This window comes from Glycine soja, chromosome 2, assembly GCF_004193775.1.
Source record: "Glycine soja cultivar W05 chromosome 2, ASM419377v2, whole genome shotgun sequence".
Lineage (NCBI taxonomy): Eukaryota > Viridiplantae > Streptophyta > Magnoliopsida > Fabales > Fabaceae > Glycine > Glycine soja.
In genome coordinates this window covers 21,969,044-22,041,132 of record NC_041003.1, presented here as the reverse complement: position 1 = coordinate 22,041,132, position 72,089 = coordinate 21,969,044, and the positions used below count along the sequence as shown (strand labels likewise).

At 35.9% G+C, this 72,089-nt stretch overlaps 1 protein-coding gene across 2 annotated transcripts; it reads left to right on the top strand.

Moving 5' to 3' along the window:
• The first annotated feature begins 29,541 nt into the window (after positions 1–29,541).
• Positions 29,542–53,786, top strand: LOC114391474 (ABC transporter G family member 24-like). 2 transcript variants are annotated; one of them, XM_028352485.1, is made up of 14 exons: positions 29,548–29,958; positions 31,715–31,791; positions 32,060–32,332; positions 43,990–44,053; positions 44,157–44,303; positions 44,574–44,608; positions 44,737–44,810; positions 45,087–46,021; positions 46,675–46,971; positions 47,851–48,342; positions 48,885–49,033; positions 50,598–50,887; positions 50,991–51,124; positions 53,367–53,786. In XM_028352485.1, the coding sequence occupies exons 1-14, from the start codon at positions 29,741–29,743 to the stop codon at positions 53,521–53,523; spliced, it is 3,342 nt and encodes a 1,113-aa protein (XP_028208286.1). In that variant the 5' UTR covers positions 29,548–29,740; the 3' UTR covers positions 53,524–53,786. The 2 variants fall into 2 exon arrangements, with proteins under 2 accessions (XP_028208290.1, XP_028208286.1); XM_028352489.1 differs by lacking the exons at positions 50,991–51,124; positions 53,367–53,786 and having other exon boundaries at positions 29,542–29,958; positions 48,885–49,029.
• The last annotated feature ends 18,303 nt before the right edge of the window (positions 53,787–72,089 follow it).

Here is a 72,089-nt window from a genome sequence, read left to right as displayed (position 1 = left end):
CTAAGGTTGAGCAAACCAGCAGAGAAAGAGATTGTATGGAACTTACTTGAATTGTTGATGCAGTGAACACAATGCTTATGCAAAATTGGATGAGAGAGGGAGAAAGAGAAAATGGTGTTTGTGCAGAATTCTCTAGTTGTCCCTTACGTTCAACACTTGTCAATGTCCTGAAGTTACACTTAACCAAGCGATTTTTGACACTTGCTCTTAGCGAAATGTCTCGCTAAGCGAGAGAGACGTTTGGTTTTTCAAGACTTGTTGCTTAGCGAATCCGCGCACTTAGTCGACGTTTCAAATTCAAAATCAGTTTTTTTTTCTTACACAGAAACTCGGCTTAGCGCGAGGGTATGTCAGCTTAGCGAGGTCTGCAGATTATAAAAGCTTCAAATCTCACTATAAAATCCTGGCTCTAGCCATCTTAACTAAAATGATGCATCTTAAGTACATAGGAGCACGCGCTTAGCTGAGAGGTACTCGCTTAGCGCTCATACTGCCGCAAAGAATCTCGCTTAGCTTCCATGACTGGCGCTTAGCGTCATGGACCTCAATTAAGGCCGTAAGGAATTGCGCTTGGCGACAATAGCCCGCTTAGCCACGGATAAGCTATCGCTTAGTGATCAGGTTGAAGCTTAGCTGAATTCAGATCGAATCGAAGTTAGCTTAGCCCAACCTTGGCAATCTTAGCGGACCAAATCAGCCTCAGATGCAGGGGTTGGGCGCTAAGCGCTTAAGACTCGCAGCTTAGCGCATGAATAGAGCTGTGCTTAGCGCGAGGCTTGCGCTTAGAGAAAGGACTGTTTTTCAGAAGAAGAAAAAATTTCTAAGTTATTTTTCAGTCCTTTTTCCATGAAATTGAAACCCTTATGTTAAGCATTCAAAGATTGGCTGATATGCTCCTATGTACAGCTTACATAGCAAGTTCCAAATGATTTAAATGCATAAAACAAAAAACAAAAATAGAAGAATTTAAAACTGAGTTGCCTCCCAGGAAGCGCTTCTTTAACGTCATTAGCTTGACGCTTTTACCTCACTGGGTGATCAAATGAACAGTGCCCTGTGTCCTTGTAAATTCTTCACCATGATACAATTTTAACCTCTGGCCATTTACAACCCATGTCCTATTTGGATTCTGAGATTGTGGGTCATATAGCTCTATTGCACCATAAGATCGAACATCCTTAATAATAAAAGGTCCAAACCACTTGGATTTCAGCTTACCAGGAAATAATTTTGATCTTTAATTAAAAAGTAGCACCTCTTGTCCTGGTTTGAATTCTCTCTTTATCAATTTCTTATCATGATACGTCTTGACTTTTTCTTTGTAAAGTCATGAGGATTCATAAGTTGTTAATCGCATTTCTTCTAGTTCCAACATTTGATTCTTTCTGTTCTCCTTGGATGCCTTCTCATCAAAGTTCAGAAATTTAAGAGCCTAATATGCCTTGTGTTCCATTTCAATCAGTAAATGACATGATTTTCAATACACTAGTTGAAAAGGAGACAGACCAATTGGAGTTTTATATGCAGTTTTGTAATATGGCTGACCAATCTTTCCTGGTTGATGCCACTGTTTTTTCTAATATTTTCTTTAATTCTCTGTTGGATACTTCAACTTGCCCATTGGTTTGCGGATGGTAAGGGGATGCTACTCTATGATTCACATGGTATTGACTCAATACCTTTTGAAGCTGAGTATTATAGAAGTGCGAACCACCATCACTGATCAATATTCGAGCTACCCCAAATCGAAAAAAAATGTTCTTCTAGATAAATCTCACCACTGTCTTAACATCATTCCTTGATGTGGCCATAGCTTCCACCCATTTAGACACATAATCAACAGCCACCAGAATATATTTATTCCCTACGGACCTTTCTCTCTCTAGAAACCCTAGACATGCAAAGCTCTGAATCCCAGTCCAAACTCCCTTCACAAAATCTGATTTTAGGCTTAAATAGTTGGCCTTGTCCGTGCTCGTGCAATTAGCGCACGTATGGGCCGCTTAGCACACGTTAGTGATGTGGAAGCAATGGCTTCCAAGGTTATTTTGATGATGTCAAAGAATCAAGAGTCAAGAAAATTGCAAAGATTCAAGAATGAAGTTTTCAAGAATCAAGTTTCAAGAATCAAGATTCAAGAATAATCAAGATCAAGATTCAAGACTCAAGATTCAGGAATCAAGAGAAGAATCACTCAAGATAAGTATTAAAAAAAATTTTCAAAACATTGAGTAGCACAAGAAGTTTTCACAAAATCATTATCAAAGAGTTTTACTCTCTAGTAATCGATTACCAGAATGTAGTAATCGATTGCCTGTGTTTTTAAAACGTTAGGATTTTCAAAATTCAAAATGAAGAGTCACATCTGTTGATGTGTAATTGATTACACCTTGATGGTAATCGATTACCAGTGACTGTTTTCAAAAAATACATTTCCAAAAGTCACATTTCTTCAAGTGACTTGTTTCTGAAGATTCTTTCAAAAGTCACAACTTTTCTAAGTGACTAGTTTTAAAAGAAATTGCCAAGAGTCACAAAATTTGACTTGAGTCATCAAGAAATTATAAATATGTGACCATGGCATGTATTTTGATAACGATCAAGAAATCTATCTTTCAATCTTCTCTCTCAACATCATTCAACTCTTTCAACAAATTTTTTTATTCATCTTCTCTTTATCTTTCTAAAAGTTTTTGTTCAAAATTTTTCTTTCAAGAAAAGTTCTTTGATAAAAAACTTGTGCTATTCATCTTTTTCATTCTCTTCTCCCTTTCCCAAAAAGAATTCAACAAGGACTAATCGCCTGAATTCTTGTTGTGTCTCTCTTCTCCCTTTTCCAAAAGAACAAAGGACTAACCACCTGAATTATTTTGTGTCTCCCTTCTCCCTTTTCAAAGAATTCAAAAGGACACAGTCTGAGAATTCTTTTGATTCTTCCCTTTCCCTTAAGCAAAAGATTTCAAAGGACTAACAGCCTGAGATATCTTTTGTTTCCCCTTTACAAAGTTTCAAAGGACTAACCGCCTGAGAACTTTGTCTTAACACATTGGAGGGTACATCCTTTCTGGTACAAGTAGAGGGTACATCTACTTGGGTTGTTGTAACTGAGAACAAGAGAGGGTACATCTCTTGTGGATCAGTTCAAGTGGAGGGTACATCCACTTGGTTGTTCAAAGAGAACAAGGGAGGGTACATACCTTGTGGATCTTTGCTTGTAAAGGTTTTTACAAGGTTGAAAAGAAATCTCAAGGACCGCAGGTTGCTTGGGGACTGGATGTAGGCACGGGTTGTTGCCGAACCAGTATAAATTCTTGTGTTTGTCTTCTTCTTCCCTACACTCTTTAATTTCCGCTGCGCACTTTAATTATCGCTTTTACTTTTGGTTAAGTTTCTATTTTTGTTCTTTACTTTCTTAACATCATAGTAAAAGCCTAATTGAATCTAGTTACATTAAGAAGGATATATTTTTAATTAGTAAAGGTTCATTAATAATTAATTCAACCCCCCCCCCTTCTTAATTATTTCGAGGCCACTTGATCCAACAAGTGATTTTTGGCTTTGCGCGCCTTTCTCGCTTAGCGGATGAACTGAAGCGATGCGCATAGAGAGATGAAGCGGTGCCCTTAGCAAACCTGTACAACTCATCTTCTTCTAGATTCTTCCTCGCACTTAGCCCAGGAATGTTGCGCTTAGCGGATGCTCGCTAAGCCAGCAAATTGGCTTAGCGAGAAGGTGAAAACAACCTTTTCCAAAGCTTGCCCAATTAACCTGAAATTGAGAGAAAATGATTATTAAACACACAAAATGGAAATACTAATTATTTATTACCCATACTTAACAGAAAGTACTTATAACATTACAAAATAACCATAAATTGGGAGAGTTTGATACAATTTATATAAGTTTTATACACAAAAATTAGTCATTTTCACCGACTAATAGTGTGTTGTTAGGAACTTTAGCATTGTAAAATGTACTGTTTCCTTAGAACTTGATATAACAGGGCTAGATAACTGCATTGCTAGGAATAGAGTGCAGGGTTTTGGTTTTTATTATGTTGTGATTATAATGCTGTTTAAATTAAGCTATGTACAACAAGAGACATCTGCGAACGAAGTTTAGTTTAAATTAGTCCAAATCATGAGACATCAGTGTTTGTTATTTTTGTCCTCAGTATAGAACACATAAATAATTTTAAATAGAGAAAAACTCTAATTGCTTCAAGTATCTCGGTAGAAGGACCCAACGCTTTTACTTATTTGTTTTCACACTCAATTGCTTACATTTACTGTTTCTTTGATTAGAACAGAAAATACCTTTGTTTTCAATTCATGACACTTAATTCTTTTTACAAACACTTGCATTTTGAATGACTCTTTTCCAAGTAAAAAAAGTTCCCTGAGTTCGATACTCGATTTATTCCGTTTTAATTATTTACTTGATGACCCGGTGCACTTGCCGGTTAGATTTCACATCCACAAAAATAAGTAGTAGTACCAGGATGTTAATAGTTAGCTGTCAAGAAATCAACAATTAGGGATGTTACATGCACCACCTTTGTTGCCCACGATGGGAGACCTACACATATTCCCCACCTTAGAAGATGTCTAGAATATTTGCTTACCTTTTACTTATACAAGTTAATTTATAAAGTCATATATGCTACAAGTATATTCTTTTGGGTTAGAGAATTTATTGGAGTAGATATGTCTTGGTGGGGTTATTTCTAAGGTGGTTGATGCTGGAAGGCTTGGGTGTCCTTTGTATCCTCTATTCTTTTTTTTAGTGTTCTTTTTCATTTTCTGATAAAAAAATATTAACTAAACGTAAAATCAATTCATCATACTTACTATATCAAACCCAGTTACCATATTTAGAAATAGATAATTCCATAGACTTTCAATTCTTCTTTTACAAAACTAGAGAGATGTTGTAACATTCAAACATGTATAATTCACCTTGAAATGGAGTTTACATTTTACCAAACTTGAGAGAAAATTATTTTCAAACATGTATATTAAAAAATTGTAATTTTCATTTTTGAATTTAAAAGGTCAAAGCAAAGTAGAATGGTTGTAGGAAGCACATTTTGCGAAATCTGGAAAGAAGGGTTAGAAAGAAAAATTTACTAGAATTGACTTAGAACGAATTTTCACATAATTTTTACCTTGATGGAAGAGGGTATTGTTAGATTTAAATTGTAAAAAGTGAAATTCAATTTGGTCTTGGGAAGAGGTAGAAATTGATAAAACTTCGAACCATGTTAGAATTGAACTATATTCTATCTCGTTGCCTCTTGGGATTTTTATGAATTTTTTGTAAATTTTTGCAAGTGACTTAATTTACCTTGTTTTAAAGATAAGAAAATTGTCTTTAAGTATACATAAAATGTTTTGGTTTATAAAATTATTTGTTAATATTTATAGAGACTTGAATCTGCTCAGTTTTTCAAAATGCATGGTTACTTTTGTTGGATCAAGTGGCCTCAGAATAATTAAGAAGGGGGGGGTTGAATTAATTATTCCTAAACCTTTACTAATTAAAATTTACTCTACTAAGGCTTTTACAATGTTGTTAAGTGAATAAATAGTAGAAGAGAAACTTAACCAAAAGTAAAAGCAGAAATTAAAATGCACAGCGGAAATTAAAAGAGTAGGGAAGAAGGAGACAAACACACAAGAGTTTTTATACTGGTTCGGCAACAACCCATGCCTACATCAAGTCCCTAAGCGACCTGCGGTCCTTGAGATTTCTTTTCCAACCTTTTAAAAATCCTTTTACAAGCAAAGATTCACAAGGGATGTACCCTCCCTTGTTCTCTTTGAACCTAGTGGATGTACCCTCCACTAGAACTGATCCACAAGAGATGTACACTCTCTTGTTCTCAGTCAAACCCAAGTAGATTTACCCTCCACTTGTACCACAAAGGATGTACCCTCCAATGTGTTAAGACAAAGATCTCATGCGGTTAAACCTTTGAAACTTTGTGAATGGGGATACAAAAGAATTCTCAGGTGGTTAGTCCTTTGAAATCTTTTGTATAAGGGAAAGGGAAGAATAAAAAGAATTCTCAGACTGTGTCATTTTGAATTCTTTGACAAGGGAGAAGGGAGACACAAAAGAATTCAGGCGTTTAGTCCTTTGTTCTTTTGGAAAAGGGAGAAGAGAGACACAAAAAGAATTCAGGCGGTTAGTCTTTGGCGAATTCTTTTTGGCAAAGGGAGAAGAGATGAAAAGAATGAATAGCACAAGTTTTCAAGGTTTAGAAAACCAGAAAACTTTGGAAAGCTTTTTGGCACAATGAAGAAGAATAAGTTCAAAGAGATTCAAAGATTGGATAGATAGAAAGATTAATTGGATAGATTGATTGATTGATAAAATGCAAAACAAAGCCTTGCTTTTATAGACTCTTCATGTCTGGTCAAGAGAACCATTTAGAAGAGTTATGACTTTTAGAAAAACTTAAAACCAATTTGAAAAAGTCAAAACCCATTTGAAGAGTTACATCTTTTGATTTATTCATAAATAATCATTGGTAATCGATTACCAAATCAGTGTAATCGATTACACAAAGCTTTTTTGTGAAAGGATGTGACTCTTCACATTTGAATTTGAATTTCAATGTTCAAGTACACTGGTAATCGATTACCAAAACATTGTAATCGATTACAGCTTTTTGAAATCAATTGGAACGTTGTAAATTCAGTTGAAAGGTTTTTGAAAAACATTTTTGCTACTGGTAATTGATTACCAGAGAGTAAAAACTCTTTGGTAAACATGTTTTGAGAAAAATCCATGTGCTACTCAGTTTTTGAAAAAAACTTTTTCATACTTATCTTGATTAAGTCTTCTCTTGATTCTTGAATCTTGAGTCTTGAATCTTGATCTTGATTCTTGGAAGCTTGAACCTTGAATCTTGATTCTTGATTCTTGAAATCAAATTTCCTCTTGAACCTTGAAGTGTTCTTGATTCAATCTTGAACATCTTGAACATTTTGAACATCTTAAACATCTTGAACATCTTGAACTCATTCTTTGATTATCATGAATTGACCTTTGATCTTTTTGTCATCACCTTTGTTATCATCAAAACATCTTTGAATCAATCTTGATTCAGCTTTGCTTCTACAACTTTGAATATGCTAAATCAGTAATTTTGTTTAAGTGTTGTTATGATCATGTGTAAGTTTGAATATGCTAAATCAGTAATTTTGCTCAAAAAGGACTTTCAAGGACGAGAAACAATTGAAGGATTTTTCAATTGACGGATTAAGTCAAATGACTCCTATTCTTGATAACTCACTTCTCTCTCAAAAAGACAAACTTTCAGGAATGATAAAATGAGCTCAAATGAATGTCTATATTTTTACTTGAAAACACAGTCAATCAAATGTTTTTTTCTTTTTCTTTTTCTTTTTGAACTTTTTTTTGCTTTACTCGTCGTTTTACGGCACCCTCACCAAATGTGTAGCACGAGTAATTTCTGATTGAACGGTCTTAGAAGTCCAAACTCAAGAGCGCATGTCGCTTGAGCAAACAAACCAATGGCTTGCACCCACATTCCAGTGGAAGCAAAGATGTAATTACGAGAGGATGAGGGACAAAGATGTCAAATTTATCCATTTTATTTAGCATTGTAACTATGGTTTACAATAATGGAATAAACTTGAAAATCTTGATGAGTCATTAGAGACATCTAACAACAACTTTCAAAATTGCCCCTTGTGTGGTGTCGTTTGTCAATGTTAGGATTCACAAGCGATTCTCCTTAAATTTCAGCCAGCCCACATTAATTAAACTTTGCACCTTACGCTTCGAGATCATACAGTGCTCAATGGAATGTCTTGGAACTCCTCCATGATATGTACATGTTGCGTTCGAGTCGTATCCTCGAAAAAATGGAGGTTGAGGACCCCTGGAAGGGGTTATGGCTACCATTGCATTATCGAGTAGATATGGGAGCAAGTCAGCATAGGACATCGGAATTGGGGTGAATTCTTCAAGCTTTTTTGTTGCAAAATTCATTTCTTGGTTGGTGTTTTGGTTTGTGCTAAAGGTGGTGTTCGTCATTGGAAGTGCGGTAGATAGGCTTTGTGGTTGATTTAGGGATGGCCTTTGTGGATGACTGGGTAGTGGGTAATGAGAGGAGATGATATTGGCTGAGTAATGACATTCTTGGGCTGGTGGAAAGTTTGGCCATGTAGGAATGACAGTCGCAGCATGGGTTTCTCCTTCATTCTCACCCTCTTCATTTTCCCCAGTTTTTTCATTTGTCCAAGCAGGATGATTAAATTTTCCTCTTTTCAGATCCACTTCGATCTTTTCGTCAGCGAAAACTAAATCAGCAAAGCTTGAAGGTGTGTAGCCCACCCTCTTTTCATAGTAGAACACTGGTAATGTGTCTACTATTACGGTTATCATCTCCCTTTTTGTCATTGGGGGTGCCACCTGGGCTGCTAGGTCTCTCCACCTTTGGGCGTATTGTTTGAAAGATTCATGCCCCTTTTTGCACATGTTCTATAGTTGCATCCTATCCGGAGCCATATCAGAATTGTACTGATACTGCCTAATGAAAGCAACCATTAGGTCCTTCCAAGAATGGACTTGGGAAGGTTCCAAGTTAGTATACCAGGTGACAGCTACCCCAGTAAGACTTTCTTGGGAAAAATGTATCAGCAGTTTCTCATCTTTTGCATATGCCCCCATCTTCCGACAATACATCTTTAGATGGTTCTTGGGGCAAGTAGTCCCATTGTACTTGTCAAAGTCCGGAACCTTGAACTTGGGAGGGTGATGATATTGGGTACTAGGAACAACTTTTCTAGGCTAGCAAAGGCATAATCTTCGCCTCCTTCAATGGCCCTGAGCCTTTCCTCTAGATGATCCAACTTCTCCCATTTCTGCCATAGCATGAGGGTTTTTACCTGCTGTGGAATGCAAGGGGTGTGGTTGTGGTTGATACTAAGGGCCCTCCAAAGTGTTTTGCAGGAGTATACCACCAACTACTTGCCCTTCAGTGTCCGAGACAAGGCTCGAAGTCGGCTAGATTGTGGTGGGGTATTTCATATGTCTCCCCCATGGGTTGAGAGACATGTGCATGATGAGGTTGTCGGCTCTCAATGAGTATGGGAGCGGAGTTATTGACATCCTCACTGGGAGTGTATGCCACATTGGGTGGTGTATAGTTGGGACACAAGCCGTATGGCGGGAAGGTGTGCTTGTTTTGAATTTGCACATAATGGGGGCCGCCCGTACCTCCCAACTCTTTGCCTTCCAAACCTACCATATCTAAGGTTGGATGATTTATTTGGTTGAGGCCATATAGGGGGGTTAGGTCCACCTCAACAATGGTGCTGGTAAAGGCTATTACAACCGCATGGGCTTCCATTATCTTCTTCATGCTCATCATGACCTTCATCATTGTGGCCATTTGCTCTTTCATGGCCTCCATGTCGGCCTTCATCTGCTCTTGCACCTCTTCTAGTTCACCCATTACTCTAGCTCTAGCACAGGTTCGGTAAGGGCATCGTAAAGTGTGTTCTTTTCTTTTTGATAACAATGATTAAGTTCATTTTTTTCAAGGAAAGAATGCAATGAACAATGCAACCAATGAAAAGCATGGATGTATGCGAATGATGCACAGTTAAAGTATTGCGATTTTAGACAGGACACGGGGTTGAATCAATTTAGATTTTCATTAAAACAACACGGTCCATCATGTCTTGTCAAAGTGAAATTGGAAAAACATTGACATCAACAACCCTCAAGTTTTTTAATTGGCACAACCATGCGTTGGCAATAGACAAAGAACTGATGTAACCTGATCTATCTTTTGCCCCAATTTGCAAGTTGGTTACTTCCATACTTGACCTTGACTCGATGAACCTTTTCTAGAAAGCATGAGCTTGGTTCAACCCTATAATCCAAGGAATGGCAATTTCGATCACCAATACTTCGAAAACTTTTCATAGAGATGAATGACTCGAGCATACTTAAGCTTATGCATGGCAAATGTAATTATGAGATTGAGATGCCCAAAGAAACATCTTTTCTTAGTTAACTATACATAGGGGTGGGAATAGGCCAGGCCAGGCTTTGAAAGGCCTGAGCCTAGCCTACGATGAATCTTTGAGACCTAAGCCTGGCCTATAGCCTATCAAAGGCTTTTATTTTGGCTCGGCCTGGCCTTTTTAAAAGCTTAGTCTGGCCTGATAGCCTTTTTAAAAGTCTTCTTCACAATAAATATTTAATATTTTATGGAATAGGAACGTAATAGCAAAGTTAAAGAAAAAGGAAAGTCAATCAAAATAATGAGGAATATAAAATGGCACATGACTCACACCTGAATTGTAATTAAAGTCCTTGATTATAGGAATAGAAGTTATTGAGCAGTAATGTGTAATCAAAGTCTGATAGTTTCAAAAAAAAATTAATTGTATCCAAAAAAAATATTATATATTGGTACCCAAAAAATAATATATATATATATATATATATATATATATATATATATATATATAGGCCGGCCTATCAGGCATATAAGGCTTTTTAATAAGCCTAAGCCTGAGCCTAACCTTTTAATTAAATAGGCCAGTTCAGGCCAGGCTTTATGTAGGCCAGGTGTAGGTCGGCCTGGCCTATTCCCACCCCTAACTATGCATTAGGTACCATGTTCAATCATTTGGTTTTTAAGTGAAACGGGTTTATGATCCCAACATGGTTGCCTCATGGTACCGAACATATGCAACTAAGAATGCATCGTGAATTTTCATGCTTCCCTTTTTTGTTTTCGTTTTGCAGAGGAAAATGCAAGGATCATGCATGAGTAAACATGAAAACAAATGGTATGCAAAAAACCTATTAAATGCATATGTATGGTGATGAAATGACTTATGCAAAATGCAATGCGTGAATATGGTAAGTGACAAATGCAGGGATGATATGTCCATTACGATGCCATGAAGAGATGCTTATGCAGTGCATGATATGAATGCATTTACGGACACGAGGGCCCAGAAAATCATCTCTTCTTACTTGCGCATTTGGGGGCACAGTGCCCCATGTGTGCAGTTAAGAAGGTGATATGGACCTTCCAGCTTCCCGTGACAAAAGACAAGACAACCATACAACGCATGCGTGACGACATGATGCAGATACGCAAAAGCGCAATAGGGGGATGTACACAGCATGGCAATATCCTCAAATAATCATACAGCAAAGGCGTACATGACATTTAGCTTATATGCATGGCAGTGTTTAAAAGGCACGCAGCGTGTTCACTTCGTGCCCCTATATTAGGGACCTAAACGGGAGGAACTAAAAGGCTTTTAGTGATAATTTCCAAGGTGGTCATATCTCTCTTGATGGTTTCTAGAGGTATCACCCCCTTCAAAAAAAACATATTGCGGCAGTAGGGACTACCAGCAACAACATGCTATCAAAGAGAAAAACTCTAGATGAGGGTTCATTGTTATCAAGCAAGTCGGAGACCCAGCATGACCACAAATTCACCTCCCCTCCTTATGTTCCCATGGACCCGGGTATAGGGCCCCTTTTCAACTCACCGAGTGTACAAATAGTGTTGGTGTTTGTGTGCATCAAATGAATAAATATCTATCTCATCCATACATTTCAAAAAACACACTAAAAGCATCAAAGAGTTATATACAAGAACGTAAGAGAAATAAAAGGGAACCGACAAAAGAGGAAGTCATGATATTGCACGAGATTAGAAGGCCTAACTCTCTAAAAATAGTCCCCAGTGGAGTCGCCAACTGTCGCAACCTACCGTTCGGCGGGAGGGCGACGCAGGGCTCACGGGTGCATCTTCCAAGGGAGGAAAATGCACGGAGTCGCCACCAACGTTTATTCGAGGAAAACGTCAAAAAAATCGGAAAGGTGTAGTCTATGAACTTTAATCGTGAAAGGTTCGGGAGTTGTTTTTACGCACGGGGAATGTATTAGCACCCCACGCGTCCGTCACAAAGGACGGCAGCCTTTAATCAAGTGTGCAAATATGACTTCAAAATGTTTTATTTTCCCTTTTTATGTCTTTTTGTGTTTTTTTGTATTTTTTTATCTTTTTGTGGTCGACAAGGGTGTTTCCCTCGCTCCTATGTATCCTCAATTGCGATGAAGAAATCAGACCTACGTAGTTCTTTGAGAACTAAACGTTGGTTAAGTTGTTTCTATCTTTTTTCGCAAGATATATTTTAACCGAACAAAAGGTCATTTAAGGCATTGGACCATTAAACGATCTTTTGATTTTGAAAGGAGAGAAATGTTAAGGCGTTGGACCATTAACGATCTCTTTGTTTTTAAAAGTAGAGAAACGTTAAGGCGTTGGACCATTAACGATCTCTTGGGGTGGTCGACAAAAGCGGGGCTTTTGCTTCTACGTATCCTCAATTGCGATGAGGAAATCAAACCTATGTAGTTCTTGCAAAAGTGGTAAAGTTACATGTTGATTTCATGCTTTTGAACAGTCCATGTTAATCGATAAAAGCAAAGAGGATCATTTAAGGCGTTGGACCTTAAAACGGTTTTTAGTGATTTTTGCAGACAAAGCTTGATTTGTGAGTTGATTTTAGCCTTAGTTTCACTTTGGTTATTAGTCAATTCATTCAAGGAAACTTCCAAAGAAAAACGTCTGATTGATTTTTTTATTATTATTTTATTCAAAGATATTTTGATTATTTTATTATTATTTATTCAAGATATTTTGATTATTTCATTATTATTTTGCTTTTTTTGGTTTAACCGAGGTTATAGCGTGAACGATCGGTTAGATTTTGTTTTAACGGTGATTAAACAAGATTACAACACAAATGATCGTTTGAAATTCATTTTATCATTTATTAGGTGAGAAAACGGCTTAAATAAACGGTTAAAAGGTTGTTAAAGACAGAAGAAAAGAAAACCAAAAATGAACAAAATGAAGATGAAAGCTAACAAAACAAGAAATGAATTGAAAGTTTTGGATTTGAAAACTTACCGGTTGAAGAACGAAGAACGAACGAAGAACGGATGAAGAACGATGGAAAACCTTCACTGATTTGCTCACGGCAGCGTTACGGAACAACCTCAGCTTGGATTTTCTTCATGGAAACAATTTTTTTCACCCAAAACAGCTGAAATGCATAGCCAAGGGGGTTAGGAATATTTGGAACAGCCTCCCTTCGCCTATTTATAGGAAAAGGGGGGAGGAGGTTGCTGCCCAGCTCGCCCAGGTGAGCTGGGTTGCTTCCTCCATAAGCAACCCCACTTCCAAAATACTTTGGAAGGTCCAAATTCGAAAATTTGAAAACTGTTATTTGCACCCCCATCTTGATAAGTTCACCCCCCTTCTTTCGTAATTTACGGAAAAGTTACAGAAGCATATAGGACTTGACTTTCTTCTTTTTTTCTTTTCCTTCTCACCCATATTAGGTGAAATATGCTTACTTAGGGTTACGGGAATTTTACGAAAGCCCCGGAAGCATATAGGACTTGATTTTTTTCTTTTTCCTCTTTCTTTTCACCAATATTAAGTGAAATATGTTTAGCCAAGGTTTTCAGAAATTTTACAGAAGCATTATGGAAGCTCTAGAAGCCCCCGAAAACCACTTTTCAACAAAATGTGGAGGATCTTGATAAGTTCACCCCCATTTTTCTAAATACACTCCTATTTATTTACACACATCCCCACTTTGCTAAATACACTCCCGTTTTCGTGTTTTTGACCAGTTTCTTCCCGAAACATCTCGAAACTTTATGGATTACGCAACGATACTCTTTTTGCCCTCCAAAATGTTGCAGGACTTTATGGATTATGCAACAATGCTCTTTTTGACTTCCGGAAGGTTGCGGATCTTTACGGATTGCGCAACAATGCTTGTTTTGATTTCTGGAATGGTGCGAGACTTTACGAATTACACAACGATGGGTGTTAAATATTTCGAGGTGGTCAAGCGAAGGTCGCATGCCAACAAATAATGGTCCCTGGACGAAATTAGGGTATGACAACTTGCAAAATCTATAAGGATTCTTATATGATCTTCATCTTTTAACATTTTTCTCTTCAGGAGAGAAATAATCTTTTTACTCTAAAGCAAACGATTGTTGTTCAAGAGTCTCTTGAGTTGTAAAGATTTTTGAACACAAGGGAAGGGTATCTCTATGTGGTTCAGACATTATAAAAGGATTTTACAAGATATTGGAAATCTCAAGCGGGTTGCTTGAAGACTAGACGTAGGCACGGGACATGGTCAAACCAGTATAAAAACTGAGTTTGCATTCTCTCTTCCCTCAAACTTCTTTAATTTATTACATTTTATTTTTGCTTTGAAGAAGTTTCATTTGAATTGTTCTTTACTTAATTCATATGAAGTGTACATATTCTAATTCAAGAGAGAATTAAAATTAGATTAGGGAAAGTTTTTAAACTTAATTCACCCTCTTCTCTTAAGTTATTGAGGCCACTTGTTTAACAAGTGGTATCAGAGCTTAATTCTTGTACAAGGTTTAGAAACTTCAAGAATATGGCCTCATCAAACTTTTTATTTCCCGAAGGGAACTCTATAAATAGGCCTCCTATTTTCAATGGCGTGGGTTATCATTAATGGAAAACCCGCATGCTAATTTTCATAGAGGCTATAGATTTAAATATCTAGGAAGCCATAGAAATTGGACCTTACATCCCTACTATGGTGGCAGGAAATACAACCATAGAAAAACCTAGGGAACAATTGGATGAGGAGGAAAAGAAGTTAGTTCAATATAATTTAAAAGCCAAAAATATAATTACATCTGCAATAGGAATGGATGAATACTTTAGGGTGTCAAACTACAAAAGTGAAAAAGATATGTGGGATACCTTACAAGTAAGCCATGAAGGAACAACAGATGTGAAAAGGTCTAGAATAAATACTTTAACTCATGAATATGAATTATTTAGAATGAATCCTAATGAAACTATACAGGACATGCAAAAGAGATTCACACACATAGTAAATCATCTTGCATCCTTAGGAAAAATATTTCCAAATGAAGATCTAATTAATAAAGTTTTGAGATGTTTAAGTAAGGAATGGCAACCAAAGGTAACAGCCATTACTAAATCAAGGGATCTTTCTAACATGTCTCTTGCTACTTTGTTTGGAAAGTTACAAGAACATAAAATGGAATTAATGAGATTGAATCAGCATGAGGAGAATGATAAGAAAAAGAAAGGAATTGCTCATAAAGCTTCATCTTCAATCCAAGAAGGAAGTGATAAAGAGGATTCAAATGAAATAGACGAAGATGATGATCTCAGTCTTTTTGTAAAAAGATTCAACAAATTTCTAAGAAATTAAGGAAATCAAAGAAGATCAAATTTCAAATCAAAGAAAATGGAAGAAGATTCATCCTCTATTCCAAAATGTTATGAATGCAATCAACCAGGACATTTGAGGGTTGATTGCCCAATTTTCAAGAAAAGAATAGAGAGATCTGAAAAGAAAACTTTTAATGATAAGAAAGCTAAGAAGGCCTACATTACTTGGGATGACAATGATATGGACTCATCTGAAGATTCAGAAAATGAAGTTGTAAACCTGAGTCTGATGGCCAAGAATTATAAAAGCAATGAAGAGGTTTCCTTGAAAAAGAGTTGGTACATAGATAGCGGATGCTCTAAACACATGATGGGAGATGCATCAAAGTTCACTCATATCTCTCCAAAGAAAAGTGGACATGTGACTTATGGCGACAACAATAAAGGTAGAATTCTTAGAGTCGGAAAATTAGGTACAAATTCATCTATCTCAATTGAAAATGTTCTACTTGTTGACGGTCTTAAGCACAGTTTGCTTAGTGTTAGTCAATTATGTGATAAAGGCTATCTAGTATCATTTGACTTTCATAAGTGTGTTATTAAGAACAAACATGATAGAAATTTAAAGCATATAGGCTATAGAACAAATAATGTTTACGTGATAAATTTAGATCAAACATCAAATCATGATCAATGTTTTCTTAGTAAAGATGATGATCCTTGGTTGTGGCATAGAAGAATTACTCATATAAACATGAACATTTAAATAAACTAATTTCTAAAGATTTAGTTATTGGTTTACCAAAACTTAAATTTGAAAAAGATAGATTATGTGATGTCTGTCAAAAAGGAAAACAAGTAAAGGTTTCTTTCAAATCAAAGAATATTGTATCTACATCTCAACCCTTACAACTTTTGCATATGGATCTCTTTGGTCCCTCTAGAACTATGAGTTTTGGAGGAAACTATTATGCTCTTGTTATTGTTGTTGATTACTCTAGATATGCATGGACATTATTTCTCACTCATAAAAGAGATGCTTTTCATGATTTCAAGAAACTTGCTAAAATTATTCAAAATAAGAAAAATCTCAAAACTGCATCTATTAGGATTGATCATGGAGGAGAATTTGAAAATAAAGATTTTGAATCATTTTGTGATGAACATGCATTGAACATGATTTTTCTGCACCTAGAACCCCTCAACAAAATGGAGTTGTTGAGAGGAAAAATAGATCTTTAGAAGAGATAGCCAGAACATTGCTTAATGATACATGTCTTCCAAAATATTTCTGGGCTGAAGCTGTAAATACTGCATGTTACATCATGAATAGAGCTTTAATTAGACTTATCTTGAAGAAAACTCCATATGAATTATATAACAGAAGAAAACCAAACATTTCATATCTTCATGTATTTGGAAGTAAATGTTTTGTACTAAACAATGGCAAAGATAACTTAGGTAAGTTTGATGCAAAATCTAATGAAGGTATATTCCTTGGCTATTCATTGCACAGTAAAGCATTTAAAATTTATAACAAAAGAACTATGATTATTGAGGAATCTATCCATGTTGCTTTTGGATGAAACTAATGCAATTTTGCCAAGAAAGAACATACTAGATGATATTTCAAAATCTTTAGAAGAAATGCATATTCATGGCGAAGATCACAAAGGCAAAGGAGAAGGAAATGTTGTGATCACATAAGGCATTATGGGCCAATGCACCTCTGCCATATCCCCATCTTATTACCCCCTTTCTTCAGAATTTCAATGTCCCCTTGGATGATCAACCTTTTGTCAAAGTTAAACGGTTTTTTTCCATTGGTGTTGGTGCTGTTACATCTTTTGGTTATTGGAAAGACATGGATGGTCAATGGGTGCGCAAGCAAGACCTGCCACCTCCCATTTTAGATGAGTGTACACTGTCTCTACCACCGCAACAGGATGCCTCTTCTTCACTCTTGACTGAAGTCCTCAAGGAGCTCCGCGATCTTCGAGCATTTTTGGTGAGCGCTTTGATGCGATGGATTCTCGTATCACTCGGCTTGAAGACGATATGAGTTTCATCCGGCATTGCTTTGATCCACCGACATTTTCTTAGTTGTTTTTCTCATGTTTTACATCATTAGCCTTTGATTTGGCCTTTGATTTGGTTTGGTTATTTAAACTTTCATTAACTTATACTTTGCTTGACTTATGCTATGATTGATTAAGTTTGTGGATGGTTTAAGCTACAAGTTTTTTGTTCTTTTCTCCGATCGTTTTTGGCTTTTTGATGTTGCCAAAGGGGGAGAGAACTTAAAGGTAGAGTTTATCTAAAAACTAAGCCATAAATTCCAATTTTAAAGGGGAGTAAGGATGAGTGCACGTATTACAAATTGTATATAGTTTCTCTTGTTTTCAAATTGTTGTCATCATAAAAAAGGGGGAGATTGTAGAAGCATGTGTTGTATGAAGCTTTTGATGATGCCAAGGTTAAAAGCTATTCAAGATTGATCAAAGTCAAGAATCAAGAATTCAAGAGAAATGATGAATAATTAGTTCGTAGTAATTTAAAAGAATTTCTTAAAAGAGATTGCACATGTTTGGCCTTAGGTTAATTTTTTAAAAACACCTTGCAAAGTTTTTTAGAACAATTCTGTTTTTGGAAAATATGATTTTCTCTCTGGTAATCGATTATCAGATGTTGAAATCGATTACCAGAAGCTAAAATAAGTTTTGAAACAGTTTTACAAACTTTTAAATTTGAATTTTAAATTGCGTAATCGATTACAAAGAGATTGTAATTGATTACCAGAAACAAAATTGTTTTAAATAGCTTTTAGAAATTTTGAATTTGAATTTTAAAACCTGTAATCGATTACAACAGATTACCAGTCATGAAATCTTGAATTTTAAATCTGAAGAGTCATAAATCCTCAAAACTAATTGTGTAATCGATTACCACATATATGTTATCAATTACCAGTGAGAAAATTTTAAAAATAACTCCCAAAAGTCACAACTATTCACAATATTTTGAAAGGCCACCAAAGGCCTATAAATAGGTGACTTGGGTTTGAATTTCTTGAGAGTTTTACAGAGCAATAATTGTCCTATCCTCTCAAAAGAAAGCCTTGGCCAAACACCTGCAATATCTATAAGGATTTTTATATGATCTTCAACTTGTAACATTCTTCTCTTCAAGAGAGAAATAATCTTCTTACGCTAAAGCAAACGATTGTTGTTCAAGAGTTTGTGAGTCTTTTGAGTTGTAAAGATTTCTGAACACAAGGGAAGGGTATCCTTGTGTGATTCAAACATTGTAAAAGGATTTTACAAGATAGTGGAAATCTCAAGCGGGTTGCTTGAGGACTGGACGTAGGCACAGAGCGTGGCCGAACCAGTATAAAAACTGAGTTTGCATTCACTCTTCCCTCAAACTTCTTTAATTTATTGCATTTTATTTTTGCTTTGAAGAAGTTTCATTTGAATTGTTCTTTACTTAATTCATATGAAGTGTACATATTCTAATTCAAGAGAGAATTAAAATTTGATTAGGGAAAGTTTTTAAACTTAATTCACCCTCTTCTCTTAAGTTATTGAGGCCACTTGTTTAATAGGTTCCTCACCAACTCAATGAGTGGTGCTACAAGTATAGAAAGATATGGGACAAACCTTTTGTAAAAGTTTGTTAAGTCATAAAAGCCCCAATTTTTCCTTATACTTGGTGGAGTGGGCCACTCAGGAATGACCTTTATTCTCTTAGGATCCCATGACAACCCCTTGATTACTATTTAAAAAATTAAGGAAAGTAATGCAATAAAACATTCCTTTTTGTATTTTCATGTTGATTATTCCTACCAAAAAGTACAACAAACCTAAGGTGTCCCATATGAACACTTAAGTTTGTATTGAAACTAAAAATCATAACAAACCTACCTAATGAATCCCTATGTACACGAATCATGAAGATGTTGGGTGCATGAGTGATTTTACTAAAGAGGGTTGCACCACTCAACACATTCATCATATCACCTATTTTAGGGATTCGTTGCCTAATAATAGCTATTTTGGGCACCAACAAAGCACAAGGATTTAAGCTCTTACGAATCAACCCCTCATCCAACAACTCCTTTACTTTAGGAATAACCTCAAACCCAAGAGGTGTGGCAGTGCTAACAAGTGTCTTTTTAGAAAGGAGAAGATGTGGAAGTTTTCTAAGAAGGGAAGTTTCTTTAATTTTTGTCTTTATTCAAAAATGGCTTTCCTTCTTAGCTAACCTCTTGGGGGAGACACTTGCCTCCTTACAACTCCTCCTTAACCATTAAAGGTTGTCCTTCTTGGGGGTAGATTTCTTCACTAGATTCTTCCCCTTTTGCTTCTTCACTTTCACTAGAGGAAGGTGAAGTAGTAGCCACATCTTGACTACTATAAATGTCTTGGCCCCTCATAATCATGGTTTTCTTGGTAGGGCATTGAGAAGTAATGTGTCTTCTTCCAAGACATTTAAAGCAATTTATAGAGCTAGTCTTCTCTTGCACACTAGCCTTAGGGGGTTGCCTTTCTATTGTCTTTCCCTTATCATCTTTGGGCTTAGAAGGTGTCACTGCTAAGATGCCTTGACCTTAAGTTGTTGCTCTACCCTTATTTCCCAATCTAAGTAAGCCTCTACATTTTCCTTCCCACGGAAGTATGGGAGGTTAATGTTAGCCTCTTGAGGCTTTCTTTCCTTTTCTCTACTATGGGAGTGAAGTCTAAGATGTGACCTATGCCTTCCTTCATAATAGTCACGATGTTCTTCATTTAGGCTCTTGCAAGAGTTATGACTACTATAGGAGGCATGTTTTTCTTTTCTTAACTCTTTTAGTATTTTCTTTCTTTCTTCTTTCCTTATTTGTTCCTTCTCATCTTGATTTATTTTTACCCTCTCTTTTCCTTTTTCTTTTCTTTCTAGTTTTTCTTTCCATAACTTGAGGAGACTCAACTCATCTAAGATTCTAGATAGAGGGTCCTTATGACTAGTACCCTCGCCATTAACACTAGATGAATGATGATTCATGTTGGTTCCTAAGTTGTGGTTCTTTCTTGTTGGGGGTTTGCAAAAAGGTAAAAGCTAGGGTTCCAAAAGAACTCAAGATAAGCGTGATAAGCAAGAAGAAAGTATTATGCAATAACAAGATAAACTAGGTGTAACTAGTAAAGAAAATAAGCTATGAAATTAAGCAAGAAATTAAAGTGCAAGAAATGTAAACTAGGCGGATCCTAAGAGTGTTTGGATGACCTCATTTAAGGTTCCCAACAAAACACTCACTATCCTAAGGGAAAATTGCCTAAAATTATTACACACAAATGGAAGTAGGGTGACCTATTGGAGGCTCCCAACTTACTTCCAATGAAAGGCCCTTTTGTTACAAAATTTGAAAGCAATGAAGGTAAGTAAATTGTCAATTACAAAATTATAAAAAGGTCCTCAATTTTGGTGGTTGTTCTCTCTTTGGTGATTCACTCAATTTGGAGTGCTTCTTAGTCTGATAGCTCTTAAGGTGGTTGGCCCCTTGCTTCTTGACTCAAATTCTTCAAGGGATGGCACCAATCCTCCTTTCCAATTCCCTATATGGCAACTCACAAACAAGGAAACAAAGAGACAAACAATAACCAAAGACCAAAAAAATTAAATGAAAGTTGAACCAATAGAGTTTTAAGAAGACAAATTTTCAAGGATTATTCAACAATTAAAGCACATAAAAGCAAGCCGGGACTCAAAGAGAAACCTAGAATGGCTCTAGAGTAGAGTAAAAAAAAGTAAAAAAAATAAGACTCAAGAAGCCTCTAGTTTTGGCACTTGTTTTCACACTAATTTTCAATTGATATTTTAGAACTATGATTGGTATAAAATAGGCACAAATTATAGAACAAATTTTGAGCGAAAATAACAAGCACACTTCCCATTCACTTTTTTTTCCCTAGACATTGATTTTCCTTCCAACTTGTGTGATTTTTCGTATTTTTTCCTTCAGCTCAAAATTCATTGTGACCAATTCCCAGTAAGTTTTACAAATTCGTATGTTCAAGCTGCCAGCACCAACGATTTCAACCTAGAAATCAAGAGTAGTGTTTATGTTGCTTAAAGCTTGGATAGTTATAATTTGTGTTTGCTTATGCTCAATTGTCTTGAATAACACAATGCATGAGAGCTTAAGACTTATTTTGATTAACAAATCCAACCATAACTCAGCACAACAACTCAACTTCCTCATAGACATCATGTAGGAAACTTAGAAAACAAAACAAAAGTTCAACAACAAGACTACTTCTAGGAATTGATTTACAACATGTTATGAACTAAATAACATGCGTGAATTAGACTCAAAATTCAAAAGATAGGCTAAGAATAACAAGAATACATGAACAAATATATCTAGAATTCAATCAACAAAATCAAAATTCAACACAAACTTAGAACATAATGTGACAATTATTATTACTAAACATGACTCTAAGACAACATGGATTAAGTGATTTACTCTTAGATTTTTGTATTTTTTTCTTAATCAATATTTGGGAAGAAAATTTAGATATAAAGGTTCAGCACAAGAAGATTAAGAATGAAAATGATAGAACCTAAAATCAACATAAAAACATGATTCAAGAGTAGATCTATAAAATTTGAACCATAGAAATGCAAGAACAAGTGTAGATCTAAGATTTAATCGGTGTATTTTTTGAATCTACTCTAAACAGCACCAAACCACAAGACAATGGAGGATATACATGGAGAATAAGATAAAGAACAAGGAATTGAAGTGAATTGACCGAATAAAAAGATAGAGGAAGCAAAAAAACATCACGTAGACGAAGATGCTCTTGATATCACATGATATAACTCCATGTGGAGCTTGTAGGCCTTGGATCTTCTTCATCAATGGAGTCCTTTGCTTCTTGAAGATGAGTGGCAGTGGAATGGAGAAGGAAGAAAGATGATTGAAGACACCACTTCAAGGAGAAGATGAGTCAAGAACAAGCTCACCATCATAGTGTTGGACAAGTGGCCTCAATAACTTAAGAGGGGGGTGAATTAAGATTTAAAATTTTACCACTAAAAAACTTTAATCCCCTTTTAAATGATAGTCTCAGAATTCAAAAGAAGAAGCAACAATCAATTTAATCGATGTTCTTTAAACGTTCAAGACAAAATTGATTGCAATAAAATAAATGAGATAAGGGAAGAGAGAAATGCAAACTCAATTTATACTGGTTCGGCCACTTCCTATGCCTACATCCAGTCCTCAATCAACCCACTTGATATTTTCCACTATCTCTGTAAATCCTTTACAGACTTTGAACACACCTTGGGATCCCTCACCTTGGTGCTCAAGATTCTCACAATCCAAGAGACAACCAGTCTCTTGATTACAACTGAGTTTAAGATATGAACAAAAAGATTTCTCTCCTTTAGAGTAGATGATACAAATTGAAGATCCTAGAAGAATTCTCAATAGATTTGCAAGTGTTTGGCCAATAGCTGTTGAGAGATAATTTGACAATTAAGTTCTCTTTTTAAAATCTCTCTATCTTTCTTTTTTTTTAAGTCAGACACGCATATATATAAGCCTATCATGCCTTTTCAAAATGGTTTGAAGAGATGTGTTTTTTCAAAAATCTTTTTTGAAATTTTCAATTTTCAATTTCAAATTTCAAACTTTCTGAAAAAGCTTTTTAAAATAATTTTACTTCTGGTAATCGATTACAATACCTTGTAATCGATTACCAGTGGAAAAATGCTTTTTTCAGAAAATGTTAAAAATATTCTAAAACCTTTTTATAATCAATTTAAAAACTACGTTGTGAAGCCAAACCTTTGCAATCACTAGACTCTTTTAACAAAGATAGACTAAGACTTAGCTTTCTTCTTGATCTTTGCTTTCTTGGTCTTGATTTAATCTTGAAGCAATCTCTGTTTGATTATACTTTGACATCATCAAAAACCTGTATTCATACATTCACATTCTCCCCCTTTTTTGATGATGACAACCATTATCAAGTAAATTCATTTTGGCATCATCAAAACCTGCATGATTCACACATAGGAAGCCATGGATAAGAGCTTGAAGATAGGAGAAGATGAGTGGAGAGAGAAGGAGAGAAGGAGCACGAAATTTTGTGCCTCAAATGAGGTCTGAACTTTGAAGTGTAATTCTAAAATGATCAAAGTTGAAAAAATGCACACACATGGCTTCTATTTATAGCCTAAGTGTCACACAAAATTGAAGGAAAATTTGAATTTCTATTCAAATTTCACTTGAATTTGAAATTGAATTTGTGGAGCCAAATTTTGGAGCCAAAATTTCACTAATTATTATTAGTGAATTTTAGGTATGGTTCAGCCCACTAATCCAAGATCAAGTCCAAGATTCTCTACTAAGTGTTCTTAGGTGTCATCAGGCATGAAAAGCATGAAGGACATGCACAAAGTGTGACTATATGATGTGATAATAGGGTGTAGCAAGCAAATGCTCAACTCCCCCCCCCCCCTCTAAAATTTAATTGGATTGGGCTTCTCCCAATTCAATTAAATTTATTTCTCAACACACACATCAAATATTCACTTAATACGTGTGAAATTACAAAACTACCCCTAATACAAAAACTAGTCCATGTGCCCTAAAATACAAAGGCTGAAAAATCCTACATTTATATGGTACACTACCTACATTATGGAGCCCTAAATAAAAGGCCCAAAAATAATGAAATCCTAATCTAATATTATAAATATAAGTGGGTTCATACTTAGCCCATGGGCCTAAAATCTACCCTAAGGCTCATGAGAACCCTAGGGCCTTTTCTTGCATCTCTGGCCTAATCTTCTTGGAATCTTCTATCCAATGCCCTTGGGGGGTAGGATTGCATTAGTAAGGAACTGATGGTTCTATTTTATCTACGAAAAAGTGAGATTGCATTGAGAAAGTGAATGATGGGTAGAGATACACTAGGGTCTAGTGGATGCAGAGGTTCGAAGAACTTGGGGGAATTAGCAAGTGGTGACTACTTGACATTTGGTGCACTAATTTGGTTCGAGGAACTCACAAATGTCACTTTTCTATTCTTGACAGGCTCCGAAACTATGCTGTTTGAGTTGGGTGTTGGGGACTGGTGTACATTGTATTCGTATGTGATGATCACTTCCAATTGTCATCCACATAAATGTATAAGACCATCATGACCTGGGAGGCTTGGGAGCAAAGGTTGGGCCCAATATGTAACAAGTGTGCTAGTAACGCACTTAGGATCTCGAGAGTGTTGTTTTCTTAGAAAAATCACATGTAGTGGTTAAATAGGTTGTATTTCTTCTTGGTTTGATTGTTTATTTGTAGCATTTAAGGAGCGGAGGACTCACCCCTACAACCAACAACATTCAAGTATTGATGATGTCGAGGACAACGACGCACCTATGAGCTTGGCGTAGCTTGCAATGAGAGTAGGTATGGCCATGTGCAGTAGCATAGACTATGAGTTACTCATATCATACCTAGTATATTTCATGCCAGTAAAGAATTCAGATGTAGTGCTCATTACTATAGACTACACTTTATCCTACTATATCTTATGGGGATTTATATCTTGTTCAGAACTCCACAATTATGAGGACATTCGTTGGTATTTTGGATTGGAAGAACCTTGTCTTGGCTTGAAATTCCTATTGATACTAGTGGAGTACAACGGATGAGGCAACATTCTCAAATATAGTGTGGATCCAATGCACCCAATTGAAGTTACCGAGGATCGAGGAGACCATTCAGATATGTCATCCGAGGAGATCGAGGAGTACAAAGAAATTTTGTGGCAATTAGAGTTTTCGTCTGAGGAAGAGTGTGACAATCCTTCTAAGGACATGTCTTAGATAGTTCAATACTTCTAGTATGACAATGATCTACTCTGGTCCTAGGTTTCTTTTACTGATTTTGATGTATTTTGAGAGATGTTTTCTCCAAGAGTATATATTTTGTTTTAGCAATGACGTATAATTTATTTTTCTTACTTTCATAAAAATATGTCATCTATCCTAATTATTTCTCCTGTGACACTATTGATGTTATTTTATTTATGTATGAAAACTAAGTTATTCTACATTTGCACTTATTTAATTTGATGTAAAGATTTATCGTTTTCCAAATGACGCATTTGTTTTTAGAAAAAAAATATTTTAATAACTAAAAGTAGCAATTAAAATTAGTGACACGTATTTCAATAATAAATTAAATAAAAGTGTTTTCCAATTAATATTTTTCTCATATTCGAGGTTGAGGTCGTGAGACAGTGGTCTATTGGCGGGTTTCCCACCTCAATGTGTGGGAGGAGAGGTGCTCACTTACCTAAATATATTTCTTTTGTTTGACACGAGATGGATTCTCGGGCTTAGTTCACCTTTTGTCGATGCCCAATACCTATGCAGCCAAACCACACGACAATAAGTTCTTGGTGAGGAGGGTGGTGAAGAGATAATCCTCAAAGTTTGGGATGGCCTTACTGAGTGGTACCTAGGGCATGCTCACTAACTTGTTGTTTCTTGGGGATATGAAATTGAGTTTGTGGTTGCGTTTTCCATTAAGCCGACTTGAAAATCTTGATAAATTCAAGGCATAGTAGGCTGATGAGAGCTTGCCATTATACCATGGTGAATGTGTACTCCTGACAATCATCCAAACTAAAATGTGTTGGACCTTGTGGCCTCAATAATCTTAAGAGGGATAGGCTTAGAATGCAGAAGAAGCAGCAACAATCAATTTAATAATGTTCTTTAAACATGCAAGACACAATTGATTGCAACAAAATAAATAAGATGAGGGAAGAGAGAATGCAAACACAATTTTATACTGGTTCGGCCACTTCCCGTGCCTACGTCCAATACTCAAGTAACCCACTTGAGATTTCCACTATCTTTGTAAAATCCTTTACAAAGTCTGAACCACACAGGGATAACCCATCCCTTGTGTTCAGATGCTTTACAACAAGAGACTCACAGTCTCTTAGCCAATCTCATTGAATAAGAAGAATGGAAGAAGAATTCTCTCTTCAAGAGAAGAATATTACAATGAAGATCATGTAAGAATCCTTATAGATTTTGCAAGTGTTTGGTCAAGGATTTCTTTTGAGAGAGCATTTGACAACAAAGTTCTTTTGGAATCTCTCTCATTGTCTTTTGAGAGGATAAGACATTTTTGCCAAGCAAAACTCTCTCTTCAATTTCGTCCCAAGTCACACATATATATATAGGCCTTTGATGGCCATTCAAAATCCAAATGATAGGATGTGACTGTTGGCGATATTCCTTGAAAATCCTCTCTGGTAATCGATTACAGAATTAGTGTAATCGATTACACAGTTGTTTTTCTTGAACAGTTGTGACCCTTCATTTAAAATTTGAATTCCCAACGTTCAGAGTCTCTGGTAATCGATTACATATGATGTGTAATCGATTACACACTTTTAAACCATTGGTAATCGATTACATGTATTGGTAATCAATTACATGTGCCTTAAATGACTTGAAACCTTTCATTGTGAGGCAAGGCTTGATCTTGAAGAAATCTTGAATCAAGGCTTTGTTTGTTGAAACAATCTTGTATTAATCTTGAAGCAAAATGAGCCTTGTTTGATTCTTCTTTTGACATCATCAAAATCATGTATACATACATTCACAAAATGTTGTAAGACCACTGAGTTCTGGAAGTTCTAGTGGTAGTTGACCAGCATGATATGTATGTTGAGATAGTGAAAAGTGATGCCTTAGGATGCGTGTGAGATTTGGTAGAAAACCACAATACAGTGGTTGTTGGCCTTGTGTGTTTTGACCAGTGTTTAGGTCTTTCTATGTTTTGGTTGACAAAGCAGAAATATGTCCTTATGTTTTATTTTAGGGTCAGATGGAGTTGAAGCTTCTTCTTGAGCTTGACTGTGGAGGAAGGCACAATGACAATTGGCGGGGATCATTATGAGGACATGTGTGATGTTTCCTCCTTGGAGTCTTGTTGTTAAGGATCTTCTAACTGCCAACCTCCTGTCTCACCCTTTTTGTGCATTGTTTCTCCCCTAGGTTAGGGTTAGTATTGATTGCTCTGGAACTTGGTGTTTCCCTTTCTTTTGTATACGTATGGGTAGACCAAGGTTCCAGATATTTTGCTTGTATTCCCAATCATCAGCTTTCTATTATTTGTATTTTGGGGATGTATCCAAAATTTGATGTATCTAATGGTTTCAAACTCACTACTATTTATATAATTATGCACTCTTTTATGTAGTTAGTAATCAAAAGTTTATCTCATTTCTCTTCACTCTCATTCTAAAAGTGTATGGTTTATATTCGAAACACATTTGTTTTTATCAAGCGATTTATATTTCTTTCACAACTAATATGTATAAAGGAATAAAAAAATTTAACTCATGTTTTCTTAAAGTAAAATGCTTCAACAATTGTATTAATGAATATGATTACATTAAAATGAGTTTACATAAAGGAAAAGTGCATGTTTATTCATAATAAAATTTAGGGTGTCACAACTACAACATTTGGACAAAAATAAGTTTGGAGACATTGACTAATCATGAAAAGTTTAAGAACCAAAATCATACATGTCAAAAAGTTCATAGACTAGAAACATAGTTTATCCATTTTAAAATATATAAATAATAATATATTTAATATAATATATATAATAAGGTTTATAAAATATATTAAAAATACATATAAAATATACTTATAAAATTTGTTGTTTAGTTAGTTGATTATATATTTTATTTCCTTTACATAAACAAACTCTAAAAAGAGAATTGAATTTTTTTTATTACATAAGTAGGATAAAACTATGTTTTTAGTCTCTATACTTCTTGTTTTTAATCCTTGAAGTTTCATATCATTCAATTTAGTCCTTGTACTTTACAAAAGAAACTTATTTTTTAGTCCATTCTTACAGAATTTTCACAAACGACATTAACTTTTGTTTTACGTGTCTAACAAAATGCATTTTTTTAATTGATTAAAATGATTTGGAAAATTTATTTATTTTTCAAAGATAGACGTTATTAATATGTCTCTTCCAAGCACATTGAACCGTAACTTTCAAGGGCTCCATTTTTGTTTTCATTTCCATTGTCATTCTTCAACAACTATTACCGATTTGTTCATGTGTTTTCTTTTGATTTTGTTTGTTTTTTAAACTTTGCTTCCATGAATTCACAAGTAAATATACAGAGTAATCTATCTGTCATGTAGAAAATGACGTTAACATCTCTCTGAGTAGGGACTAAAAATAATTCTTTTTTTGGTAAAATACAAGAATTAAATTGAATGATATGAAAATATGAGAACTAAAAATAAGACAGAGTTTATGAAAGTATAACGACTAAAAATATTTTTCTAATATAAATATTTAACATATCTTCATAGATTTTTTTAGAGAAACATATCTTCATAAGATCAAATATTTATTTAAGGAAACTAATCATATAATTTTTTTTATGAAAAGGAATCAGATTAATTATAATAAATGATAAATATTTTTCTTTATATTTTACTACTTATTAATTTTCTATTGCTTGTATTAAGGATTAAGTGTTAGATTTGTGTTCATTCAAGAATATCTCATGTGGTCTTGCAAGTGTTATTTTTGTCACTGATGATGTGCGATAAAGTAATAATTGATTATGATATATTCATACTCAAAAATGACAATCATGTATAGAGAATTACATAATTATTTGAGGAAAAAAGTTATGTGTAGACAATCTACAAAATTTTACTTTAAAATAATTATTTTAAAAGTCAACACACTTACTATCTATAATAAATTGAATATCAATATGAACCTGTATTACTGTGTATAGGAGTTAAAACACATGCTGTTTTACATCTTTTATGTTACTTTTTTTTTTATTCTTATTTCTACTCTATTTTTCTTAAATAAGAAACCCAATAATTTTTTTTATTTTTTTCTTTCTCTCCTGCCAATTTTTACTGTCTCTGTTTCCTTTTTCTCTGCCAAGGACACCCGTAGCTGCAACAGGGGGGACTGGGAGAGGATTAAACAGCAATCCTTGACTATCAAACACCCAAATCGCAATATCCTAAAACCGCTTACAACCAATTCATTCAGCTGGTCGTTGTCAAGACCTTTCCCCACGCAAAAATCCACATCCTAAAAACCAATCGCAACACCAACCACTTTGGTTTTATATTCACAACAACAAACAAAGTAGACATATGTCTTTCCTTCGACCATTTGTTTTTTGTTTTTTGTTTTAATAAAAAAGTCATTGTCTTTCCGCTGGTTTTGCCCCTTCCAAGTGGACGTGGTCCTCTTCTCGTTTTCTCTGACTCCTTCTCTTCTTATTCGCATTCACTCTTTTTTTTTTTTTTTTCAATGTGATTCATTCCTTCACCTCCTATTTTGTGAAGAAAAGAATAAAAATGGTTTCGAAAGATTTGTTGCGGGTGCTTTTATTCTTGCACGTTGTGGCTTCTTCGGTCTTGTTCCGCGGGACGCAGTGCCAGCAAATAAGTGATGATTTTGATAACCCTGTGGTTCTGCCTCGTGTCACCCAGCTCGTTTATGCCCAAATCTCCAACATGACCTCTCTGCTCAATAACGAAATCAAAAGCCACTCCACCTTCTGCGTCAGTGATCCGTGAGTCTACTTCTGTAACACGGCTTTGTCAATACTTAAGTTCTGTTTGAATAAATTTGTGTTGAACACTTACCTGTGGATGGTTTGATTGTGCGATGGAAAGGAAAAGTATTCAGTAAAATTATAATTATTTTTCCTTAAATATGTAATGCATTGATTAATCAAAGATGAAAATGAAAATTTAAGCAAATAAAAAAAAGCAAATATATCTATTTCTTAACTTTTTTCATTGTTAATGAATGAGTTTATACACATAGGAAGGAACATGTCACAAAAATGATTTCCAACATGAAGTTGACTAAGATTTCAGTCAATAAATTTTTATGGGATTAATTTGTGAGACCCCATATTTCGTTTAATTTAAGAGTAAAATATAATTTAATCTTCATCTATTTTTTTATCGTTATAACATTACAATAAACACTTAAAAAATAGAAAAACAAATACAAATTAGAACAAACATAATAATAAACATAACATTGATTAATAAACATAATTTGTCTATTGGTCTAAGATTTCTGTTGCAACACAATTAGGTAATGACAAAATCAAGTTGAGTTTCATTTTTCCTAAGGATTAACTTATTGATTATGTATTTTTGTTGAGTCTCATAGAATAAGGTACTCTTGACATTAAAATTTTTAGAGTAACAAATAAATTATGTTTCTTAATCAATATTATACTTATTATTATTATTATGTATTATGTTTGTTGTTATTTTCTAATTTTTTGAAGTATTTATTTTCATGATTTGTCGTGATTTTGTTTCACCATGTCGCCACCCGAAACACAAGCACCTCAATCAAGGTTCCATCGTGGGCAATTTTGTTTCACTTAGATAGAGAAGGAAAAATGAAATAGGTTATTTTACAAGCTAATGAATAAATTAAAAATCATGTTTATAAAAAAGTCAATATGAATTTATTTTACAAATTAACTCATTTTTTTTCTTTTTTTTTTTGTATTGCTTAACAATAGAACTTCAAGTGAGTTCATTTTATTTGAACACGTGAAACATTGTTTTGATTCCTAAGGTTGGTCACATTGATCTAGAAAGATAAAAAAAATCATGATTTCATATTTTTGGAAGATGAAAATGTCAATGATTTTAGTCTTTTATTTTTTCGACAACTAAATGAATATATGAAAAGGGTTAAATTGATTGACTTTTTTTCGTGTTTCAGTGACTAAAATAAGGGACTAATGTGACCGTGATAGATGCCATATTTTTTGGAACTTACTGTTATTTGGATACTAAAACACAAGTCACTTAAGTCTTGCTTCGTTTTTTTACATAACTTCATTTTTAATATTATTCTTCAAAAGTTTCAAAACTATAACTTTTTTTCTTTACCATTAGAGATTTTTAAGCAGAAAAAATAAGGAATTTCATGATAATTGATGAAGGAGTTCAATGAGATATATTAATGAAGATGCTGCTTCTTTGTTGCTTTTTTATATTTTATTTTGAAATTTTGACTCTTTTCTTGCTGAATTTTTCAAATTTTTGATTACTTATGCTGGGGTCCTTGATTGAGGTTGTGTAATACTTGTTTGACATTTAAAGGTTAATCACGTTGTCTGTTGGTCCTCTGTATTAATGATGAATGGTTTTATAAGTTGTGGCTTCAGATTTAGTTTCAGGTAAATAAAACCTTTTCTTTATGGAGGTAAATAAAACTTAGGAAGTATAACATATGTGATGTATAGAAATAGAAACTGATTTGATTATGAAGTTTGATTTTTCATATTTTAGGGATGCTGATTGGAATAAAGCATTTAATTTTTCTTCTGATTTGGGCTTTGTGTCTTCTTGCATTCTGAAGACTAAAGGTATGAACTCCAACAACTAGAGAAATGATACCATTTATTCATTTCATTTCTTAAAGAAGTGCACAAAAAGAAATGGCACAATTTTTCTCTTTTCTCTTTCATTTTCCTTTATTCTGTTTCCCTGCATCCAGTTAAACATCTTCACTTTGCTTGGTCCTCAAATCTGAATGTGCTCATTTTATTCTTAATTTCTTTTCTTTACCACTGTTTCAATTCTAATACCACTCTTCTTATGCTTTGGAATCTATTGATTCTTATGTAAACACAGGAGATATTACACAACGCTTGTGTACAGCGGCAGAAATAAAGTTTTACTTAAATAGCTTATTGAAGAGGTCTAGTAGTGCCAACTATTTAAAGCCTAACAAGAACTGCAATTTAAACTCATGGGTATCTGGTTGTGAGCCAGGATGGGCCTGTAGTGTTCCCAAGCGCCAGGAAGTTGACCTTCGAAATTCACAGGAGATACCTGCCAGAACTACAGACTGTCAAGCATGTTGTGAGGGGTTCTTCTGTCCTCATGGCATCACATGCATGATACGTAAGTATAACGAGAATCTTCAATAAGCTTTTCTTCATTAATGAACTGTAAATACCTTCTGCATGATTATATACAACTTATTAGCATCTACCTACTTCATAAGAAGTTTATTGTAAATTAGCTTCTTCCTACTTCACAAGAAAGTTTATTGTAAAGGGTATAGGACTACACATGTTAGGCATCCTCTACTAGAGAAAGTATTAACTGGGTAGTAAGAAAGAGATTAAGAGAGAGTGTTTGGATAGAAGAACAGAAGGAATATTCCTCTTGTTTATTGATCTGCAGAATTACAAATGTAAAACAGAGAAGCCCTCTTCTCTCTCCCAAGGACACTTCCTTGTTTAACAAACAAGCTCAATGCTGAATCTAACTACCTTCTCGAGGATCTATTTATCCTCCTTCTAACTAACTTCCCTAACCGAATTAACTGTCTCTAACTGTATTGACCAATCTAACAACATTCTATTAGATCCTTACTGAGTTTTGTTCCTCCTCCTGTACACTAATAAAGGTCTAGGTTCAGTTTGAGACTGACCTTGAACCTCTTTCCTAACCATACCTCCCCCATCAAAAAGAACCTTGTCCTCAAGTTATTCAGGAAATTGTTGCAGAATGTTATCTCTGTTGCTTCTTCTGTTGATTTGTCTTGCCACTGGATCAACAACTACTGTACTTGTTCCCCTTCTTGTTCAATCACTCTAGTCCCCAGCACCTGGTATGGCTGCAGTTTAGTGGAATGCCCTTGCAATTTTGTGGGAAGCTCTGCCTCTACTGAATGTTCTCCTATTGCCAATTTGAGTTGAGACACATAAATACCAGGTGAATTCTGGCCTATGCTGGCAGTTGTAATTGAAAAGCAACTGCTCAACCAGCTTAACCACTTGATAAGGACCATAGTACCTGGTTGCCAACTTAGGATGCAACCTAGTAGGCATTGAAGTTTCTGTATGTGGCCAAATCTTCAGATTTACCCAACCCCCCACCTTTATCTTGGAGGATACCTTATGAGCATTAGCATATTTAGTCATATGGTCTTGAGCCCTCCCCAAATGAAATTTCAGTTGTTTCAAGGCCTCATCCCTCTCCATCAAGTCTTGTGCTACAGCTTCTGCTAGCACTTCTCCTAGAATAAATCTTGCCAAGGAAGGAGGAGCCCTCCCATACACCACTTCAAATGGTGTACACCTTGCTGCTCCTAGATAACTGGTATTATACCAGTATTCTGTCCAAAGTATAAACTCAGCCTAAGTTTTTGGTTGCTCAGAACTAACACATCGGAGATAAGTCTCCAAAGTCCTATTCAACACTTCAGTTTGCCCATCCAATTTAAGATGATAGGCTGTACTCATCCTCAAGATGGTAACGTGTCTCCTAAATAACTCTTGCCAAAAATTACTCACACTCCCGAATGCCCTCCTGACAGAGAGGAATGAAATTCCTGTAGCAACTTTGGAATCCATTCTGAATTAGCTGTCAACACAAGCTTCCCTTTATAATAGAGTCTATCATGCTCCAAAGTGTACTTACCATGAGAGTTAGGATTTTGTAGAAGTTCTTCTTTATTCTTAGATAATGTAGGATCCCTTTGAATTTCCTTGTCAATCTCTGACACCTCCTGTCAATTGGGCTTAGATAACCCTTGCAACTCCTTTTCCTCATCCATCCTTGACAAAGCATTAGCCACCTTATTGGCTGCCGCCATTTTGTACACAATATCAAATTCATACCCCAACAGTTTTGCCAACTAGTTTTGCTGACTTTGGGTAGTAATTCTATGCTCCAACAAATATTTTAAACTCCTCTTATCTGTATAAACCATGAACTTTCTCTGATCTGTATAAACCGTGAACTTTCTTCCTATCAGGTAAAGTCTCCACTGTTGGATGGCTAGAACTAGACCCATCAGCTCCTTCTCATAAACTGATTTTCTCAGAGAAGATTCATACAAAGGCTTGCTTAAAAAAGCTATGGCTTTTTTATTCTAAGACAAAACTGCTCCTATCCCTCTCCTCGAAGCATCACACTCTATTGAAAATGGCTGAGAAAAATCTGGCATTGTGAGTACAGGGGCGGCCTTAGTAATAGCCTGCTGTAATTGTGCAAAAACCTCAGCACTCTCTGGGGACCATTTAAAATTCCCTTTTTTCTACAAATTTGTTAGGGGCCTTGCTATCTTCCCATACCCATTTATAAACCTTCTATACTAACCAGCTAGTCCCAATAAACCTCTCAAAGCCTTTACTGTCTTAGAGATTGGCCATTTCAGAATTGCTTCAACCTTCTTACAGTCCATAGAAACCTCTTTGTATAAAATCATATGACCCAAGTACTCCACTTCTGTTTTCCATAAACTGCACTTTTTAAGATTGACAAAAAGCATCTTTGCTAATATCCCCAATATTGCCCTTAAATGAGTTAAATGATCAGCCCAAGTCTTTCTATACACCTAGATATCATAAAAAAAAACCAATACAAACTTCCTTAGATAAGGCTAAAAGGTAGAATTCATAGCACACTGAAAAGTTGCAAGGGCATTGGTTAATCCAAAAGGCATTACTACAAACTCATAATGCCCTTTGTAAATGTATGAATACAAGTTTTGATGATGTCAAGGTATAATCAAACAAGATTGCTTCAACAAACATTCAAGGTTAAGCATTGCTTCAAGATTAATTCAAGGTCAATCAAACAAGATCAAGAAAAATATAAGGCCTCAAACAATCTCATTGGTTGATCAAGCTTTTGCTTCAAAACACATTGTTTCCAACATCCAAGGCTCTGGTAATCGATTACCAAGCAGTGTAATCGATTACCCGAAGACAATTTTGAAAATCAACTTTTAAAAAGGGTTTTGAATTTGAATTTTGAATCATGTAATCGATTACTAGATGTTTGTGTTGAAAGTTGTATGTTTATATTAAGAATTAATTAGACAACTGGATGTTTATTTTTGGAATTAATTTTCTAGAAGATTGAATAATTACGATCAAGATCAGATTATTTGGATTTGATCTGATTTGATTATTATTTTGGGTCAGAATCAAATCTCTCTGATTTGATCTAATCCCTTTTTATTTACTTTCCTTTTTGTATTTATTATGTAATTGGCAGCCTTGCCTATATATGTAAATCTTTTATTCCTGAATAATATACAAGAATTATTCTTCATCTCCTATTGCTTTTCTCCCCAGCAGTCCCTAAAATCACACGGTATTAGAGCTTCGGCTTTGATCTTGTGGTATCCCGCCATGGAAAAAAACACTACGATTGGAGAAAATTCCTCCACCACTTCTACGAAGTCTAGTGGTAATGAAATTGTATCATCCCCTATCATATCTGATTCTCTGTCCATGGGTACCAATTTACAGCTTGTGATTCAAAAGCTGAATGGTAAAAATTATGTTGAATGGGCTCAATCCGTGAAATTGGCCCTTGATGGCAAGGGAAAGTTGGGCTACCTGATAGGAGACACCTCTCAACCAGGAGTGACCGACCCCTTTCTCCCAAGATGAAAGTAAGAAAATTTACTAATCATCGCATGACTGATCAACTCAATGGACCCTTCCATTGGGAAGCCATATTTATTCCTCCCAACTATGAAAGATGTGTGGGAGGCAGTCCGTGATTGCTATTCTGATCTAGAAAACTCTTCTCAAATTTATGAACTTAAGACTCGGCTGTGGCAGTCCAAACAAGGAGACAAGGATGTCACAACCTTTTACAATCTCAAGGTTACTCTCTGGTAGGAGCTGGACCAGTGCTATGAGGATGATTGGGAAAATCCCAATGATGCAACCAGGTTGAAGAAGAGAGAAGAGAATGATAGAGTTTACATGTTTTTAGTAGGCTTAAATCAAGAACTGGATGAGGTGTGTGGCAAAATTTTGGGCAGAAAACCACTACCGTCAATGCAAGAAGTTGAAAGTTCAGCCCTAGTTGCAAGGGGACACGAACCAGAAGGAGAAAAAAAGAAGCGACCTTGGTGTGATCATTGTAGAAGACCATGACACACTAAGGAAACCTGCTGGAAACTCCATGGAAAACCACCCAACTCAAAAAAGAAACCAACTGGAGAGAGTTGGGCTTTCCAAACCTCAAATGCTGAAAATGTGGAGCAGAAAGGCAACTCCGAGTCATCTCTGTTCACTAAGGAACAACTAGAGTACCTATATAAACTCTTTACCACAAAAATGTCAGTGACTCCATCCTCTTCTTTGGCTCAAAAAGGTATCTCTTTCTTTGCTGCTCTCCTTAGTTCCAAACCTGATTCCAAAGCTCCATGGATCATCGATTCTGGAGCCTCTGACCATATGACAAACTGTTCAAAATTGTTTTTCACATATAGTCCTTGTGCGGGTCACAAAAAGGTCAAAATAGCTGATGGTACCTTTTCTACTATAGCCGATGTTGGTTCTATTCCTATATCTAAAACTTTAACCCTTCACAATGTCCTTCATGTTCCAAATTTATCATGTAATTTGTTGTCTATAAGTAAATTAACACAAGACTTAAATTGTTTGGCTATTTTTTATTCTCTACATGTAAATTTTAGGAGTTGAGTTCGGGGAGGATGATTAGCAACTCTAAAGAGGTTGATGGTCTCTATCTCTTTGAAGATGAGTCTGGTCCTAAGGAGAAACTCCAGAAAAATTGTCTCAATTCAATTCTGATTCATGAAGATGAAGAAATAATGCTATGGCATTATCGGCTAGGTCATCCCAATTTTTTGTATTTGAAGCATTTATTTCCTGACCTCTTTAAAAATAAAAATCCAAATTTGTTTTCTTGTGAAATTTGTCAATTTGCAAAACATCATCGTTCCTCTTATTCCCCTAAGGATTATAAACAATCTAGTCCATTCACCTTAATTCATAGTGACGTTTGAGGACCTTGTCGGGACCCTACACCAAATGGAAAAAGATGGTTTATAACCTTCATAGATGATTATACTCGGATAACATGGGTTCACTTGATGAAAACAAAATCTGAGGTTGAAAGCATATTCAAAACTTTTTTTCAAATGATACAACACAATTTCAAGTGAAAATAAAAGTTTTCCGTAGTGACAACGGAAGGAAATATTTTAACAAACACTTAAGCAAGTTCTTTCTTGAAAATGGCATAATTCATCAAAGCTCTTGTGTTGACACTCCACAACAAAATGGAGAGGCTGAACGGAAAAATAGACACCTTCTTGAAGTAGCTAGGGCATTATTGTTTCAAAATAAGGCACCATAATATCTTTGGGGTGAAGCAATTCTCACTGGAACATATTTGATAAATAGAATGCCTAGCAAAATCTTGAATTTCAGAACTCCATTAGATGTTTTCACAAGTGCTTTTTCAAATAATAGGCTCTCGTGTACTCTACCTCTTAAAATATTTGGGTGCACTGTTTTTGTACATATTCATGAACCAAAACAAGGGAAACCCTAGAGCAAAAAAATGTGTTTTTGTTGGCTATGCTCCCAACCAAAAGGGATACAAATGTTTTGATCCCACTTCCAAGAAAACCTTTGTTACTATGGATGTTACCCTTTTTGAAAAAACTCCTTTTTTTAATGATCGTCTTCAGGGGGGAGACAAGAGGAAGATGTTCAATATTTGCAAACACAAAATTTAGATTTCTCAGAAAGTTTGAATTTTTTGGAAAATTTAGAAGAGGCAGACATTGGAAAAGCAAAAAATTTGGGTGAATCAAACCAGTCAAGTCAAGACTGCCATGAAAATGATATTTCAGAAATTGTATTGTCAAAACCAGAAGTTGAAAATGAGACAATTAGAGTTGGTAACAAAGGTATTCAACCCTTTGACCGTGTTTACTTAAGGAAAAAAAGACCTCAAAGAATAGAACCAAATGATTCTTGAAACTGCCCGTCATCCGAGGATCCATCAGGTAAGAATCCTTCTAGTTTTGTTCAACCCATTCAAAATACTGTGGAATTTGAATCTGTTCTTATTGTTCCTGACCTTGTTGAACCTATTTTTGACAATTTTGACCTTTCTATTGCTGTTAGAAAAGGTGTAAGGTCCTGTACAAAACATCCTATTTCTAATTTTATATCTTATGAAAAATTGTCTCCTACCTTTAGAGCTTTTACTTGTGAACTGACCAAAATAGAAATACCAAGAGATATACAGGAAGCTCTAAGGGTTCCTAAGTGGAAGGAAGCTGTCTTGGAGGAGATGAGAGCTCTAGAAAAAAATTAGACTTGGAAAGTGGTGGACCTACCAAGAGGAAAAACAACCGTGGGATGCAAATGGGTGTTTACTATCAAGTATAACGCATATGGGTCTGTTGAGAGGTACAAGGCTAGGCTAGTTGCCAAAGGCTTCACCCAAACCTATGGTATTGATTACTCAGAAACTTTTGCTCCTGTTGCAAAACTTAACACCATTAGAGTCCTCTTATCATTGGCTGCAAATTTAGATTGGCCATTATAGCAACTTGACATAAAGAATGCCTTTTTAAATGGGGACTTAGAGGAGGAAGTCTACATGGACTCACTTCTTGGTTTTGAATCTCAGTTCAATCAAAAGATTTGCAAGCTTCAAAAGTCTCTCTATGGCTTGAAACAGTCACCTAGAGCATGGTTTGAAAGATTTTCCCAGTTTATTAAGAAGCTAGGATATTCTCAGTGTCAGAGTGATCACACCATGTTTGTGAAACACTTCTGAAGGAAAGATGGCTGTATTAATTGTCTATGTGGATGATATTGTAATTACTGGGGATGATTATAGAGAAATAAATAATTTGAAGGCATCTCTACGGGTGAATTTGAGATTAAAGACCTTGGATCCCTAAAATATTTTTTGGGAATGGAGGTTGCAAGATCAAAAAAGGGGATTGTGGTGTCTCAACAGAAGTATATTTTGGACCTACTCAAAGAAACTGGGATGATGGGTTGTAGGCCAACAAATACTCCAATAGATCCCAACCAGAAACTTCAGAGCGAAGGCAAAGGAGACCCTATAGACACAACCCGATATCAGAGATTAGTGGGGAGGTTAATTTATCTATCCTATACCCGTCTAGATGCCTTTGTAGTCAGTTTAGTGAGCCACTTCATGCAATCACCACACGAAGAACATTTAGAGGCTATCCACCGAATTTTAAGGTACCTTAAAAGTACTTCAGGCAGAGGATTGTTTTTCAAAAAAAATGGACAGCAAGCTATTGAAGTATTCATAGATGCAGACTGGGCAGGATCTATTACTGATCAAAAATCAACATTCGGTTACTACACATTTGTTTGGGGAAACTTGGTTACTTGGAGGAGCAAAAAACAAGAGGACGCCAGCCTAATTTGCATGCCTTTTGTTCCTTCTTCACAGCAAGTTGCTGACATTCTTACAAAAGGATTGTTTAGGCCTAACTTTGAGTTTCTTGTAAGCAAGTTGGACATCTATGCACCAACTTGAGGGGGGGGGGGGTGTTGACAGCTGTATGTCTATATTAAGAATTAATTAGACAGCTGGATGTTTATTTTTGGAATTAATTTTCTAGAAGATTGAATAATTAGGATCAAGATTAGATTATTCGGATTTGATCTGATTAGATTATTATTTCGGGTCAGAATCAAATCTCTCTGATTTGATCTGATCCCTTTTTATTTACTTTCCTTTCTGCATTTATTATGTAATTGACAGCCTTGCCTATATATGTAAATCTTTTATTCCTAAATAATATACAAGAATTATTTTTCTTCTCCTATTGTTTTTCTCCCCAGCAGTCCCTAAAATCACAGTTTGTAATCAATTACCAGCAATAGCACTTCAGAAAATACTTTGAAAAGTCATGACCCTTCAAAATATAACTGTGTAATCGATTACCAAAAAACTGTAATCGATTACCAGTGAAGAATTTCAGAAAAAGCTTTTTGAAAAGACACATCTCTTCAAACCATTTTGAAAAGGCACGATGGACCTATATATATGTGTGTCTGACTTCAAAAAGTAAGAGAGAGATATTCTAAGAGAACTTAATTGTCAAATGCTCTCTCAACAACTCTTGGGCAAACACTTGCAAATCTATTGAGAATTCATCTAGGAACTTCAAATTATATTATCATATCTAAAAGAGAGAAATTCCTCTAGGATCTTCAATTTGTATCATCCACTCTAAAGGAGAGAAATCCTTCTGTTCATCTCAGAAAGTCAGTTGTAATCGAGAGACGGGTTGTCTCTTGGAGAATCTTGAACGCAAGGGTGAGGGATCCCAAGGAGTGTTCAAAGTCTGTAAAGGATTTATCGAGATAGTGGAAAATCTCAAGTGGGTTGCTTGAGGACTGAACGTAGGCACAGAAAGTGGCCAAAGCAGTACAAATTGAGTTTGCATTTCTCTCCTCCCTTATCTCATTTATGTTATTGCAATCAATTTTATCTTGCATATTTAAAGAACATTATTAAATTGATTGTTGCTTCTTCTTCTGCATTTTGAGCCTCTCATTTAGAAGGGGGTTCAAGGTTTGTTAGTGGGAAATTTTGAAACTTAATTCCCCCCCCCCCCTCTTAAGTTATTGAGGCCACTTGTGCAACAAGTGGTATCAGAGTAGGATTCTTGTCTAAAGTTTAAAAACTTCAAGAATAAGTATGGCATCATCTAACTTTCCATTTCCTGAGGGAAATTCTATTAATAGGCCTCTTGTTTTCAATGGCGAGGGTTATCACTATTGGAAAACCCAAATACAGATCTTTATAGAAGCCATAAATTTAAATATATGGGAAGCCATTGAAATTGGTCCCTTCATTCCTACAACGGTAGTGGGAAATGCAACTACAGAAAAACCTAGAGAACAATGGGATGAAGATGAAAGAAGAACGATTCAATATAATTTAAAAGCCAAGAATATAATTACTTCTGCATTGGGCATGGATGAGTATTTTAGAGTCTCAAATTGTAAAAATGCAAAAGAAATGTGAGATACATTACAAGTTACACATGAAGGCACAACTGATGTTAAGAGATCTAGAATAAACACTCTCACACATGAATATGAATTGTTTAGAAGGAATCAATATGAGACCATAAAAGATATGCAAAAGAGATTTATACATATAGTTAATCATCTTGCATCATTGGGAAAAATATTTCCTAATGAAGATCTCATTAACAAAGTGTTGAGATGTTTAAGCAGGCAATGACAACCAAAAGTAACAGCAATTGCAGAATCAAAAGATCTCACCAATATGTCTCTTGCCACTCTTTTTGGAAAACTTCAAGAACATGAAATGGAACTTATGAGACTCTATCAACACGAAGAGAATGACAAAAAAGAGGGAAGGAATTGCACTCAAAGCCTCATCTTCTTCTGTTCATGAGGAAAATGACAAAGAAGACTCAAATGAAAAGAACTTAGAAGAAGATGATGATTTCAGTCTCTTTGTGAAGAGATTCAATAAATTTATGAGAAACAAAGGAGATCAAACTTCAATCCAAAGAAGAAAGGAGAAGATTCCTCCTTAGTTCCGAAATGCTATGAATGCGATCAACCCAGACACTTGAGATTTGATTGTCCTGTCTTTATAAGAAGAATGGAAAAATCCGACAAGAAAAATTTCAAAGATAAGAAAGAAAAGAAAACATACATCACTTGGAAAGATAATGACATGGATTCATCAAGTGATTCAAAAAATGAAATCATAAATCTGGGTCTCATGGCCAAAGACTATAAAATCGGAGTAGAGGTAATGTCTTCTAACTATGACTTATCTATTTCTTTTGATGAATTTCAAGATGCATTCAATGACTTGCATAAAGAATCTATCAAACTTGCCAAATTAGTTTCATATTCTAAGAAAACCATTTCAAGTTTAGAAAAGGAAATTTTGAAGTTAAATGTAGTTAGAAAATCTTAAATATGAAGTTGAAACATTAAAATCAGTAGATGAAGACCAATTATCCAAAAAATGATTAGTGCAAGAAAACAATAAAGCATCTCATTCATGTGAATGTTGTGATAAATTCAAAGAAGAAATTGTAGATTTAAAAATTGCTCTTGCCAAATTTACTCTTGATAAAAATAATTTAGATATTATATTAGGCAAACAAAGATGTGTTCTTGATAAGGTTGGATTAGGATATAATCTTGAAAATCAACAAAAGATGTATAAAAATTTCTTTGTCTCCACTCAAAAGACTAGTTCTCCCTTCTTAGCATGCTTTTAATGTGGTAAGAAAGGTCATAGTGCATTAACATGTTATATTAGAAAGAATGGTAGTAGCATTGGAAAAATGGTATGGGTTCCAAAAGGATCTTTAGTCAAAACCAACATTCAAGGACCCAAGAGAATTTGGGTACCAAAATCAAAATATGATTATATGAATGATGGACTCCTTGAAGCAAAGTTGTTATTGCAATCAATTTTGTCTTGCATGTTTAAAGAACATTATTAAATTAATTGTTACTTCTTCTTCTGCATTTTGAGCCTATCATTTAGAAGGGGGTTAAAAGTTTGTTAGTGGGAAATTTTGAAATTTAATTCACTCCTCCCCCCCCCCCCCCCCCCTCCCCTCTTAAGTTATTGAGGTCACTTGTCCAACACCCTTGATTTGTTCTATAAGCTGTTTTTGGTATGTCATCCTAGAACATCCTAATCTGATGGTACCCAGCTTTTAAATCAATCTTTGAAAAATACTCAACCCGATTCAGTTCATCTAATAGCTCCTCCATTACTGGAATTGGAAATTTGTCCGATATTGTAACTTTATTCAAAGCTCTATAGTCTATAAAAAATCTCCAGCTACTATCTTTTTTACTAGTATCACAAGACTAGAATAGGGACTATTGCTAGGCCTTATAATTCCAACATTCAGTATATCTATTACTTGTTTTTCTATCTCATTTTTTTTGTAAATAGGACTACTCATGTTAGGAATCCTCGGCTAGAGAAAGTATTAACTGGGTAGTAAGAAAGAGATTGAGAGAGAGAGTGTTTGGATAGAAGAGAAGAAGGAATGTTCCTCTTGTTTATTGATCTGCAGAATTACAAAGGTAAAACTGAGAAGCCCTTTTCTCTCTCACAAGGACACTTCCTTGTTTAACAAGCAAGCACAATGCTGAATCTAACTACCTTCTCAAGGATCTATTTATCCTCCTTCTAACTAACTTCCCTAACCGAATTAACTGATCTAACAGCATTCTGTTAGATCCTTACCGAGTTTTGTTCCTCCTCCTATACACTAATAAAGGTCTAGGTTCAGTTTGAGACTGACCTTGATCCTCTTTCCTAACAACACAGCCAGAAAATTTTTTTTTGGCATAATTCAGTGAGAAGTTACCAAGATTCAAGGGTGGTTGTTGGATAAGTCAAAGTGGTGGGAACCAGTTATCTATCCAAATGTTAATTAACAATGCCAATTCGTTCTAGGAAAAAAATTCTGACAAAAAGATACTGGCTTTCTATTCTGTTGTAAAGGTCCAGTGAGGATTTTGATTGCTGGGTAATTCATATGGTTTTGGAACTAAATCTGATGTTATGTTAGTCAATAAACTAAAATAAAATCTAAATCAGCTTCCTTTTCTACGATAATATCTGTAGTAAAATTAAAGCATATTGACATCATATGTAATAACTATATTGATTATCAGTATCCATGCAAATGATGTTTCTAATGCTTTCATGTTTTTGTGGTATTTGAAATATTTTTCTTGAAGCTTGCCCTCTAGGTTCCTATTGCCCTCTTGCTACACTCAATAACGCAACTGGTGTTTGCGAACCGTGAGTTCTAATTCTTGCTATATGGTCTGTTACTCTGTTTATGCGTACAGTTATTACTTGCATTCTTTGTCTAGAAGATTAGTTGACAGATAAATTTCTGCAGATATCTTTATCAACTGCCTCCATTGCAGCCAAATCATACCTGTGGAGGAGCAAATATTTGGGCTGATGTTAGTAGCAGTAGTGAGATGTTTTGTTCAGCAGGATCGTATTGCTCCACAATTACCAAGAGAATTCCTTGCAGTAGTGGGTATTATTTTATTCCAACCATTGGTTACTCCAAATAGACTGCGATAAGTTGGACCCTGGATGAAGTAATCCAAAGTATTTAAGATATTGGATGACATGACCTTTCATAGTTGCACTTGAACACATCATACTTTAAAGTAGTCAGTAAAAAATGAGCGCTTTAGTTTATTTATAAGTATACTATTATGTTCTTTTGATGGTAATAAAAACAATTATGCTCCCTTTGTGTTCATTATCCTGATACTTCGAAACTTCTCCCTTGTTATTTCAGGCATTACTGCAGGATGGGTTCTACATCTGAGCAAAGTAAGATCCCGTGGATTGTGTTGTGAATTATGGCAATTAGACATCTGTGTTTCAGTCTTAGATTCTCTCATAAGCTTCTGACCAAATGTTTCCGGAGTACATATGACCATTTACTGATTGTCTTGTAGGATGCTTCAGGTTGAGTTCATGTGATTCAAACACTGTGACCCAAAATATGCATGCATACGGAATTATGCTCATTGTAAGTTGTTACCTCTTAATTTGATGGATTATGGAATTGGCATATTAGTTTATATATGTGCATTTATTAGTGGAATTTGGACTTAGGTCCTCATTCAATCCTACAAAATCGGCTTGTAAGGTGAGAATTGTCCAAGTTTTATAAGCTCTATTTAAGCCATATCTCTAATTGATGTGGAACTAAACCATCATCCTTGAGGATGCAATTAAGGCAGCTCCCAAAGAGGCTACACAGGCCATGTTGGTAGATGTTAACAGTCTTTAACTGCTTATGCAGGCTGCTTTGAGTACTTTGCTACTCATTATCTACAGCTGTTCTGACCAAGTTCTCACTACTAGAGAAAGGAGAATGGCCAAGTCCAGAGAAGCAGCAGCCAGAAGTGTAAGGAAGACTGCAAATGCACGCCAAAGATGGAAAGATGCAAAAGATGCTACTAAGAAGGGTGCAAGTGGACTGCAAGCTCAACTATCGCAAACATTTTCTCGAAAAAAGGACTTCGTAGACCCTGAAGAAATTAAAATTTTGAATCAACCAACTACTGAAACAGATATTGAATTGTTTTCACATTCACATCCTATTACCTCAAATATGGTTGGTAGTTCATCAGCTTGGCCAAAGGAAAAGGGAAAAGAACCCAATGATCTGATGCAGATGATACATGAAACAAAAAATGATCCAAATATTAGGAACAACATTCGTGTAGAAATAGAAACTAGAGATAAAAATGTTACAGCAAGAGTGCCTAAAGAAAAGCAACTGCATACACATAGCCAAATTTTTAAGTATGCATATGCTCAACTTGAGAAAGAGAAGGCTCAGCAACAAGAAAACAAGAACCTTACCTTCTCAGGAGTAATTAGTATGGCTACCAGAAGTGAACAAAGGAAAAGGCCTTTAATTGAAATATCTTTCAAAGATCTAACTCTCACTTTGAAAGCATACAATAAACATATATTGAGATCTGTTACTGGGAAAATTAAACCTGGCCGCATCACTGCTGTCATGGGTCCATCAGGTGCGGGCAAGACAACTTTTCTTTCAGCAATAGCTGGGAAGGCATTTGGATGCAAGGTGACTGGTTCCATTTTTATAAATGGAAAGAATGAATCAATCCACTCCTATAAGAAAATTATTGGCTTTGTGCCACAAGATGATATAGTTCATGGAAACCTGACGGTGGAAGAAAATTTCCGGTTCAGTGCACTGTGCAGGTAAATCACATGGTTTGAAATTCCAGATGCTGTATATTCTCTTTTTTTTTTTCAAGTTTATGCATTTAACATTGGCGTCCTAGATTTATACTTCATAGATTCTCCTTCTTTTCTACTTATTCCTGGATCAAGTTATACTCTTTCACTTACATTTTTTGTGATCACGTCAATATAAAAGGAGTAGCTGGTTTAAACATAAGAGACTAGACAGTTTACGTGAAACTTTATTATCAATTATATCTTAAATTCTTAATGATTCGTATTAGGTGGGAAAATGAAGAAATTGAAGTGTATTATTGACTAGAGGAAAATCATGGGGTTTCTTGGTCACCATTTGCCAACATGCTTTAAGTATTGGTGGCACTATGATTATAATTTAATTTGAGCCTATGTTGTGGAAATGGAATATTTAAGTTGTCATTAAATAGCCTTTTAAGTTTCTATTCGTATTTATTTTTAGATAGTCTAGCAAGAAGCAGCATTTTGAAACTTATTGTCATCATCTTAGATGCTTGCCTACTATATCAATTTTCTTTTGTCTAGATTAATTTCATGCCCTTATTTGCTAATACTTGGGTACATATTATTGTTTGTGCTAGCTTTTGTAGGTCTCAATATTTTGGTACTAAAATGAATTTTTTTTACTGTGAAAGGCTATCTGCTGACTTGCCAAAACCAGACAAAGTTCTGATTGTTGAAAGAGTTATTGAATTCTTAGGGCTTCAATCTGTACGGAATCATTTGGTTGGAACTGTAGAAAAGCGAGGGATATCTGGAGGCCAAAGGAAGCGTGTAAATGTTGGATTGGAAATGGTCATGGAACCTTCACTCATGATCTTGGATGAACCCACGTCTGGGTTGGACAGTGCATCATCTCAACTCCTTCTTAGAGCACTAAGACGTGAAGCTCTTGAAGGAGTGAACATTTGCATGGTGGTTCACCAACCCAGGTGACTCTCAATTCCATGTCTTCTACATCATGGAGATATGGCTAGCCTCATTTATGATTATATTATTTTTCAGTTGATTTTATATATTTTTTTAATATAAAAGTAGGGAACAGTTGTTCAGCAGATAGTTGCTGCTAATATTTAGAATCCTAGATTTTTATATTCTTAACATGTTTCCTGAGGAAATAAATTTCATTCAACTGATCTAATGATCATGTTGGTTCAGAAAGTTTAGAGCCAGGGTAGCCCAGAAAATCAAAGCAATATTTCAAGGCTGTATAATTCAGGTTTTGGGGTAAGATATGGCCAATAAAGTGGGTAAATTCAGGACTTATTACCAGAATATTGGGGATGATGGTGGAAGACCAACTTGGCTTCTGGAGGGATTTTGGATAATATGAGAGCTTAGGCTAGATCTGAACAATATTTATAAAGATTTTCTAGGAAAGAAAATCAGGAAAATTGGGAAGTGTAGAGAGGGAATTTTGGGGGATTCATAGAGAATATAAATGGAATAAGGAAGGAAGAGGGAGTATAAGAACTAACAAACACTATGGGAATTGATTGGGAGGAACTAGTACCATGAGTGCTTGGTTTATCTTCGTGTTTTCTTTTCAGTTTGAGTGTTCTATACGTCTATACACTTACTAGATCCCACTGATATGAAATCATCTTGATATTGGGCCAGAAGAAGAGATACACACTTATTTCTGAGCTTTGTGTGATTCTTATCCAGTTTCCATTACACACCTCTCTCTGCATGGGCATTATGAATGAGAAACCTGAAGATTGATCTCGTATTCCATGCATTAATTTGGAATTGTGAACAGTATGATTTGTTTCAATTTGATTTATTAAGGATTTAACCTTTTCCTGTAGCTATGCTTTGGTTCAGATGTTTGATGACTTGATACTCCTGGCAAAAGGTGGTCTTACTGTATATCATGGATCAGTCAAGAAAGTCGAAAAATACTTTGCAGACCTTGGGATAAATATTCCAAAGCGCATTAATCCTCCAGATTACTTCATTGACATTTTGGAGGGCATAGAAGTACCTAGTGGAAGTTCAGGAGTCAGTTATAAAGAGCTGCCAGTTAGATGGATGCTTCATAATGGATACCCTGTGCCTCTTGATATGCAGCAGAATGCAGCACAATTTGATATGTATGCAACTGTAAACCCAGCTAAAGAAACAGATCCCGATAGCTCTGGCCATGAAGAAAGAAGCTTTGTTGGAGAATTATGGGATGATGTGAGAAATGGTATGGAACTAAAGAGGGAGAAAATAAGACTCAACTTTTTAAAATCAAAGGATTTCTCTGACCGCAAAACTCCTGGTATATTCAAGCAATACAAATACTTCCTTATACGGTAAGCCATCGAATGACTTCAATTATTTGTTAACTTGAACATTTTTCAGATTTCAGACTGCTCATTAAGATCTTCCTTAATATGGGCTATTTTTTTCCCAGGAGCATTAGAATTATCTTGCAGAAAATAGTTCTTCTTTTAAAAAATGTAGCATGGATAGTGTCAGTAGATTTTGTTAATGTTGCAGATTGAAAAATTTTATTTGAGTTTTCACGATCTAAATTTCTGTGTGGTTTAAGGGAGGCCTGAAGAAATGGAAGGAAAAGTACAAGTAAAACCTTTTCTTCTGAGAAAATATATGATTGTCATCGCCTTGCCCCACTCCTTTATTGTATTTTGGGAACTAAAATTGATTTTTTTTTTTATGAAACTAAATTGGAATTTAAATGTCACCATGTCTTTTCTCAATTAAGTACCATTTCCTATTGATGAGAGAGAGAGAGTAGCAACTAACCTTTTAATAATGAACTGGCCTTCTCAATTTGGTTTCTTCACTTTCTTGTTAGTTGGTGGAACCCTAATTCATGCCAATGTTGTTTCAGGGTTGGTAAACAGCGATTACGAGAGGCTAAGATCCAAGCTATAGATTATTTAATATTATTACTTGCTGGAGCCTGCTTAGGAGCACTTACTAAAGCAAGTGATCAGACCTTTGGTGCAGCTGGATACACCTATACGGTGATTGCTGTATGTAAGATAATTGACTTCTAATACATAGTCGTAAAACATTATATCATTTTTCTAAAGCATTACAAGTTAATTGACTTATAAAGCAAGCTACAGAATACTCTTCATGTTATATCAGTTTTCTTTGCTATTGTATGTTTTGAATTATGTTGGAAACTAGTCTGTGATGATAATGCACAGGTTTTTTTTTTTTTTTTTCCTGTAATAATATCGCAATAATTTTAAGGACGAGCCTTGCATGATAGTAAAGTTGTTACCTTGTTGCCTAGTGGGGTTTAAGGCTGAGTACATCTATCCTTCTCATACCCCACCAACTGGTAACTGGTAGCCTCATGCACTGGTGCCCAGTATCTCTATTTTCAAAAACAAATATATACTAACAATTTTTTGGCTGCAGAGTAAGATTATTCATGTGTCTACTAAAATTGTATTATTGTGTTAGTTTAAAATTACATGGTTGGCCCTGAAATAAAATTAAAATATTACTATTTAATACCTCTATTAAAACATTATGTTGTCTCTGGAAAATTGTTTTTGAAAATCACAGCACAAAACATTTGTCCTAAATGAAGAATAAAATCTGAACATACAAATACTTGATAGAACAAAGACTTGCATAAGAATGACTTGGAGTATGCTTGTTTATTAGAAGATAACTTCATTTGCTGATGATCCCCAAATTTCAATGAAGTAATTGTTTAATCCAAATATGCTTACAACTAGCTGTAATGATCTATTTAACTAGGGCCGCTTTTGGGGAACATCTTAGTTCCTCATCAGGTGCCTCTTCCTAAGAGAGAAATCTGATCATATTGCCATAACAATAAGCGTAGACCGTAGTTGATAATCTAGTTTCTCCAACTGGCTTCTTCATTTGTTGGCATGACGGGATGGGTATTCAATTCAAGATGATCATATATACCTTGACTGAAGAACCTGAGCTCCATAGAAGCTTACCAAGCTAAGTAGTTCAAAATTTCTCATTAGAGTTGTAGGAATCCATTTCTCATCAGGTGCAGAAGCTTTTTAACAGAACTGCAACACCTTGAGCAAAAGCAAAGCAAGACTGATTTTGAAAAGCATTTAGGGTGAACTTAAGAGAAATTAGAAACAAGTTCTGTGAATTGCTTAAGTAGCAATCAGCAGTTAACTTTCTTGATAACTGATATTTATACATACAAAAGAATCAATACTTTTTACATTTGCATGATTAATAATAAAGGCATAAAGATTGGCATGACTATACATTTTTCAATAATACTTAACTCTCACAATTCCGAATGACATATTAATCGATAATGTCACTGTTTCCGTCACAAATAATTAATAAATTTTCTCTTCAAACTACAGAAATTTCAAACTGCTCATGATAACACAATTCATATTTGCATTTGTTCTGACAAACATATTCTCATCAAATCACTTTCTGTTTGAACCTTGGGGTAAGTAATGGAAGATTTTCAATATGATTTTCATGGAGTTAGTATAGATTTAACGTTATTGAAAATAGACTTTCAGATTCTTGTGTACAATGCTTTATTCTAATTTATTATTATTGTTAATTTCAGCTCTTCTATGCAAAATAGCTGCCTTGAGATCTTTTTCTCTGGATAAATTACACTACTGGAGGGAGAGTGATTCTGGCATGAGCAGCTTGGCATACTTTCTCTCTAAAGACACAATTGATCATTTCAATACAGTGATCAAACCTGTTGTTTACCTCTCAATGTTCTATTTCTTTACCTATCCAAGATCGACTTTTGCAGATAATTACATTGTGCTGCTTTGTCTTGTATATTGTGTGACCGGCGTAGCATATGCATTCGCAATACTCTTTGAACCTGGCGCAGCCCAGCTGGTGAGCATTAGAAGCAAATAATAAAACTCTTACAACAGCCAATTAAAATTTTACTCATCATTATGTTTTTGCTTCCCCTCTAACATGTTACTGTTTCTTGCAGTGGTCAGTACTTCTTCCAGTTGTTTTCACACTCATTGCAACACAAACAAAAGATAGTAAATTTTTGAAGGATATAGCTTATTTGTGCTACTCTAGGTGGGCTTTAGAAGCGTTCATAATTGCAAATGCTGAAAGGTAGCTTACTGTTAAGTATGATTGTTGATTGAACTCCAGTAGTGCTTGCTTTATGTTCCCTTAGCAATTTCCTAATTTGTCTGCATGTGTAGAGAAGTAAGCAAGGTTGCTACATCTCCTTGGGTGAGAGTATACTCTGCAAAATAAACTAGGGTTACTTTGTTAGACATCCCCAGTAACAGATAAGCTGCTTGGCCCAAATCAGTGAAAAACCTATGAGAACTAGGAGATTGAGGTGGGGAACTTGGACCATTTGAGACATTAATGGGAATGGCTATGAAGATGGAGGATACAATGATTAGAAGAATGATAAATACATTATGTCAGCAAACAACATAACGGGTTGGAAGGAAATGCACTACTGTCTTTTCTCAGTTTATAAGTTGTGGTTCCCACAAAGAGATAGGACAAGGAATGGAATGGGTATCATTATGTGACTCTCTTAAGGAGGAAAGAGTACAGTTGAAAAGGAAACATGATCTGATCATTGTCATAAAGCTTTTCATGGAAGGAAATGGAAATACTTTAAGTATGCTTGTTAAGTTGGACAAGACGCTTAGTGTTAGATTTCATCTTAAAACAAATTGGCATTAAGTAAAGTTTCCCCGAAAACTAAGGCAAACAATGTGGGACTTCCTAACACCTCCCTCCACAGATATCTTCAAGAAGATGCAATTTACCAAGATGGACTATAGGTTCGGATATCATGTTAGATTTAATCTTAAAATCAATTAGCATTAAGTGAAGTTGTCTAACAGATATATAAGTTATATCCCAAAAACTGAGACAAGCTATGTGGGACTTTCTAATGCTTAGAAAATCTGTTTTGGGGTGGATTTGGAGGGGATGATCCTAACCATTTCACTTGAAGAATAAAGGATCTAACCAAACATGTTGGAAATGAAAATTGTTGGAGGGCCCATGGTGGATGTCAGTTTTTGAACAAAATAATGAGGGAAAGACTACTTTGAAAATGACATATTAGCCTAAGATTTGATTATATCTAATTCCTTGAACAAAGAAGAGTTAGAAATATGTTGTTGGTTTTAGAAATGGAAGCTTGAAACATAGTTTGATTACACCAACAAGTCTTTACCCATTAGGGAGGGAGAAACACAAATTGATTATTGCTTGAAATAATGAAGGATAACAAAATATGATGTAATGATTGTAAAGTGATGCCTTAGGAGTGTTTAATCAACCAAAATAGGATAAATGATTCTAGATGTACATGTGATGGATTATGCCTCTGAAAGATGAAGTTGAAAATGCGTTTAGAGGTTAAGAAGCTTAATGCTGGCATTTCAAAAGTGTCAAGGACCAGCTCTAGAGAAATCTAAAGTTGTTGTTAGGTGAAAAGGCTCAGGGTTGTGAATGGTTTTGACATTTAACAAGCTCCCTCATGTAAGGCAGTATGAGCTGGAGATGTGGACAATGCACACAAGCTCACCTATCTTGCATTTGAAATTCAAACTTCTCTTTAGAAGATTGGGGTAACTAACTCTTGACCATTTGGTTGTAAAAGTTTTGATACCATATCAGGGAATACTTATTCCGATCCAAAAGCTTTTAGTTGTTAAGTGAAGATTCCTGACTAGTTTTGTTATGTAACAAAAAGGAAACTAAATAACCTCATTCGAGAAAGATTCTAGAAAAGTTACTTGGGGAATGTGGAAGGGTACAATTTCGTAAGAAATGGGATGGTTGCTTGGATACATGACATAGCTTATAGCTATGAAGGAGTTAAGGGAATATAAGGGCTATTAAGCCTTGTACATAAAGAAGCATGATCTGGTGGGTGATAGAAATAAATATCTTTTACCAGTTTCTAGTGCTAATTTCTCAAATATTTTAATCATCAAATCTTAAATGGCTGAAATTCAATTTATTGTTGGATGAAGTTTTCTACTTGAAACACAATACACAATTTCTACTCACTACTTTTAGTACCTGTCTCTAGTAAATGAGTAATAGGCAGGAGTACTTTAGCACAATCTAAGGTGAATCATAAACTATGACTAAATTGTAGTTTCATTTGCATCAAGTGAATGTAAAGAAAATGAGAAGCTCCCCGATAAATAGGCTTATGATATATTCTTCAGTTTTTTTTCAATGTGCTTAATATCAGCATTTTATACTATGAATATAAATATAAGAAAAATATTAAAGTACTTGATGTACATATTAATTGTTCTTAATTTGAATCTAGATACTGTTTGTGCTAATTACTTCTATACTGTAGGTATCATGGGGTGTGGCTCTTAACTCGTTGTGGTTCACTACTGAAAAGTGGCTATAATCTTAATGATTGGGGTTTGTGTATATCTATCCTTATTCTCATGGGTGTAATTGCTCGGGCAGTAGCATTTATCTCTATGCTCACATTTCTAAAGAAGTAAGTCCAATCTGGTAGCTGCCACATTCACAATCTTGAAATTTGGGGTGTACAAATTTGAAGGAAAACATATGTTCAGTTCAGGATCGATTACATCAGGATTCTCATTATTCGAGAATGTTGGATTAATGTGTTGGGGCTGATATTGATTATTGACACGATATTATGCAAATTCCTATTGATAGGATCACGTTATGTAGATACGGCAACATTTATGTTCATAATCTGCTGATTTTTTTATATTATAGCCTTGTCCATTTATGGCTAGTGTTTATTCTTGCAATCCATCGGTATTTTAGGCCTTTGTTGAGGCCTTCGGTAGGATTGTTTACGTCTTTAGTTCTAACATTCACTACATTCCTTAACATCATTAATCATCTTCCTTCATTTCAAAATTTGAAATTCACACAAGTTAGGTAGGAATTATGTACACAGTTAAGAGGGATTTTCTTTGTATACTCAACATTTTAAGTGAAGTAACGAAAATGTCTTTCACATAAAATTTTAAAAAATTGTTACTACTAAGAAAAATACCTTCTATGTCAGTTAAAAATGCTCTTCTATGTCGGTTATGAACCATCTTTGTAGAGCATGTCGTAGAATATGAAGCATCTACGATGACAGTTCTAGCAATCATCTTAGAATATAAAAAATTTTAAAATAGTTTTGACACTAAAACCGTCTTAGAATGTAACTTATTTTATGATGATTTTTATGTCAAAATCATCTTAGAATGTGCCACATTAGTCGGTTTTAACTTCAAAACTGTCTTAAAATGGGTTACATTTAAGACGATTTTTACAAAACAACCATCATAGAATGATTTTTTTTCTTCTTTCTTTGACACATTAATATTATATTACATCATCCAAAACAATTGAATCATGAAAATTGAAATACAATATACACAAACTCTTTTACAAATAATTTTTCCATGAAATCTCGTAAATTAATTTACATATAACCCAAAACATTAATTATTTGGAATACATAGTTCACAATTTGTTTGAAGATGAGTTTATGGCTATAGCCACATGTTCCACTCCATCAGTACCCATCAATGACCAGCCATCATCAACAAACCCATTCACATCATCATTAACGCCCCCAAGGAATACAATTTCAATAAAAACTTAATAATTCCGACATAAGTGATAATGGACAACCTTGAATTTTAGCAAGAATGATTAATGAACAAACTGCTAGTTAATCACATCAACAATAAATGTGCCAAGTCAATAACCTAAATGCACAATGCATTGGTTAGAACTACCAAGGACATTAAAGCTTGCCTTACCTGCAAAATCTTTTGGTAAATGTTCTTAAAATAGTAGGCTGGCGTCCACCACCATACTCATTTTCTCCACTTGATTCTTGTGTTATCTATCTTATATGTTGCAAGGCATGCATAGTCAATTTCACAATTCTCACTCACTAATTTTTGAAAAAGTTAAACATAACTAATTCATTTAACAAGCAACTAATTAATCGTACAACAATTGTCAATTTTTGAGGCAAGAACTTTCATGATTCAATTCATACAATGGCCTGAGTACTTCAGGTACACTCTAGAGTTGCATTCAATAAATTAAACAACTGAAGATTATAGGTTCTACAATATTTAAATTCTAAAAGTGACTTGGATATATATATATTACTTACATCTAAATCAATATGATCAACAATATGAATAATGGATCCACCACCCTCACAGTCTAATTAGAAAACCACTGCGAAGCATTTCAGATCTTACAAAAGTAGTAGAAGGAGGCCCTGTTGGGCCACTAGTTGAGGATGTCAATGATCTCTCACATATCTGCCAACATCATAATTTCAATTAGCCAAATTTGTTTTAAAATCACAAATCATTCAATATTTTGCAATATGTTGACATAAAACACACCAAAATGTACAATCACATTCGTAAGCCACACCCTGTAAGCAAAAGGTTCAAATTTTTCATAACAATTCCAACATCAAACAGACCAAAAATCGCAATGGAAGCAAAGTAAAGAGGGCAAACTTAAACCGAAAGAAACCAAGTGTTGTCAAATGGTTGGTTGCTTGTGTTAATGAACTAAAATATTTGAAAAATATTGTCTCCTTTTCTAATCAAAAGACAGGGAGAATAATACTGGGACTAGTTCAAGAAATGATCATTTTCAGCATATGAGAAATGAACAATCATTTAGCCAGGGCAATTGTTTGCTATGAAAAATATAATACGATTAAATTCTTCTCAGTACCTCAAGACTTCCATCTTCCAAACTTGTAGTGTATCTCAGTGTCCAAATGTCCCGTGTTGCTGCCAGGTTGTGGGCGCATATGTCCTATTAAGAATTTCATTATTCCATTTCAAAGATAAAGAAGTAGAAGTAATGCAATTCATGATCGGATTAATGGTTGAGGATGGGAAACCAAATTCAGTAAGAGTGAGTCTCATAAAAAACCAATCAACCCTATCATAAGCCTTTTCAAAATCAATTTTGCACATAATTATACCATATTTCCCTTTCTTATTGTGCATGTTGTGAATAACCTCTTGAGCTATTAAGGCATTATCACAAGTACCTCTGCCAGGAATAAAACTACTTTGACAAGGACCAATCAAGTCATTCAAATAAGGTCTGATGCGAAGAACAAAGACTTCAGAGATGGTTTCGAGTAGAACATTGCAAAGACTTATAGGCCTAAAATCTTTTAAGAATAAACATTGTCTCCTTTAGGAATAGGGATAATGAAAGTTTCTACTAAGGCAAGATCAATGTTACTTGAGGAGAAGGAGTGAGCTACCATTTCCCAAACATCATTGCCAACAAAATCTCAATAAGTCTGGAAGAAGATAGGTTGAATCCCATCTGAGCCTGGAGCCTTGAAAGGACTCAGAAAAAATAGCATTTCACACTTCATCCAAAGAAACAGTCTTGATAAGAGCTTCAAACAAAGGTTGACCAATCCTAGGAATAGTTGACAAAGTGAGACTCCCTGGATCACTAGGCTCATCTAGCTGAAAAAGATTCTTGTAGAATTTTTGGGCCTTTCTTTTTAGAATATCATCATTTGAGCACCACACACTATCTATCATTTGAGCAGTAATTCTATTCCTTATCCTTATTACAGATTGAATATGGAAAAATTTGGTATTTCTGTTACAAAATTCTACCTATTTGTCTCTGGATTTTTGAAACCAAAGCATCTCCTCTTTATACAGATCCTCATCATATTGTTTTTGCAAGTCCTTCTCAAGCTTGGCTAGATAAAAAAATGAAATAAATATCTAGTTGGTGATGAACTACCTTAAGTCTAACTTCTAACTGACGCTTCTAGGGGAAAATATTACCAAAAACCTCCTTATTAAAGCTAATTGACTTTTGCCTCTTGACGCCGAATTTCTGAAACACCCCTCCAGAAGAATTGTTCCAATGTTGGACAACATGACATAATCCGGGTGAGATGACCATGCATGTTGATAGTGAAAAGCATTATACTCTTGACTACAAGACCTCACACAATGAAGAAATAAAGGATTATGATTTGAATTACTTCAACATCTCAACCAAGGCATGAGGAAAAATGACTCTCCAATCCGAATTTGCCATACAACGATCCAATTCCTTGTGCATATGAACACCATTAACAACATTTTTTCTTTCGCACATTGTCAAACCCTTATTTCATCCGGGTATAATGCTTTTATCATTGCCAACGGTAAAAAAGGAAAAAAAAATACTATATGTGTGTGTATATATATATATATATATATATATATATATATATATATATATATATATATAAAGATAACGAAAAAGAAAAAAAATAAAGATAGAGATAGAAAAAAAAAGAACGCAGTAAAGTAAGAACGAAGTAAGTTATGGAAAAGGAAAGGGGAACCAATCGAATTGCGGTGTTTGGCACCGGTTATAGCGCAAGGCCACAGGGTCACTCAGGGTTTTGATGATTGCTTGTTAGATCTAGAAAAAAAAAGCCACAAGGAAGGGTAAAATGGTTTTTTCATGAAGATTTTTTACCCTAAATTCGTCCGGGCGAGCTGGAGATGTAACTTCATCCCTAAGCAAGCAACTCGTCTGAGCGAGTAGATACCTTCTGTAACACCCTGATATATATCTACATATTATTAGTAATTATGTTTGATGTTTGATTATTTGATATATATCCGTAAGTATTTTCGAGGAGGTGAGTTTAGTTATTAGAAGGGTGTTAGTAGTTAAAGTGTTAGCTTCTCAAAGAAGCCACGAGGAAGCTTCTTGAGGAAACCTCTTAATGAAGCTTCTTGAGGAAGCTACATGAGCTGTCTCGGTAAAAACGCTTCCCAGCCTTTGTTAACCGTTGGAGCTTCTCGAAATCTGGTCTGCAGCTTCACAAGACACTTGTCCACGATCTGACCGTTGGGATCTTTGAGAAGATGTCTGGAGTGTGCGCAACGTTTCCGTGTCTGAGACCATTCCTCACTTGAGCATTTTCAGCCTTTGCTTTCGTGTAGCTTAGGAAAAACACCATTTCTTCTCCTTTCTTTCTTCCAAAGCCATTTTAACGTCCCAAGAACTTTCTCCATCACCCACAGCCATCATTAGCCACCACAAACCGTCGTTGTTCTCCGTTGCAACCCCACACCGAGAGAAACCCTTCAACCGAAGCGGAATCTTCCAACTTGGCTTGCGGTTTCGGTAGAGAACGAAACCCTAATCTGACCTTTCATTTTCCTTTGAGGTAACCATGGTTCTACGCTTGTTTCTTCTTAGTTTCAGCTTGTCTTTGTATCTTTTCTGACTTTGGAATAGCCATTGCATGTTTTATGTTTCCTTTGAAAAACCCTAGAGAAAGAGACTTTGTAAACGTTATCTTTTCATGAAATGCATGTTATTTTCGTAACCTACACCGAACCCCGGTCACATTGGCGTGGTCAGAATTTCCAAATGATATATCCCTTTGTAAAACCCGAATGCTCTCAACGCTCTTATGTAGTGACGTGGGTGTTTGACCCAGATCATTGTTATTAGCTTTGTTTTCTGAAATCCATATTAAGTCTCCTTCGTTTTGGCATGGTAGAGGCTTGCGTGGAACCGACGAGCAGAGAAGAAAAATAAATCTCCAAGTGACGCGACGAGGAACCTGCGGGTAGCTCACGATAGGTGAGTGGAGTTTATTATAAAATTTACCGTTTTAACACCATAATTAGGGTCAGGGAACCTAGCTATGAGGATATCTGCCTGTCCCTGTTGAATGATGATTTTTCTTTCAAGAAAATTATGTTTTTAACTAATGGGATGCGATAAAATTGTTATTGATATGCATGCTGGTTTTTCAGGAGAAATTATATTTTGACGAATAGGATGCGATATATATATATATATATATATATATATATATATATATATATGTGTGTGTGTGTGTGTGTGTGTGTGTGTGTGTGTGTGTGTGTGTGTGTGTGTGTGTGTGTGTGTGTGCGCGCGCGTGAAATGCGATTTGTTGTTGATGTTGCTATTGAGGATTTTAATTGATATGTGATGATAATGATGATTAGGATGATATTGATTTGAGATGACGTTGTTAATAAAAACCATGTCAACATGAATTGTTATTATTGATGAATATGTGAATATAAAATGAGGTAGTTGTTGTTGTTGTTGATAACGTCATTGAGACGAGATGATATTTATGTTGAGAATGACATGGAAATGGAATGTTGATTGATGCTGGAAATGCATTGGCATGTGCATGTTGTGTATGTTCGTGGGGGGCACTGTGCGCTGACCTTCCAGGGTCTTTGGCACTAGCTTTTGGCCACGATCATACATCGTATGGAGTGTATGTCATGGGGGGTAGAGTGCACTGACCTTGTCGGATGGCCCAGACGTGGGTAACTAGCATGGTTAGAGAATCTAAGCATTTCTGAGGGGATGCTTAAGCGCTTTAATTGGTCCATGGTCTATGGCACTTACTTTTGGTCGTGATCATAGCTCATACGACACAGGAAATAGAGTAATTGTGGCCAAGTGTACTTTGTACTAGGGGGCTTGTCACCTGGTAGGGAACACCTTTGGGCTCCCAGGCTGATCACCAGTGGGAGGGGGGCTGTTATGTGCACACCTAGATGGTCTCGACAAACTCAGCATAGTTCCCTAAGTGAGAGTGTCGTGTGGACATGCTTAGGCTATTTCCTGAAGTTTGGTTATTGTTGGTATGTACCACATTGCATCTGAGTGTTGAGTCAGGTGCATGCATCATTTTGTGCAGTCTTGATTGCGTCCATGGATGGATGATGAGTAATTGTTGGATGTGGATGATAGATATTTGTTGGATATAAGTGTTAAATAATGATTGTTGTGTATGCTCATCATGTTTGCTTATGTTCCTTGCTAATTATTGTTATTTGGAATTGGTATTGGTTCTTTTTATAATGAACTCACCCTTGCAATTTTGTATTGTGTGATTGATACCTGTGATGATCACGAACCTTGTTCGTGGGAGCAGAATGACAGTGGCAGGGTGCAGGGAGTAAGATTCTAATGAGGAGCCGCCGAGCCAACGTGATGACGTTGGCATTATTTTGGGAGAGAGTTGTGTTTTGTAATCAACTCCTCCGTAGTTAGTTTTTAAGTTTTATTTTGTTGAGTTAAAGATGTAAAACTGGGATTTTAATTATATCTATGAACAAATTTAATTTTTGTTATGTGTATGACATGTACCAAATTATTGTTTCTATGTAATTATGCATATTCACTTAAGTAATGGCGTTTGTTGGATGAATTTATGTTGTGACAAAATCACTTTTATTTTCATAAGCAAAAATTAAGGGAGTTCTTTTTATAAAAATTGAAATTATCGAATATTAGAGTGCGGATACCGTAGCGACGAGGCGGGTCGTTACACCTTCACCGTTAAGCAAGAAACTCGCCTGGGCGAATTTTCCCGCACATAGTGGCTATTTTCTATAAATCGCCATGCATGGTTGAGGAGAAGAGGGGTTCAACAGCCTAAAAAATAGAGAGAAAACATAGAAGGAGAAGGAGAAGAGTAAAAGTGGAGCTGAGGCGCTGTAGAGTTATGACCGTGATTGACTTCCTTCGTCATTTCTCTTGTTAGTCTTGTGCTCTGTGCAATGATCGATTAGTTTTTCTTAAGGATTGGATGTAATCTTGGTACCCTTATGTGTCCTTTTTGATATTATATATGTATTAGTCTTTTCTACTCATTATTGGTAATTTCATTCTAATCATAATGCTTGATTCCTTTTTATCACTAGTGTCATGAAATTGGATTTTAATTGAGACTAAAAAGTAATCTTAGAATTTGAACCGAATGATTTTACTCCTTAGGTTACATTGTTAGGAATAGAGTATAACGTTTTGATTGCAAAAAGCACGAGAATATAATTATAATGCTGGGGTATTTACTACATATGCGAGCGATCTATATTTAGTAAATATTGTTAGGTTCCAAGTGCAAGAAATCAACTTGGGATAACTATGTTATAAAATGATTTATATATGTTAGAAAATGATTTATATATGTTAATCTTATTAGGATACTTAGGGTATGAACGATGAAATCCAATCCTATGTTTTCTTGAATTAATTTAAGTCATTTTTGTAATTTATGTATTTCTAACGCACTAAATTCCATTATTTTCATACTTTTCGTTATTTTCGTATTTCCGTTGTTCCCATGATTCCATTATTTTTACTATTCTTTTACTTTAAGTTGTCTTTAGTTCATCAAACCAAAACTAATGACATTCGATTAAATTTGTACATAACTATTGAATTGTTAACCTTTATCCGGATAAATTAAGTAAACTCGAATCCCTGTGGAGACAAACTCTTTTATAAATATGAAACCTACAATGAAAATTGGTATGCTTGCCAAAAGCTTAACAAGTTTCTAGCACTGTTGTCGGGGATTGCCACGCTAAGTTTCAGACTTGCCTGGTAATTCTCCTACAACACTTTATTTTCATAGCACATGATGTTGGGTCTTGGACTTTCCTCGCGTGCTCGATGATATTCATCATATTCATAATAGGTGGAGACGAAGGATATCCGACCAATAAAAAAAATCAATTCAACACACAAACATTTTTACCTAAAGAACTGCGTATGTCTGATTTTCTCATTGCACCTGGGGATACGTAGGAGCAAGGGCAATACCCTTGTTGATTAAAAAAAACACAAAAAATTTCAACGCTCTTGGGAAAATAAATAATTTTGAAGTCACATTATTTTTATTGCACAATTGATTAAAGGTTGGCGTTCTTTGTGATGGGCGCTTAGGGTGCTAGCACTTTTACTATGCGTAAACAACTCTCAAACCCTTTCTTTTCAAAATTCGCAAACCTTATTTTTGGTTTTTTCTAACGTTTCCCTTAAATAAACGTTGGTGGCAACTCCCTCTTATTTTCTTCTTAAAAAACAAACCTCTTTTATTTTTCTTTTGCCTTCTATCATACCCTAATTTTGTCCGGGGACTATCATTCATGGATATTTTGATTCTCGCTAGCCAAATTGAGCTGTTAGATGCCAGTTACCGCGCAAGATGAAAGATCATTTGATGTTTCGGTCAAGGATGCGGAAAATAACCAAGGGGAGGGGCAAAAGGGTCATTTTTAGCTTTTTTCTGGACCCTGGCTCGCCTAGGCCCCCAAATAGCTTAGGGATGAAGTAACCAGCTCGCCTAGGCGAGTAAGGTTACCTCAGGATGAAGCAACAGCTCGCTTGGGCGAGCTACCGAAGTCCCAAACCTCCTCATTTCCTATAAATAGGCATGAGGGGGGCTGAAGAAAGGGCTCAACACTCAGTATTAAGAGATTTTGAGAGGAAGAAGCAAAGAAGAAGAAGAAGAAAGAAGAGAAAACAAGGCCGAGGCGCTACCGAATCGCGATCGTAATCAAATTTTACATCGTTCTTCGTTCGGTGTTCTTCATTCATCATTCGATTAGTTTTGTGTATCTTCATTTCCTTCTTCTAGCATCAATAAATCTCTTTTCTTTTGTAAAGTTCAATTTCAACTGATCATTAGTTACGCAAGTCATCTTTTAAAGAGATTGAAAGTTAGTAAACAAAACCAATATAAAACCAACTCATAACCTCTTCTTTTTATCAAATATCACTTGAGATCGTTTCAAGGTCCAACGCCTTAACGACTCTCTCCTCTTTTCAAAAGAAAACAAAAGATCGTTTCAAGGTCCAAACGCCTTAACAACTCTCTTCGCTTTTCAAAATTTAAAAGATCTTTTCAAGACCCAACGCCTTAACAGTTCTCTCCATTTTTCAAAATTTAAAACATCATTTCAAGGTCCAATGCCTTAAACGGCTTTTTGTTCGCATTTAAAATCAATCTTTCAAAAACATAAAATCAATTTAACACACAAACTTTTAGACTTAAAGAACTACGTAGGTCTGAATTCCTCATCGCACCTGAGGATACGTAGGAGCAAGGGCAACACCCTTGTCGACCCCAAAAAGCAAAAAAACATAAAAAAGGGAAAATAAATAATTTTGAAGTCACGTTATGCACACTCGATCAATGGTTGCCGTCCCTTCTGACGGGCGCATGGGGTGCTAGTATCTCACCTGTGCTAATATCTCACTCGTGCGTAAATAATTTTGATTACCAAAGGCTGTAATCGATTACCAGAAGCAAAAATGTTTTTGCAAAGCTTTTAGAATGTTTGAAATTTGAATTTCAAAGGCTGTAATCGATTACCACCCTTGTGTAATCGATTACTAGTAACGGAATTTTTTGAAATTCAAACTAAAAAGACATGACTTGACAAAATTAATTGTGTAATCGATTACCAGTGAGGAAATTTCAAAAATAACTTTGAAAAGTCACATCTCTTCATAAGTTTTTGAAAAGCCACCAAAGGCCTATAAATATGTGACTTGTGTTCGAAATTCTTCAAATTTTTTCATAACATCATTGTCCTATTCTCTCACAAGAAAACCTTTGGCCAAACACTTGAAAAACTATTAAGGATTCTTATAAGTTCTTCAAGTTGTGTCATTCTTCTCTTAAAGAGATAAAAACATCTTCTGTACTTCAAAAGCAAACTGTTGTTAATCAAGAGGTAGTGGGTCTCTTGATTTAAAATTTTTCTGAACACAAGGGAAGGGTATCCCTAGGTGGTTTAGAAGTTGTAAAGGAATTTACAAGAATAGTAGAATTCTTAAGTAGATTGCTTGAGGACTGGACGTAGGCATAGGGAGTGGCCGAACCAGTATAAAATTGAGTTTGCAATTCTCTCTTCCTTAAACTCTTTTACTTTATGGAAGTTTAGTTTTATTTTGCATATTTAAAGAAGCATAAAATAAATTGTTCATTGCTTCTTTTTCTGCATATTAAGTCTGCATATTTCTTTTAAAGAGAGAATTAAAATTTGTTAGGGGAAATTTTTTAAACTTAACTCAACCCCCCCCCCCCCCCCCTCTTAAGTTATTGAGGCTACTTGTTTAACATATGGAGCCCTAAATACAAGGCCCAAAAATAATGAAAGCCTAATCTAATATGTATAAAGATAAGTGGGCTCATACTTAACCCATGGGCCCAAAATCTACTCTAAAGCTCATGAGAACCCTAGGGCCTTCTCCTGCATCTCTGGCCCAATCTTCTTGGAGCCTCCTAGCCATGGCTCTGGTGATGGGTCCCCTCCTTGGGAGGATTGCATCATCCCCTCCCTCTTGAAGAGGATTTGTCCTCAAATCTACAGACCCCTCATCATATGAATTAGCTACACCTGCAAAATGAATCAAATTAGTAATGTTAAAGGTGTTGCTAACTCCATACTCCTCTGGGAGGTCTAGCCTATAAGCATTGTTGTTGATCCTCTCCAAGACCTGAAAAAGGCCATCACCTCTAGGGCTAAGTTTGGACTTTCTTTCAGTAGGAAATCTATCCTTCCTAAGATGGAGTCAAATCCAATCCCCTTCACTAAGCACCAACTCCTTCCTTCCTCTATTGCCTTTAGCTACATACACCTTTATTTAGTTCTCTATTTGGTTCCTAACCCTCTCATGTAATTTCTTCATAAACTCTGACCTAGGTACCCCTTCTTTATGTATAAAAGACGTGTGAGAGGATTGAACCCATAGACAACCTCAAAAGGTGACTGCCTAGTAGTTCAATGAACCTTTTTATTATAGGAAAACTCCACATGAGGAAGGTACTCATCCTAAGACTTGTGATTGCCTTTTAGGGGAGCCCTTAACAATGTGGATAGAGATCTATTCAATACCTTTCTCTACCCATTAGTCTATGGGTGACAACTGGTGGAGAAAAGGAGCTTAGTTCCTAGCTTAGCCCATAAAGTTTTCCAAAAATGGCTAAGGAACTTAGCATCTCTGTTAGACACAATAGTCTTAAGCAAACCATGAAGCCTCACAACTTCTCTAAAGAAGAGTCTTAAGACGTGACTAGCATAATCTACCTTGTGGCATGGTATGAAATGTGCCATCTTGCTAAACCTATCCACCACCACAAAGATGGAGTCTACACCCCTCTGGGTACTAGGAAGCCCAAGGACAAAGTCCATACTAATATCTACCCAGGATGCATATGGAATGGGTAAGGTGTGTATAGCCCATGAAGCATCACCCTAGACTTGGCTTGTAAACAAGCCACACACCTATTGCAATACCTATGGACATCTTTTTCATATGGGACCAAAAGAATTTTTTCTTGAGGAAGACAAGAGTCTTATCAATTCCAAAATGCCCCATTTGCCCACCCTCATAGCTCTCTTTGACCAACAACTTTCTAATGGATCATTGGGGTATACAAAGTCTTCCCTCCTTGAACAAATACTGTGGCGTCCCTAAATTAATGACTGGTTTAATAGAAATAATTTAAATAACAAAAACCATGGTAAATTTTTTTTTCTTCTTTTTCTTTTTCATTTCTTTCTCTTTTCACCATAACTAGGTTTAGAAGGAAAATCCTCACTATAAAGTCCTGAATGGCCAGTTCACAACTCTATTCAGAGTCATTTCTTTCTTACCGCTCATAATTCTCTAAATTATTTTGCTGTTTCAAAAGGAAGAATGTACCAGCCATTACTTTAGGTCGTCACATGAAAATAAAAGAATAAAATACGGTCGATAAACTCTTTTACAAATAAAGTTGCTAATGCTTTCTTTTCAAATAACAAGATCGATTATAAATGCATTCATCATTTAAAGCTGTCCAAAATATGGGAGTTTTACAAAATATATAGTGTCATCCAGAGCAAAGGTGTCCATAGTGGTGGCTTCAGCCACATGTATACAATCATCAAATTCCTATACATCAGGTCTACCCATACAAAAACAAAAAAGTAAACCTAACAGTTAGTCCTAGATACACCCACCCTCAAAATATACAAAACTAATCCATAGAGCTGTCCACTAGGATGAAGAGCCTCCGCTGATCGCCATCTCCCTCGGGCCACTATCCTCCGTATAGTCTGCCTCAGATGCCGACATGACTTCCTCGGGAGAATCCACCTCAAGAAGTGGATCCTCATCACCCTCTAGAAAGTCAAGGGCATCCACAGCAGGCTCAGGAGGTAGCTCCTCCAGGTCCTCCTCAGGGTCTTCCTCGGATGACGTTACCTCGATCACTTGGACGGGCTCCACTAGACGATATGGTGTAGGCGTGGGTAGTATCCACTCCACCGTGCGCTGAAGCGTCCGTGCAGGTTCATCTGGATGCACCAAAGAAGTAGCCGTGAATCGAATGGTGCCCCGAAATTGGCACCTCGTGTTGCCTTCGAGGGTCTCCCAAGCTCCCTCTAGGCACTCCATCTCTACTCGATCACGGATTAGCTGCGCCGCCATCACGATCTACAAGAAAGAGAGAAAGGGGTAGACTCTTTCACAAGAATCTAACTGCGCTACACACAATTCGTCTCATAACCACTACATGCAAGTAAAAGGGGTATTTTAAGGCTTTCCATCTCTGGTAATCGATTACACAGCCTTGGTAATCGATTACCAGAGGCTAAACTCGAATTACACAGCCTCAGGACATGAACTATGCAAAAATGCACTGTGTAATCGATTACACATACCTGGTAATCGATTACTAGTGACCCATCCCTCTGTGTAATCGATTACATAGGCTGGTAATCGATTACCAGAGGCTCCCTTAGCTTCCTGACTTCGTTTTCAAGCCTGGTAATCGATTACATCCCCTGGTAATCGATTACTAGAGACCATCTTAGCCTCCTGTCTTCATTTTTAAGCCTTGTAATCGATTACCCACCCTTGGTAATCGATTACCAGAGACCATATCTCACATATCAATCAAGTTTCACAGCTGGCCAGCCACCACAAGCCTCCTTGCTTTGTGGTCTTTGTTCCTTTTATCTGTTGACTGCCAGGAGCTCGCCTGCTTAGGTACATCACAGGTTCTCACTAACCGACTATGCCCGGGTTGGGTCGGGATTGGTCAAGCTTGGTTTTGGGCAATAGCACCCCACCTGACGTCCCCAAGGTCTCCTGACCCCCGCGACATATCTCCAGGTACCACTCTGTGGTCAACAATAAAAGCAGGAAGTTTCACCCTTCAACACTTCCTCATCTCAAGCTTGTAGGATTATGGGGTACCCATCACATGTGGTACTAGGTGGCGGTCGGGCGATGGTGCACAACAAGTTTTCCACATCCACAATGCGCGCATAAACCCACCATCCCCTGTTGCCCACCTCCAACTGAGCTCACGTACTCCCACGTAGCCCATATCCTCGTTTCTCTCAACACCGGGTCCCCATCAATCCTCTCAAGCTTCCACAACATCCAAGCAAAACAATATTCAAACAGCACAAGCTATCACAGCCAAGCAAAACAGAGCAAAGGCAAAAAACTCTGCTCAACACATCAACCAAAATCACAACTTTTCTCACTTAAAGACCACAGTAACAATTCCTTCGATCCAATTCGTTAACCGTTGGATCGACTCCAAAATTTTACTGGAAGTCTATAGTGCATAAGCCTACATTTTGACCGTTGGGATCTACAAGCAAACATCCAGAACTCACTCTGCACTGCTCTTTCCACAACCAGTAAATACATAGCATTTTTCTGCACCAAGCTAAAATCCTGCTGCACCTATTTTGACAGCAAAATTCTGCATAAGTGCAGATTTCGAAAATCACACTTCCCCTCATCCAATCTTGCTCAAATCAAATCCTACAAGTCCCAAATCAGGTATCAAACATGTCTAAACCAAAGCCAAGCTTCAAACCACAGCAACACAAAATCTAGGTGTCCAAAACCCCTCAATTCAATGGGTTTTCTAGGTTTGAAAAGTGAAATTTAGAATGAGGTAAATTTGAAGCAAACTCTCACCTCACACCAGTCCATAACATCCATTTAGACTTGTTCAAACTGGATTTACACCTAAAATCTCACCGAATCAAAATTTGACTCTTCAACATCCAAATTTGCCTTTGAAATGGCTCTTTGTTCACTTTGGTCATTTATTTTTCTCTCTAGCACAGTCCAAGCTTTCTCATAAGTCCTAAATGAAATTTCAAGCTAGTATTAACTCACTTTAACCTCCATTTACCACAGAATTCAGACTTAGCCTTCCAACCCTCAAAGTCTCACTCTTTTTCCACTCATAACATCACATTCTCACTTTCCAACCCTAGGTTAACTCTACATTTCATCTCTAACAGTTTTCCATGAGCAGTTTTTCAGCATACAACATCACAAACATCATCACAAAACCCTAAAACAGAATGGGTATGTTTAACTCATTCAAACATGGCAATTTCAACAAGTTTTCAGCAAATGTCTTCACAAATAATCATCACACAGCAGAAACCTAGCAAGACTACCCATCATATCTCCCCAAACCCCATACCCACGAAAATCAAAGGAGAAAGAAGTCCACCCAAACCTGAATTTTCGAAGTCCCACTCGTAGCCACGCACTTCACGATCCCGAAAATGCCCTCCTTTCGCAATTTGGAGCAGAAATGGGCACCAAAGGTTGAAGCTTTGTGTGGAGCTTCAATGGAGAATGAAATAGAAGAGAATGGCAACGTGAGGGAGAGAGAGGGCTGTCTGAAATTTCTGTTTTGCTGAGTGAGGAGAGAGAAAAGCTTTTTGGTCTTAAATAAAAGGTTTTCCTCTTTTTCTATTATTTTATTCAAGCTCTGCCACATGTCCCTATTTGATTGGAGCAAAAAGGGCCCACTTTCTCTTTTTGACTGTGACCCATACTCAGTCACAAAAGTGAGAAAAATCTGACCTTTGAAACGCTAAAATCCTGCCTCGGTTTGCGTGCCGTTTCTCTGATTCCAGTTTCTCGCGTTTCTCTGCGTCCGCCGGGGCCAGTTTTCGAAAGCAAGCAATATATACATCAAAACGCTCAGAATAAAACCCCGAGCGTGGTTCAGAGGTTGGTTTCGTTAAATTTTAAGTCGCACGCAAAACGATGATTTTTAACTAATTAATTAGGAATTAACCCATAACCTCCCAGTTATGGATTTCTCTCCCTTAATTAGTCCAACCCGCATATCTTGCCCCCACTATTCCTATTTCTACCAAGAACATATCTATACATATACACGGAACAATACTTATATATATATATAATCATTCAAAATACATCGTTTCCGTAAACTCCGGGTAGAAATTTCCAGGATGTTACAAATACCCCTTAGCAATGTAGAATCCAACTTAGGCCTTATGCCCACAGCTAGCATAAATGGGAGAGAAGTACTCATCTAAAATATACAATTCCCTTATGTTATCAAATCCTAAAATTTGAGCTCCAAGATAAGAAAGCAATGTGTGTCTCCTAGAAAGAGCATCTGCAACCACATTGGTCTTTCCCTTTTTGTATTTGATAACATATGGAAATTGCTCTAAGAACTCTACCCATTTTGCATGCCTCTTGTTTAACTTGCATTGCCCTCTAATGTACTTAAGTGATTCATGATCACTATGAATAACAAACTCCTTGGAAATAAGGTAATTTTCCCAAGTTTGGAGGGCTCTAACTAAGGCATAAAGCTCCTTATCATATATGGAGTAGTTGAGAGTGGCACCATGAAGTTTCTCACTAAAGTAAGCAATAGGGTTTCCACCCTACAACAACACAGCTCCCACACCTACACTAGAGGAATCACACTCAAGCTTAAGAGTTTTAGAAAAGATAGGGATAGCTAAAACGGGTGCCTTGGTGAGTTTTTCTTTGAGCAAAGCAAAGGCTTGCTCTTGTCTCTCACCCCATGTGAATGCCACATTCTTCTTCACCAACTCCTTGTGTGGCATAGCAAGTGTAGAGAAATTAGGAACAAACCTTCTATAAAGACTTGCCAACCCATGGAAGCTCTTAATATCTCCTACACTTTTAGGGGTAGGCCACTCTTGGATGGCCTTGATTTTCTCAGGGTCCACATGGACCCCATTTTTGCTAATCAAAAAACCTAAGAAGACTACACTATCGACACAAAAGGTGCATTTATCTATATTAGCAAAGAGAGTGTGTTTCCTAAGAACCAAAAGAACTTTCCTTAGATGTCCTAAGTGGTCATCTAGGTCCCTACTATAGACTAAGATGTCATTGAAATAAGCAACTGCAAACCTACCTATGAACTCCCTTAGGACATGATTCATTAGCCTCATGAAGGTGCTTGGTGCATTGTGAGCCCAAAAGGCATCACTAGCCACTCATGCAACCCAAACTTGGTCTTGAAAGCAGTTTTCCACATCACCTTCTCTCATCCTTATTTGGTGATAACCACTTTTAATATCAATTTTGGAAAATATATTTGCACCATGAAACTCATCAAGCCTAGGAATGAGGTGCCTATACTTCACAATTATGTTGTTGATGACCGTACAATCTATACACATTCTCCACTGGGACTTGGGCACCAACAACACAGGCACAACACAAGGACTTAGGCTTTCTTGGACCTAGCCCTTCTCCAGCAATTCCTTAACTTGGGATTCAATCTCCCTTGTCTCTTAAGGATTAGTCCTATAAGCTAGCCTATTAGGAAGGCTTGTTCCTAGGACTAAGTGTATTTGGTATTCTATTCCCCTAAGAAGAGGTAACCCAGGGGGTATCTTTTTGGGAAATACATCACCAAATTCCTGTAAGAGTTCTTGGACTTTTAGGGGAATGGTCTCAAGTGGGGGAATTGTGGCAGTGCTAAGGGAAGTCTCCCTTGAGAGGAGAAGGTAGAAAGATTGCTTGAGAAGAAAAGCTTTCTTAATATCTCATTTTGTTGCAAAATGACTCTCCTTCCTTACAACTTTCTTAGAGGAACACATTCCCTCTTTCTCCTTCTCCTTGACCTTTGGAGCTAAGGCCTTACTATCCTTTTTTTTTTCTAACTTTTCCTCATCCCTCTTGTCCTTCATTGTAAGTTTATCCTTAGCGATATGTGAAGGTGTTTGAGGATGCAACACAAATTTAGTGCCAAGATGGGTGACGATAATCTCATTAGTTAGGCTATTGAAAATTATCTTCCTATCAAATTTTCATGACCTTCCTAAGAGAATATGCCCTGCCTCCATGGGAACTATATCACAATTAACTTCTTCCTTATATGTCCCAATAGAGAAAGGTGCCAGACCCTAATTTGGTCTGGGGACTATCATTCATGGATATTTTGATTCTCGCTAGCCGAATTGAGCTGTTCGACGTTTTTAGTCGGTGAATACGACTAATTTTTGTGTATAAGACTTGTGTAAATTGTATGAAACTCCTCTAATTTATGGTTATTTTGTAGTGTTATAAGTGTTTTTAGTTAAAGATAGGTAATAAATACTTAGTAATTCTGTTTTGTGTGTTTAATAATCATTTTCTCTCAATTTCAGGTTAATTAGGCAAGTTTGTGAAGTACAACTTTTAGCATGCTCGCTAAGCCAATCTGCTGGCTTAGCGAGCCATCCGCTGAGCGCAACATTCCTCGGCTAAGCGCGAGGAAGAATCTGGAAGAAGGATGAGCTATGCATGTTGTTAGTCGGTGAATATGACTAACTTTTGTGTATATAACTTGTGTAAATAGTATCAAACTCTTCCAATTTATGGTTATTTTGTAGTGTTTAAGTATTTTATGTTAAGTATAGGTAATAAATACTTAGTACTTCCATTTTGTGTGTTTAATAATCATTTTCTCTCAATTTTAGGTTAATTAGGCAAGCTTTGAAAAGTGTTGTTTTTCACCTTCTCGCTACGCCAATCTACTGGCTTAGCGAGCATCCGCTAAGCGCAACACTCATGGGCTAAGTGCAAGGAAGACTCTCGAAGAAGATGAGTTGCACAGGTTCGCAAAGCGCACTGTTTCATCTCACTAAGCACACCGCTTCAGTCCATCCGCTAAGCGAGAAAGGCATGTGCTAAGCCAAAATTCACTAATGTGCGCTAAGCGGTCCATAATTGTGCTAAGCGCATGAGCACGAGCAAGGCAACCTATTTAAGCCAGAAATCAGATTTTGTGAAGGGAGTTTGGGCTGGGATTCAGAGCTTTGCATGTATAGAGATTCTAGAGAGAGAAAGTTCCAAGTTCTAGAGAGTTTTGAGAGATTTTGTTGTGTGAAGATCTGCAGAG

Bases quoted from the DNA above. Each gene is read 5' to 3' on its own strand.
- LOC114391474 (XM_028352485.1), top strand. From the start codon at position 29,741: ATGGTTTCGAAAGATTTGTTGCGGGTGCTTTTATTCTTGCACGTTGTG. The intron at 31,792-32,059 runs GTATGAACTCCA...ATGTAAACACAG, and splicing joins TTGCATTCTGAAGACTAAAG to GAGATATTACACAACGCTTG. The intron at 50,888-50,990 runs GTGAGCATTAGA...TGTTTCTTGCAG, and splicing joins AACCTGGCGCAGCCCAGCTG to TGGTCAGTACTTCTTCCAGT.